We start from the raw sequence: 60948 nt of genomic DNA, 5'->3' as shown, positions 1-60948 counted from the left end.
TGTTCAAATTATGTCATTATTTTCTTTTATTTAATCGGCACTCATTAATCATTATATTGAGTGATCGGTGAAAGGGTAATGATTACAAAATATAAAGCTCTCATTATAGTGGTGTTTGACCCCTTCGCTATCTAAAAGTACTAACCATATTTTTTTGGTAGCTGCATTAATTCAATTAGTTTTGGAAAATGAAATTAAAAATTTCGAATACTTTCTTCGCAAATTATATTCTACAAGAAAACGTTAATTAGCGTTCTAATTGAATCAAAATTAATTAGAAACTTCTTTTGAGCGATTCACTCGAGCCGCGAGGCGCGACAAAACGAAACACAATTACGGCAAGAATGCGCGAGGGCGTAAAGTCAATCGGAAGGAATAAGATGCCAATACGCGGCACAATCGGACCCAATCAGGGCGCACTATCGGTTAGTGCTCAAACGAAATCCGAAAATTCGCACTCGGCGGGCTCCCCGCGGTGGCCCCGCCCCCTGTGGCGGCGCGGCGCTCGCTCGGGGCGCGGGCTCAGTCGACCGCGGCGCCGCTCGCAGCATGGACGCGCCCGACTCGCGCGACGCCAGCCCGCGCGCCAGCCCCGTGCACGTGCTGGACTCGCTGCGCATGGGCATGCTGTACCAGCACATGCAGCTCACGCACATGCAGCTGCCGCCCGCGCCCCGACACACCATCGACGCCATCCTCGGTCTCAGCCGCCGCCGCGACGAGGAGCCCGTCTCGCCCGGGGCCAACGAGAGCGCCGGTGAGTACGGTGACCGACACTGATAGACTAGACTGTGCCTCGGGAATGAGTGACCTATGCGGGGGAAGCCAGCACGCTAAGTTAATAGTAAAGTGACATTGGAAAGTAGATAAATCCTGGACCAAAAGTGAGTAAGAGATGTATTAGTAATAGCTTAGCTGATGCCGTAGGAATTACCTGCACATTAGGTAGGTAGCTCTAGATAGAGCGCCGGTGACTGCAGTGTCAGGTTATCTAGTAGGCTAGCGCTCTCAATTATTCTCCCGTAGAGATAACACGAACCCAACAGCCGTAAAATTTCCTACAAGAAGCTTTATGATTCCTAGTGTAGTAGTAGTGTAGTTATAAACAATTTAATATAATTTTGTCATCGGAAACAAAACGTTTCTAAATATTATCAAGACTGACAATATTTAGAAACGCGGTTCTAAATATGTATCAAAAGGGAAATAAGTATGTGCGCTATGACCATTGTCCATAAATATAGTCCTAAATCAGTCTTAATAAAATAAAGCTAAGTAACTTTCTGTCCATCAATAGCTAAAACTATCCATAATAGAGATACAAATTGATATCCATATTTAATACTATAAATTCGAAAGTGTGTATGTCGGTCTGTTACCTCTTCACCCCCAACTACTTAACTGATTTGGCTGAAATTTGAAATGGATATACTTTGAGTCTTTGACACTTTTTATCCCGAAAAAATGTACAGTTACTGCGCGATAAACTAATTATGGCGCAACGGAGTTGCGGGCGTCATCTAGTTTTCTATAATTATAATATTTTGAGGCAAAAAATGTAAAAATTTAAATAAAGTTGAAAAAACCAATCCATACTAATATTATAAATAAGTATATATATTTTATTATTGACATTTTGTTCAAAACACCAAAAATAAACCGTGGTTATTTTTATACAACTAATATTATAATTTTTGGTTTATAAAGCGTTCACAGAAAAAAAAGATTACCAAAATCGTAGTTTTAAATTGTATAAAGCACACGGATGTTATAAGAAACTTACAATGCTTTTAGGCCTAAAAAGTTTGTCGGCACTCGATAATGTTTATTATTTTATAAAGATCTAATGAAGTTACTATCTAGGAATCAAGTTTAATTTCAATATACAGAATATTACCACAATGTATTGCAAGCAAAATCGTACAGAGTTGTTTTACAAGCCTTATAGCCAGTATTATAACTTGTGTAAGTGATGCTGTATAAATTTAATCGAGATTGAAATAAGTATTAAATTTAATTACCTCCTATCAACATTCCATATAAATAAATTTAATAATTATTCCTAGAAAGCAATTAGATGCATTTACAATTACAATATATAAAAATAAATTTAAAAATATATGCAAACTTGGGAGAGAAAAAACTTCGTACTGAATACTTTCTGTGGTAAACGGTTCGCGCAATATATTCTCATGTACACTGTTTATTTCTAACTGCCGTACTCAGAGACATTTAATTATGATTAACCTCAAATTTAATGAAGAGTTTGACAAGTTATGTATGGGGCTTATGTCAAAATTTTAAATTAATTACATTTAAGTAATTAATGTTCCACTCTGAGGGCGGCAGTAAGAGTTGTTTTTATAACATAAAATAATTATCTTCATGAATGTTTGCCGCCGCCGGCGTCGGCGCCTACCTTCAACCGCCCCAAATATACTGACCTTACATTAATAAACACCAGGACATGGCTACTCTGAATAACTTTATTATTAAGTTACAAAATATACAAACCAAACCCCCATTAATCTATGCGGCTACCCAATCAAAATACAACTACTAAATAATTTCTAAACGTTAGCAAAGACCAAGTATTTTGCTTCAATTCTTTTATTGACACTGTAAGTCCTATTAAAATAGTAGCATATTATCGTTGTAACGGTTGTTAATAAGATTTAGATTAAATTCGGTATCTTTTGAACAGAGCTCCGAGCGCGTAGCTCCGTGCTACGCGGCTACGAAGCTGCTACGCGCGTAGCAGCTTCTCTATGAGATATCATAAAAAAGTAATAACTTTTTTTCTTTTTTGTTTACAATGTTTTTTTTAAATATTTTTCGTTATTTGTGCTCTAAGAATGTCGTTAAGATGCATTTTATTATTCCTGGCGTGCTACGTTCCAAGTGCCACGGGAGGACAGGAACACAAAATATATGACAAAATAATCATCTTATATTTTGTTGAAGCTGCTCAAACTATCTGAATATTCATCAACTATAACAAAAAATATTACTTGTGTTGTAATCTAAGCAGAAAACAGAATATTGCAAACAATATTGCACATAAATGTCTATTATATTTATTAACATAAACTTATACATCATAAAGTTACAAAACTTTGTGTTGCGTGGTGTCGTAACTATTTATTTATTTATTATTATTCGTCGAAATATAATATTATATATAGAGTTTATAAATAACACTTTAATAACATAATCATGGAGTACTATTTTATAACTACGTTACGTTATGAGTTTTTTTTATCTATACATACTACATATTATATATTATAAATAAAATTGGAGTGTCTGTTTGTAATATTGAAATAACCGTTTTTTACTACATGCATATTATGAATCTATATACGCTACATACACCAAAACAACATTTTTACAATTTTCGGCTGTATGTCTGTCTGTCTGTCTGTCTGATTGTTCCGGCTAATCTCTGAAACGGCTGGAGCTATTTTGCCGGGACTTTTTTTGGTAGATAGCTGATGTAGTAAGGTGTAACTTAGGCTACTTTTTAACCGCCTTCCAAAAAGGAGGAGGTTATATTTTACTTTTTTCATATTTGTTAGCGGACTATCCATCTTTGTTATTATACTATGTTGACGCGGACGAAGTCGCGGGCAACAGCTAGTATAATAATAATATCTATGGACGCTTCACACCACGTCAGTCTGGCCCCGTGGTAAGTACCTGAAGGACTTGTGTTACGGGTACCAGACAACGGAAATATATTTAATACTTTTATACTATACATATATTTAAGATTTGTATCATATGATACACATATTTAATACACATCCATGACCCAGGAACATTGAAAAGTTTTTGTTCCGTAGGCGGGATCTAAACCCGCGACCCCCGGCTTGAGCCACCAATGCGCTCACCACTGAGCCACAGAGGTCACCGTATAGTGTTTATTTCAAAGTTAATCATACATTTCAGGGTTAAAACGATAACAATAATTATTTAAAATGTTTAGTATGTCTTGTGAAAGTCTTAGATTTTTTTATGAGCAGCAAAAACTACACAATCTATAGTTAGAATATATATATAGTATAATCTTATGTTTTACGAGTATTAGCAGTCAGGATTTTTTGTATTTTAAACTTTTACAAAATAAAACAAAAATATGTAATGTTTTTTGTTAAAAATATTTTTTACATCTAAATGCACAAGTTAATAAACAATAACAAATACTCAAGAAGTTTTTTGATACGAATATTAATCATGTGTAATTATTGCCAACAATAAAATTAATATTTTATTACCCGCAATTAGACTCGCACTAAAGCTACTTACATTAATAATACACGTCTAATAATGTATGTATATTTGTTGTAGTAATGAATTGACGGACAGTAATCCACTCTAGTTTCACAATCGCTAATGCAATGATCACTTTATATAACTCTGTTCGGTGCCGAGATAACGATCTACCGTCGCGGCTCGTCGATCGGTCCGCGGTCGATACATCTCGTCGTGTTGTTTTGTATTCGACTTAAAAAGGTTTAATGTACTAATGAATTGATGATACAAATAAAACGAGTGAAAATAACATTACAGTGCGTTATGTCGACCAATGTAAAAGCTCTCTGTTAGCGCATCGCTTTACTACTGGATGAGTTCGAATGTTTAACGCTGTAGTTATATAGAAAGGAAGTTAAAAAGGTACTTAAGTCATTTCCAGCTGTAATCCGTATTTCGTACAAATTTTATAAAAGCTAAAGCCTGCCCGTCTGTCTGTTTGTTAACTTTTCACGCTTAAGCCGTTGAAACGATTAAAATGTTCACTGTTAAAGATGGCTTCGCGTCGTGTGACAGGACACATATTATAAGTTATACCAAAAGATGCATAGTCGATGCCCGATAAACGAATGATTGCGCAAAAATGTTACAGAAAATATTATGTAGTTGTGCGAATAGACGTTATTAAAAGCGTTAATTTTAAAATCAATCTATAATCTAATTTACTTCCACTTTGCGTCTAATTTGCTGTAATTTTATCGGCGATCGGGAGTGTGGTGAACGAGAAAATTAAATTAAAAGTCAGAAAACCGGAAGAGGAATTACGAGCATAATTAGTGAAATATAAATGTGGGACAGAATTATATCGGCGCTGGAGCTGGGGCAGGCACATTCGGCAAACGCGATGTAGATGGTCGCGATAGCGGCGTGGAGCTTGTGTTTCAGTTATTTCATTAGCGCTGAACAAATAACAGGTCTAATATAATCTACGGTTCTCTTGCACTATTTTCATTATTTTATAAATATAAATTAGTACAAATTAATGTCGATAAATATTAGCAACAGGTGTAAATTTTGTCGAACCCGTCATGTATTTTAATAAAAATGTAACCATGTCTAAATAATTATAATGTAAGCAGGGCAAAGTACTTTACATTTAATATTAAGTACTGTTTAACAACAATTGACATTCAATCTACAGAGTAATAATTAATGGCATTTGTGGAATTTGCTAATCATGAAGAAATTCATTCTTACTAGAGATCGCCCTATCGTCGAAATTCGACCTTAGTTTCAATGACATTAAGATCTACTTATATTTTGTAAAAAAATATTGATTTTATTATATTTTTTTCAACTCTTGTCTCTGGGACTCAACTGATCTGAGACTGGCCGTGTAAGCATTGTCTAATAGTATCTCAGATTAAAAAAAAAAAAAAACTATAATCCATTTTCAATTTGTTACCTTGTTGTCAACAGACTTCAAACATAAATAAAAGAGTTTAATTCGTATGTATAGGCTTGTCACTCAAAAATCTGTAATTTTTTCTAGTGTGTGTGTTGTAGTGTGTGTAATGTTTCATTTATTAAAAAAATGTATAATAAAAGCATAATTTCAAAATAATATTAGCTCGATGCACTCCTTCAACATATAAACTATACCTGTGCAAAATTTCATTCACCTACGTTTCCCCATTTTTCGTCAAAAGGGATACAAAGTTTTTGGCTCACGTATTAATATATAGATTCTAACTTACTCGTAAGGAGTCTGAAAAAAATTATTTTTATTTTTATATTATTTTATAGTTAATATGCTGCATGACCCGGCAATATTTATTACAAAAATAATAAAGTTAACATGATTAACTTTAAGTATTAATAACCCAGAAGACTAATCTACGTCTGCGAGGCGTACACGAAACCGAATATCATTTGTATTTTCTAATGGTTTAAGCTAGCGCGTCGTGCTCTTACGCCAACTCAGTGGAAGCCAGGAGCTAGCATACGATGCCATGCATGAAATAAGTTCCGCAATTTTTTATTTATCTAAGGATTGCACGCCTCTGAGACGTATGTTTAGGCTTTATGTAAGTTTTAGCTAGGCTTATGAGAGTTTACTTTTGCTTCTTTTTCGTACTTTTTATGTTTTTTTCGGCGTTGTTTCAGACATAAATTTTCACAGTCTCAAAAATTAAACGAAGACTATATTTTAGCAATCCTAAACGGGGAAGATAATCCTTCATTGTAAGATTCGGATACTGAAGTTGAGAATGACATTGTAAGATTCGGATACTGAATGAGAAAAAAAAAATAGTTATGTGACTGAATATGTTTCGACTTTACGACAATATTGCACCTTTTATTCATATAAAAAAGAAAAATATCCAATTTGGTCTGTTATAAATGTTGAAAATTCTGTGTGTAGCGAGCGCAAGGTCTATAATTATGTGTGGAGACTGCTCTTAAGGTTCACCTAGTCTTTTGAAATCTAATCAGTTTATATGTTTACTCTTTGAATAACTAATTAGAAAAAAAAACGAAAATTTCTTCAGAAAAATAATATATTGTTTTTGTTAATTTTTGAGGAAGCTGATTTTTTGTTCCAATTTTTGCACATATTTTTATTGTTGTGATAAATAACTGTCACCATAGTAATAATTCATTAAATGTCGTTTTACTGTTAGCTTATATTCCAAATTTAAATTTTTTGTCCAAAAAAGAACAAAAAAAAATGCAAATTTTACATAAAAATTGTGAATTATATGTGTACTGTGTACGACTCTGAGACGTATATTAATGCTTAGTACACAAAGCATTAATATACGTCTCAGAGTCGTACACAGTACATTGACACCTGAGATAGATTAGGCTTCTAGGTCTAAATAACAACTTGTTGATAGTGAGTACAGAGAAATCTGTGAACTGACCATAAATATAGGAGCGCGAACCTTGCTAGATCTGTGCTTCTTATCTTACGAGCTAAATAGCCCTAACAATATAAATCTTGTGAAAAGTCGCTCTTTGGAACATTTAACTAACTCTACATTTTGCAGATTTTATTGTAAATAATTAATTATATAGTTTAATTATGTATAACTGATGTATGGCATTATAATAAGCTTATAGTGTGTATTAGTATGTTTAATAGGTAATTACGGTTTATGTAGGTCTATTACGATAAAATATGTATAAAATAATTTTATAACTATTTATTTAATGTCTTAACCAATTCATTGTTTGAATGCGCCTATTCTACACTTTCATCATCACCCTAAGGTTGGCTGTGTTGGGTAGAGAATGCCACACGGCATTAAGCCCGCCTATGTAAATATTTGCATAAAGTGTTTTAAATAAATAAATAATAATAATTGTTGCATTTAATTTATTGATATTTGCTTACATTAAGTTTTAGTAACAAAAATACGAATCGGTAAGAGGTAGAGTATAGGGCATACTCCGGTAATGTTTCGATTATAATCTTTATTATGATCACCACGAAACGTTAATTAATTACACCCACAAACGGTAGCCATTCAGTATTTATTTGGGCAATTTTTATGGCAATTAAAATAAATAGTCGGGCAATTATTTAGGTTAAGCTCCGCGCCGAGTGCGTGAGCGCTCTGACTTGTGCTAATCGAATACACAACTTCCAAATAACATTTGACATGCCGCCGCCCGCCGGAGCACGCGATGTGACCTAACTTCAGCTTAAAGATCAGAACTGAGACTTCGATGCCTGTCCGTCTGTCTGTCTGTCTGTCTCCAGGCCGTAACACAATAACCGCTATATCTAGAGTCTAAACTTCTGTCAGAAATTGTGTATATCTGTTGCCGCTGTAACAACAAATACTAAAAATAAAATAAAATAAATATGTAAGGGGGCTTCCATACAGAAAATGTTATTTTTTGGCCTTTTTTGCTCGTAATCAACAATGGCAACAGCTAGGCACTTGAAATTTTCATAAAGGCCTTAGTTGTATGTCATCCTTAATAATAATAATAATATTTAAATAAAATTAAAAATTTAAGGGTGGCCATCCCATACAAAAACACAATTTTTGGCCTATTTTTCGTCTATAACGGTACGGAACCCTGTACCTTCCCTACCCTTCGTGCGCGAGTCTACTCGCACTTGGCCGATTTTTTATTCCTCATTTAAGGCGAATCCAAAAGAAAATATTTAAGCAGTCTATGTATGTTACAAGTAATATTATCGACTAAACTACTGGTCCGATTTTAATAAAATGTAAGGTGTCAACAGCTTTCCATGACGCCGCGAGTGAAATTTAGTATGACGCGGCTTATTTTTCACAATTTCTTACGTCCATAGCCGAGTACTTTTTAAAGTTAATAAAATTAAATTTGTTCTTGTAATTTACTAAAGCGTAAGCTGTTAATTTACTTTTTTAAATATATTCAGCACATTATATTAATATGTTTGCTGAATACATACATACGTTAATTATGTTTGACTTAATTCAGTTATGTTGCAGTGGAATTGTACTGTCAACAAGGTCTGGGAACAGTTAATTTAGACAACAAGTAAATAAACAGACGGTCAGGCATATAATGTAATGATCAGTTATCATAGCATAGGACTGGTCGTAGTACCGATCCGATTGACTTCTAAACCGGTTGTCCAACCAGTTGTACATACAATTATTAACTATTTACTCCCAGTACAACGCCTCCGTGGTCTAGTGGTTAGAGCGTCGCTCTCGACTCCGGAGGTCGTGGGTTCGAATCCCGCGTTGGAAACGTGTTATTTCCAAGTTTGGTTAGGACAATGCAGGCTGATCACCTGATTGTCTGACAAGTAAGATGATCCATGCGTCGGATGGGCATGTAAAAAGTCGGTCCTGCGCCTGATCTCTCGCTAGTCGTGTCGGTCTTCCGTCCCACTGGGCTATGAGAGTAAAGGAATAGAGAGTGCTCTTGTGTACTGCGCACACACTTGGGCACTATAAAATTACTCCTGCGTACCTGGTCTGGTTTCAATGAAACCGGCCACCGTCACCGAAACCGGTGTGGGGAGTATTATTATTATTATTATTTACTCCCAGTAGGCCTTTATATATTATTTTGATGGCAATTAGGGATTGCAATCCGGAAAACCGGATCCAGTAATTGGATCCGGCAGCATTTTAAGGTTACCGGATCCGGTCCCAAAATACCGGATCCGGTGCTAGCAATTTGTGGCAAACGGTAATAATATATGTTTGTTGCATGAATATTAGGTACTTGCGTTACGCGTGGTGTTTAAGATTTTTCTTGCTTTTTTATGATATTTTGTCAGCAAAATATTATGATATATCATAATATTTTGCTAAAAAAAAAAACAATTAGTACACTACAGTCTTTCACAAGAAGTTGAATTTTCGGATTGCAATCCCTAATGGCAATAAATCTATTGTGTATTGTTCGAAAGCTGTAAACAGTGAACGGTACTATTTGATTACAATCAACGACTGTTTCCGCGCGCGGTTTTGACGGACCGCGGACGGCTAAAGTGTGAAAACTCTATAACTTTTCAGGGTCAGTACAGACAGAACGGAGCGCAGAGGAGAGGATTTTAGTAACGCACTTTAAAATAAACTTTAAAACTATTTAACTTAAGTGCGATAAGGTATTCCCCTATATTATCTTCGACGCGCGAGCATTTTTTTAAGGCTGAAGCTTTAACCCACTTTAGTTTTATAATTTTAACGTACGTTAATAAAATTCTCTCCGCTGCGCTCCGTTCTGTCTGCGCTGACCCTCGAGGTTTCAAAGTAATAATATTGCAAAATATTCTTAAAATCAACAAGTGCGGGTTGAACTCACGCACGGAGGGTTCCGTACCGTTATAGAGCAAAAATAGGCGAAAAAAAATGTGTGTTTGTCGTACCTATTTGTGAAATTTTGAACTGGTTAGTTAGCGCGGTTCTTCAGATAGACAGACAGACAGATAGCGAAGTCTTACTAATAGCGTCCCCGTTTTTACCTTTTGGGGACGGAACCTTAAAACCTTTGCGAGCACCTTTATAATTTTTAAGATTTATCTAAGTAGTGAGATCTATTAAAAACCTATAACACGATATTATTATGACGTCATCGTTAAGATTCGAGATACAGATAGAGGCTGAAGGGCCGCGTATCAAAATAAATCAATAAGGCCGTTTTGTAAAATCATTATTGAGCTTTAACGCGGCAAATCTGACGTGTGATTAGGGTTGGGGCAAAAACGACCCGCGGCCGACAACCGACCGACACCGGCCCGACGCCGGCCCGACACCGACCGACGTAATTACAACTAAAAGGCGCGAGATGCTATCACGTCTTAACTCCTAATGCACAGCGTTTTGTTTGTTTTCTCCCGTGTAGCTGTCTCATATTTTTATCTGCGCTAATTTGATCAGGTGCGAGCGGGACGGTAGTCTGTTTTGACGTCTCTATCTGTCGCAGCGACGGGCGTCACGGCGGATTACCGAGTTATCTACATTTCATGTTGATCACTAATCGCGCCGTAATTGAGTTATTCTCGTACAAAAATATTGACGTCCGATTGAGGATTATGTTCCAACATTGTGTGGATTATTCAATAAACATTATTAAAAGAGCAACCACTCGATCGAGTGCTCTACAATTACAATCTACATAGTTGCTTTGTAGCGATAAATACTTAATGTTGTTTTATGATTTTAAGATTAGTTGAATCAACTATGAAGTATGACTCTATAATCAGTAATGTTACTACAATTTACACTATAAGATCTATTTATAAGAGTTCTTCTCATAAGACCAGTAGTTGGTTAACGAGCTAGAACAAAATCCTAATGAATGGGTAAATTTGTAATGTCAAAAAAATCACGAAACTGGACATAAATCAAGGAAAATAAGCTTTTTTATTACGATGTGGCTCCTTCTACACCGTGTAGTACCGTGCCGGGTCGTAGGTCGCCGTCGACGGGTTAACAATCGCCAACAATAACGTTATCGCTGTAGTTGTGCAAACAGCGCGCCGCCGACAATTGATTTATCTCACACCACGAGCGGACTTCGTTGTAAATGACAACGCAAACCCACAAATTAAATCACAAAATACATAGTAACTACAAGGATGATAGTTATATTTTACAAGATATGAATAATTTTACAGTGTTTGTTACTACGATCTAACGATAAATGAATGGAAACATATATTTTATACAGCATACTCATTGTTGCTGTCCTTATTTAGGTTAGAAAGTACACTTAGTGAAATATAATACAATCTCTGACTATTCCATTAATCAAATCTGTAACTGTTCCAGGGCTAAAAAATAAAAATAAAATAAAAATTGTTTTATTTCTGAGTAAATTTGAATCAAATGTTCTCAGAAAGTCTACATGGTGCCTACCACCGGTTCGGGAAGTAACCCCGGCGAGATGAACCGGCGGCGTAAGAAACTCGCATTGGGCCACCTTTTACCATAAAAGTGGAATATAACAATTTCAATTTAATAATAATATAATGTAACAAACATTAAGAGAATATTAAAGGTTGTGGGTTCTTGATAATATTATTATATTGCGTATCTCAAGTTTAAAGATCAATACAATTTCGAGAAAGGGCATTTTTTCATACCGAAGCCTAAAATACGAGTACCTACGTGCGCCTACACCCTACGCACAAACATTTATCAAAGTACGTTAATTTGCGTACTATGTTTCTTTAGTCAACTGACCTAACGGTAGCTTAATTTGACTCACATAATAATAAGAATGAAATACCGGCCTCATTTTGTTCCTGCGCTATCTATACTTTTTATTTGACTGACACTGTGCGTAAAATAGGCCTATATTAGAATCGGAGGCTCTCGCAGGGGTGAATAGTAAATACTCAAATTATCATGTAACATGATAGATGGTGCTCAGATGGAGGAGCAGATATAGGTGTGTGGCGGTCGCCGGTCTCGGGTTTAATGTCTATGTAATAGTGTGGTAATTGCGTTGGCCGCGATTTGCATACGCGTGCAGCGCCGAGTGCCGGCTGATGACGTCACTGTAATTGATAGTTTGCCATGATTGATTATTTGGGCCTATCGGATGTGATATCGTGGAAGGGTTTAGTCGGAAACTGAACTGAAATGCAGTTGCAATGATACCTTTTGAGTAGCTGTAGCGGTCGAAATTTTCAGAAATCATTATTTACTCATATATTCTTAGATAAACCTCTTGGCTAGACACTAAATATATGAGTTCAAATAGTTACTAATATTATAAAGCGGAAGAGTTTGTCAGTTTGTTTGTTTGTTTGTTTAAACGCGCTAATCTCAGGAACACAAGAACTACTGGTCCGATTTGAAAAAATCTTTCAGTATTAGATAGCCCATTTATCGAGGAAGGCTATAGGCTATATTTTATCACGCTAAGCCTAATAGGAGCGAAGAAATAGAGGAAAGTGTGGAAAAAACGTGGGGAAATTATTTGAAAGGGCGTATCTCGCAAACTACTGGAGCAATTTTTATGTTATTTGGCACAGATGAGAAGTAGACCACGTGAAGGATCATATAGGCTATCGATTTTAATCATTTTTTCAGTGGCATTATAATTATATTTTATAGCCGTGCGACGCCGGGGCGGGTCGCTAGTTTCATATAAAAGAATAAAAAAGCCATGTTAAAATTTTGAAATGGTGTCAATATTATTGTTTCAATGTCCCGTAGATAGATCAAGATTTCAAGTCTGTGATAAATTATTTAGATATATGTAGTTTGTTCGCGGCATACGGTCATAGCGATTTACGTTAACCATACAAATAAAGTTACGTTACTCTACTTGTAGAATTACAAGTAGAGCAACGTAAACTTTATTTATACTATGACTCCATAAAAATTACTCCAGTAGTTCGCGAGATAAGTCCTTTCAAATAATTTCACCCGTTTTTTTCCACACTTTCCTTCATTTCTTCGCTCCTATTAGGCTTAGCGTGATAAAATATAACCTATAGCCTTTCTCAACAAATGGGCTATATAACACTGAAAAAATTTTTCAAATCGGACTAGTACTTTCTAAGATAAGCGCGTTCAAACAAACAAGCAAACAAACTCTTCCGCTTTATAATATTAGTATAGTTTAGATTTAAAATAGGTAATAGTGTAACGTTATTTTTTAGCAATGTCATTGTTGACAGTGACTTTTTGATGCCTTATGATGTCTTTTTAAAACTATTTTACACCAGGCAAAGAAAATGTCTGTAAGTATGACGTCACAGCGTATTTTTCAGTTTTTCTTTATTTCTTTAATCTCAGTAAATAAGCAACTTATATCTCAGTAAATAAGCAACATAAAAAAATTGAATGTTTTTTCGATATCAGGAGAAGAAACTAAAGAATATTTTTAATTTTAAGGCTTATAAATTTTAAAAATGTTGTCAATTTTGTTGAATACGAGATGACGCCCGCAACTCCATTGCACAATAATTTGTTTATCGCGCGAGAAACGTACATTTGTCCAAAAATTCTGCGTTATTTTCCAGGCGAGGGCTCATGCAACAGCAACGACGGGTACATGCCGGGGGGCGGCAGCGGTGAGGCGGCGGCGGAGGCGGATGCCAGCGCCAGCGAGGACGAGGCGCGAGGGGGCGCTGCATCTGACAAGAAGAAGCATCGCCGCAACCGCACAACCTTCACCACCTACCAGCTACACGAGCTCGAGCGCGCCTTCGAGAAGAGCCACTACCCCGACGTCTACTCGCGCGAGGAGCTCGCTATGAAGGTCAACCTACCCGAGGTCAGGGTGCAGGTCAGTTTGATGATTCTATATATGTACATATGACGTAATAATAAACGCATAAATACAATCTACATCATAATATCATGCATGTAAAAACGATAGTGGATTATTAATTTGCACATATCTTGACGTCATGAATTTGAAAGTGTACAACTAACAAAAGTACTTAATTTCACTTCACGAGTGACGTCGAGGGTTAAGCGTCTCGTCCTGAGCACCCTCAAAAAATTTATAATAAAATGTGACCGGAGGCACCCGCGCGACTGCGACGGAGCGGGCGCCGCTGTTTGCGCACCTTCGCGAATATTGCTCTCTAATAAAGTGAAGTCTAAAGTCGGCAAACAGCCTGTGAGGGCGCCGCCCGCCCTAATAGAGAGAAGAGGCTTACGGCCGACCCCGTCGAGCATATGTCAGACCCGACCGGCGCCGCTAGACCCCCCGGACCCTCGCCGCGCGTACTGCCTGCAGCCGCCCGCCTGATTTAGCAGCTCGAGCTGCACTGGTCGTCCTCTAATTGCTTTTATGGTGCTAAAAGAATGTAGCGGCCGGCCACGCGAGTGTGAGCTCTATTCCCAGGGCGGAGAGGCGTCGCCGCGCGCACGACGGCCGCGCTGTTGACAAATAATGCGGTTGGAGCTAATCTGGTTGTTAATAAAGGGTTAGCGATGTTGTGTCGATGGGAAAATGTGTCACTCCGCGCGCGGGGGGACAGGGGGGGCGGGCACAATACGATACTAAGCATTGTGCCCGCCGTGTTTCATTACAATGTAATGATGTGGGGACCGTATTATGTTAAACATCATAATAGAGATTTATGAATCGTAAAAATTCCTGATTGGTCGGTGATATACAAAAAAATACATTAAAAATACAATCAAGTAAAGCTTGCGAAGTACCTGCCTGATGACTGAGCAGTGCTAATTGTTATGTAAGTCCATTAATAATAATAATAATACATAATAAATATCTTTATTTATGCAAAAAAGTTGTACATTGAGAAGCCTCTGACCCCTGCACTAGGCAGAGGCCAGTTGGTTTTAAGTGGCTTAGTAATGATTTACAATATTCTCTTCTCGCTTTCAAACTATGGAAAATTGTCTTGCGGCTTTGGGTAATTGAATACACAATTTGAACTGCTTTCTTCAATATCTAATATACAATTCATATTTAATCTCTTCTTATTCTCTCTTTTCACACACATACACGCACACACTCACACACATAAAGTTAATTCATATTGTTATAAGTTGCTTTTTGGAAATCTATTTCTTTCTTTCCTGTACTGTAACACTGTAATACTGTAATAGTTATGGAAGGGCGAGTCCACCTAACACAAGTCTCTCAAGATACTTACTAGGTGGATCTCATCTCTTTTGTGTATGTAACAAAATTGTGAAATAAGGAAATAAATTATTTATTATATTTTAAATTTTTGCTAAAGAAAAGTTATCTTGGAGTCTCGCAAAATCCTATATATTAAAAAAATAATATTAAATCACTGTATGCCGGCGATATTAGGATTGCTCGCACAGTAAATCCGAGGTAAAATAGCCCCGAAGAAATTGTAGATGCTCAATTTTCGCAATTTATACGTGGGAGAGCCATGCTTCAGCACGAATGGGCCGGCTCGACTGGAGAAATACCACGTTCTCACAAAAAAACCGGCGTGAAACAGCGCTTGCGCTGTGTTTCGCCGAGTGAGTGAGTTTACCGGAGGCCCAATATCCTACCCTATTCCCCTCCCTTCCCATCCCTACCCTATTACCCTATTCCCTTTTAAAAGGCCGGCAACGCACCTGCAGCTCTTCTGATGCTGCGAGTGTCCATGGGCGACGGAAGTTGCTTTCCATCAGGTGACCCGTTTGCTCGTTTGTCTCCTTATTTCATAAAAAAAAAATGTCGCACATATCCAACCATACAACTTTAATAAAATTCCACAAGACAGTTTTGCTCACTGTTTCTAATGGCGTAAAAACAAACACTGTAACGTGCAAAGACAAAAGCTACAACAATACCGGCCACATTAACCGTCTGCTAATGACAACTTAACCCTTCCTCTGGGGCTAACGAGTTTTTTTCGCCACCGGGACCCTTTCGGCAGATAATTGTTTCCATTTATTGTAAGTTTTGTTCCCTTTTCCTTCTAACTTCTTAATGCATTAAGCTTTTTTGGATGACAAGATGAAAATAGTTTTTTTCATCAAATTAGATGGCGAACAAGTTTGATATCGTACGGTAATAAGAATAAGTAATAACTAATAAGTAAATACATACTTTGATAACAAAATACTAAGGAGGAGTTAAGAAATGTAACGGAATGTTTATCTGTCAATATTTAAAATCTATTTCAATAAAAAATATAACTTATAACACTACTAGATTCGAAAAGTCTCTCTTCAGTCGTACTAACCTCCATCTTTCATGACTATCCTACCTTTGATATTCCACCACTATTTTCTCGGCCACTCGGAGACGATCAGTGTGGTGCAGACTTGTTCAGACCAACGTTTGGGGCTGCAGCCCCACGGTATTTTGCTCCCAAACTTCGCAGTTATCATGAGTTATTCAAGGTTGTCCTGCGTCCGCTCTTTTCTTTGTATATTTTAGCGTCTTGGCTAATTCGTTTATTTGTCGTTCAAGTCGACAACAGAATATTGAACACTATTTGCATAACATATTTTACATAATAATATATAATATGCTCGGGTCACGACCTACGGGCTATCACGTGGGATGCGGGGTGCGGGGTGCGGGGTAAGTGAGTTATCGGCTCCTCAGGCGAGGGTTAATGAGCGTCGCCCGCGGTCCGCCGTCCGCCGCTCATCGTGTTAACTACATCACTCGCGACTCACGACAGATAACTACCAAATAATTCAATAAACGCTACACTACTTACTAATGGAGATAACATCATTGACACGGTGACAAACTTAAACATATTGGGTAGTCACAGATTTGTACAGTATGAACAGCTACATTGTAAGCTTTCAATTGATTTCACAATTGCAAGCTTGCAGTGTTTTTATTAAGTTGTTTCTAGGAGTGCAAGTGTTTTTTTGCTCTGCTGTTTAGTACTGCTTATTTTGCAGCAGCAACCGCCAGATGCTGAATGCAGAGTTTGATTGACACATGTTTACAATGATCAATCGCTGAATAATCCAACAGTTCTGGAGTTCTCGTTCCCGTTACTATATCAAAGCTAATCAGCCTTTAAATCTGAAGCCTATTGACTAAGCAACTAGTTTACCAGCTGACTGGTACAGATGTCAAAAGTAAATTAAAGTAAACTAGTCGTTAATATAATGTGGTCACTGGTCAGCCGGCGGGCGACGTAACACCGAACTTTTAACGCGTTTACCTCCGAGAGTGTTCTAATGACAACTTGTTAGCCTTGGCTTGATTTACTTAGACCTTAGATTTTAGAATATAATAAATTGGGTAGTTTGAATACTTTGTAACACATTCAGCTATAAGCTAGTATATGCTATTATAATGTTTGATTTGTAAGATTTCTTGACAGAAGTTTAGCGATTTACGAGCTAATTTTACTGGTAAAAAACCTGAAAAACTAGGCATAAGCAGTACAAATCTGCTCTCAAAGTCTAACATAGTTTTCCGTTGCGTCCCCACTCCCCTGTCCCGCATCAACCCCGCAGCACCGATGTTTATCTGCCGCGCTATCTCCGCGATCTGCGCTTTGTGCCCGCGCACCCGACCAGAATGACAGCACAATGCTCCCACCATTGTCCCGCGATGGCGTTTAATGGCACGTAACTCTCGACGCTTAAGTAATTTGTTCGTCACAATGACGATCCCGATTCGATAATACTAAGCGGGTAACAGAGTAACTCAATAGATATAGAGATCCAACGAGGTATAGACGGCCGGTGATTAAAAGTGAATTGAAGCGTCGAGACGTTGGAACTAAAAGGTTTTCGTTCGGGTTTAAGTGTTATGTCAAATGAAGCTGATTTTACTGTAGTATGAATAGTAGGTGACATATTGCTCCTCTTGCATAATATTTGTGCAAAAGACTGTAGCTACAAAGAGGGCTAAATTTTTTTTACAGCAAATAAAATTTTAAACCGGAAAATTTGTAATAAAACGTCGCTAATAATGCAATAGGGAGTAAACGGTCCGTATCACGAGTGGTTTGTTCGCGCCCCCGCCGGCGCCGGAGCTGCAGTAATGCCCCGAACTTCATAAACACTTCGCCCCCGCAGCCTCTCGTTCGCCCATCTCCCCTTCCTCGCAATTGCTTGTCACTTATCGTTCGCACGCTCGACTTGCGACACAAATGCGCTAATAAACGTTTTTCTAACAGACTGCCCGGGCTCCGCGACGGTAGAATGCACTCTGCTCCTCGCTGTCAGAGTCGATAGTCCCGCGAATTCTCCTCGTCCCGCGAAGGGTCGCTCCGTATGTTTGTTTGGCGTGAATTCTGTGGAGTGTTTCTGCTATAGTATCGGTTACAATGGGCCCCGCTGTAATTACAGGGCACGGGCAGCGCGATCGCTTATCGCCTGCTAATGAGGCCCCATTATGCCCCGGGCCGGGCCCCCTGCGCCGCTGCAGGGTTAATGATATCAATGAGTATTTGTTGCAATTGTAACGTCTCCGTAGGAAATCATTTAAATATCAAACACACGGAAATACTGCGCGACTGTTATTTGGTTTAGACATACATTAATAAGCTAACTGATCCGACAATGTTGTTTTGCCATTTATATTATTTTAATTAGAATACCGAGATACCGGGATCCCGAAATACCGGGATCCCGCATGCATTTTGCGCGACTAATCCCGGTCGAAAATTTAGCAGGATCACGCGGGACAGGCGAGATTACAAAGAAGCGTGATTCATACATGTAACTCTGCGCGCGGGGTTGCGTGAACTGGCGCTCATGCAGCCCGCTAAATAATTTACCTTCAATTCACCTCTAATTCACTATTAAATGACAATTGTACCAACCAGCGTGGAAGCTGAGCAAACTTTTTCAGCTGCTAGCTACCTCGTGTCGAATCTCAGGAGCTTGAAAGAGTTTTTTAACCTTTATTATGACGTAGCCATTTCCAAAAAAAATAAATAGTTTTTCCTTCATTTTTCAATGCTTAAGCCCACCCTGTGGGATCCCGCAAATACCGGGATTGAAATAATCTTGCGGGATTGCATTCTCTAATTAGAATAATATGCTTGATAGATTTTAGGTGAGATAAGTTGTCATATCTCACGTTGCCATGACAACTCTTTTCAGGACCTCCAAGTTTCAGACAATTTTCGATAGCGTGTTTCAGGATTACACTCAGTATGATCAGCACTAACTTGAAGGATATCTTTAGATACGTTTAAGACCTAAGTTTTGAGAGTTACACCGAGTACAAAACAATGGCCGTATTTTTTCAACCAAATCAAATCGGCTATTATTCACTTAGTTTTTCCCGACAAACGAAATCGATTTGTATAATAAAATGTATAGAGAATTTCGCGTGTTCAATAACATTAGATAGTATTAGTAGCAGGTATCAGGTAGAGCTATGTCTGGGCGGGCGGCGGTGGGGGCAGGGGCAGGGCGGGCGGCGTGTAACTCGGTTAGTTGTGGAGTTACCGAACTAACACGTACTTACACGGCTACGAGATTTCATTACACAAAATAAGTGGGGGAGTTTGCGTTCCAATTTTCTGACACTTTGGGAAATATTTTGAAGGTGTTAGTGCAAGTTTCTTACATTGCATTAAGTCGCTAGTTAAATGCACCGAAACCACAATTCAAACTAGTTAATCTGCGTTCCTGCAAAATCCCTTGCAAAAAGTACACGCGAAGGCGTGCTGAATGTATGGCAGTCTAGTTCGACCTTCAATCGCTAATACTCTATATTATGTTTTCTAAACAAGGTCTGATGGTCTCATGATAGCTTTTAGATCTATGCAAAAATCTACAAAAACTGACATACAGTCAATTAATATGTTCCCAAAAACGAATAATCCCAGATATCAACATCATTTGAATTTGATTAAGTTCATTAAACGGCTCTAAATCAATATCAGCATTATGATTGCCGCTAAACTAGCAACAAAACAAACAGCGACCGCCGGCCGGGGCACGCGGATCAAAGACGAACTCTTATTATCCGCGTGGCACCCCCGTGGTAGTCGCTAAAAGGGAATCTCAACTCTACCACCTCGTGATAAAGTTTATAACAGCTTGGAGCACGTAGCAGGCTACTAGCTATGGGCATAGAATTTTGAATTCTACCCCCTTGTTATAGAAGCTAGAGTGAACTTCAATTTGGCATCGGTAAAACAATTTCCCGATCTCACCGTATCAAATGATCGCCAGCCCCGCGCTCTCACGAGACTTACGCGACACCAAGACGAACATAGCGATGTAATAAAATAAAAATTTGTCATATTATATTTTTATCTTGTCACACTATAAATGAGCGGAAGTATATCTAATAGCAAGTTATTACCGTGTGCTTCTGATACTCGTAAACACCAAGGAGTGACCCTCACAACTTAACAAGCTTTATCGCCGCGCTGCTGCCTTTAAATATGACCCCTGACTTTATAATGTGAGAGATATACAAGTGTGTAATATATTAATCCATATTGTATTCATATTGTATAGATTAAGTTATATACATTGTAATTTTTTTTAAAGACAAATTTTCCACTTTTTTACTAAAAAGTGGCCCCGTGCGATTTTCTTACGCCAGTTCTTCTCGCCGGGTTAGTTCCCGAACCGGTGGTAGGCAACATGTAGTTCAACGTTCTGAAAATATTTGATTCAAATTTATTCAGAAATAAAACAATTTTTATTTTTATTTTTTTATACTTATAAATAATAATATAAATGTATAAACTTGTATTTCATACTCTTACCTCTTCAAGTTTAACTTAAACCATTTCTTCCGCGGAAAAATATAACGAGTAACTACACAATGTACGAGTTTCTAACCAAACAAAGCTGCAAAAATGTTTTATAAATGGATACGTAAATTATATAAATAATACTAATTTCTTCAATTACTTTTTCTTCGTCAGATAATATCGAATTTGCATATTCCACAAGACCTAACTTTACCGTACCTTGGTATAAGATGTTAATTCAACAAATACCCACATCAATTCTTTAACCGACATAATTAAACTTCATACTTCATTATCAATTACATCGCTCTCATATTCCTCATTCATACCGCGCATTACGACTCACAATCGGCCATTAGCCGGAGCCGAACAAAGGCGGCTCATAATACTAATCAAATAAAAAAAATTAATAGGCCAGGATCAATGCGACGTATTGTGCTCATAATTTGATTAAAATTTGACGGCTCCTTCCTGTGGCGGAAGCTCCACAATGCCAGTAATCGAAGACCTTATGGGTTGCGGGTTCCGCACATGCTCCACACTCGCGGGGTTCCGTATGCTCAGCCTCAATGAGCTCAACAGCCTGAATGGAGTGCAAGCACCAATGAGTGAAAGTGCTCGAGTGTTTTTGGGATTATTTCAATCAATTTCCTTTTTAAGTCGTTCTACAATCGAGAAACGTTCGTATCGTAATTCACAAGCGTGTTTCTAGATGGCCTTCTACTATCTAAAAAATCATAATATTAAAAGCCTTGAATCATTGTTAAAAATAATTGCAGAACCCTTCAGACCTTAAATTAGCCCTAATATTGAGGGCTTTTATTTTGCGCGTACGCCTGCGTATCATGGTGAGGAGATGGGGGGTAATGCACACCGCATTACCCCCTACCTCCTCCCTCTATCCCCCCGCACCGCGCCGGAACCCGCCAGACATATTTCCGTTACGCGGTCCTTTGCATGAGAAAATATAGAGGACGAATAAAATATATTTTATTTAGCTCACTTACCCACGGTTACAATGGCGGCGGATATACCATTTAGTCTGATTTGTTGATGTTTATTTTGGCAGATTAAAAGAGAGAACAGAGTAAATTTTATTTTTCTGTCCGTAAATTTACAGAACTATTTTCCCTTTCTTAAGATTTAGAAAATCAGAAAGTGAAATGATGTTTTGGTGAAACGATTACCGCGTAATAAGGCGGCGAGGCACAGACAGTTTAGCCGCAAAGTCTTGAAAACAGATCCGTAACACCCCACAACAACGGCAGGACAACGAGGTTGTGCAACAACAGCATCAACAATACGAAACTCGACTCTATTACAATACAATAGCACCCATATTGCAATTACTTATGTTTGTACAACTAACAATTAAACTTCAATCAATAGAATAAGTAGCTTAATAATACGAGATCTGTTTCAAGATATGGCCACCGACTCGTTTGATTTTAAGACCTTATACTCGAGATTTTTAAGTTTAAAATCGTGGAGCCGGAACACGAGTGTCACCCGACACTCTGAGAGCCTCGGATTCGGCATTGTGAAGGCCGCTTTTATGACGCCGGCTCCTGTACTATAATACGCAGTTCCGAGTACAGGAGGCGGCTGCTCAGTAGCCGGTGTGCTTGTCCTATCGCTTACCGACTGCGAAGTATTGAAATTCGATTCCCAGAAAAAGTCGGTCAGATTAGCGAGCTCAGCTGAAATTGTGCAAGATACTATTGTAGTACCTCGTTTTGTGTTGGGTACTTCGTTTGTGATCCTCGGTGTAAAAGTACTTTCGGCCGTAATGAAAGTAGTCGAGTGTGATCGTTAATAATGCCTTTCAAAAAAGTTTTTGCTCGTCCAATTCTGAGTACCAATAAGCCAATTAAAGTCCAATGAACTTAAGACCATTAATTTAACTATCTCGTAAAAGCTAATTACATTCTCAGAGGAGGCAAAAACTTAACCTCTCACCTCACATGTATTTTTACTCACAACTCACTAGCTATATTTTCTGCTTAGTCAGCTATACCTATGTAATTTTATTTGAACGTAAACGAAAACAAAACAAGAAATTATTCGACTAATTTGTTCAAATTTTGCTAAGAATAGATGAACGGAGCACTCTCTCCACTCTCTTACCGCTGATTCTGTCCCCCCCCCCTCCCCCCGGCTCCCCTCTCCCTCCCCTTCTGTCTCGCGCGCCAATTAGCGCGGGCGAATCATTACTTAATTACGTAATTAATTATGCGAGCGCTCAATTAGAGCTCGGCGCGCGATAATGAACTCTAGTCTGTAGGTCATAGGGGCTACTAGGGGGAAGTGCGGGTGGAGGGAGGGGGGCGGAGACGCTTCATTACCTCACGACTTGAGCTTGCAGTTTAACGGCATTGTCGAGCTAAGAGTGAAGCGATTACTTATAGTCGATTAAAACTTAAGCTGAGGAATTTTAACATAATAGGTTGGGGAAAAAGTCTTTTCGCATTATAGTATGTATGAACTTGTCATAAAATCTCTTGGGCTATACCTAGGCTATACCAATTGTATCTGGCTGATTTTGGTATAATTAAAAAGTATTAATTTTCCAGAAGACAATTCCAAATTCAAATTAGGTGAATGTGAGATTTTCATTTGTTTTTCTTATTGTTAAAATGAGTGATTCTAATGAAGAAATTCGATACAAAAGTAAAAATGCAACACAAGCCGCGAAAATAATTTGTGATGTTTATGGACTTAATGCAGTATCTGTGAGAGTAGCGCAAATTTGGTTTATACGTTTTCAATCCGGAAATTTTGATATCAAATATGCACGTCACTCTGGTCGCCCTGCTACGGATAAAACTGATGCCATTTTTGAAAAAGTGGAGCAAGATCGGCATATTAGTAGTTACGATATCTGGAGATTGACCACAAAATGGTTTTAGCGCATTTGAAAAAAGCTGGGTATACAAAAAAGCTCGATATTTGGGTGCCTCATGAGCTCACTGAAAGAAACCTAATGAACTATGTACTCATTTGTGATTCTTTATTACGACGTAATGAAACCGAACCATTTTTGACGAAGCTGATAACTGATGATAAATTACCGGAGCAAATGCAAATGCATGCAAAAATTACCGGAGTATTTTTGCTGAGTAGCTAAAGTTACATTACAGTTTGGATGGGAGGTTTTAATGCATCCGCCGTATAGTCCTGACCTTGCACCTTCAGATTTCCACCTGTTTCGGTCGCTGCAGAATTCCTTAGGCGGTGTCAGGTTAACATCACAAGAAGACTGCCAAAACCACTTATTGTTTTCATCAGAAGCCCCAAAATTTTTATAGCAATGGGATCATGTCCCTACCAACAAGATGAAAAAAAGTTGTCGAATAAAATGGCACCTACATACTTAAGTCAATTCTAAATAAACTTTATAAAAACAAAAACCTTTTGAATTTTTATATAAAATGCGAAGAAACTTTTTGCCCAACCTAATACTCGGGTTATCTATTTTTTTATCGCTAAGAAATTATAGATTAAATAAAAATTAAAAACAAATTTGTAAAAGCCACCAACAGATTCTTTTTATGAAGTGCCTATTACATTTTTACTTGGTCTATGTAAATGAGGGATGGTAGGGCAAAATAGGGTACCTTTTTGAGGATTTTTTGTGTATCTATGGCAGCTTTAGGCAGGAGCTAGCAGGTTATGTGAGAACCCTAAGAGTTGTTTGAGCACCAGGAACACTGCACGTAAACCTCGCGGTAATCCTCGGGACCTGTTGGCGGAGCCACAAAAACGATACTACCGACAGTGACTCTAGTCTCTACCAGCCGCGGACGTCTGGCTGGTGCGGTGCAGACCCGCCCAAGATGGGGTCCTATAGTAACATAATATTGATAATGTTAGTAATCACGTGGCGGCTTTTTGATGTAGTAAATAATCATGTTACATGATGTATTACTACTTATTACCCGCGACTGCGTTTGTCGGTAATGAGCGGGCACTCCGACCCAGACCCGACTATTATTGGGGCCGGCGCGGGGGCGGCGGGGGCGACCCGGTCCAGTGGCGGATCGCGCTGCGGCCGATGTGGCCAATTACTGCTGGGCGCGTGGCCCACCGTCGCCCGACGTCGGGCCGCGTGTCCCCCGCGTGGCCGCCACGCGCGCACAATGACGATCCGCGACTTCTCTCCGACGTTGCGACATTTCATTACAACGAGTGTAGGTTTACGCGCACATTCGATATTAATTACCCATGAGAGTGAAATTTGGCACCAGACAACGGAAAACGTTTAGGGTAATTTTAACAATGTTGTATTTGTATACTTTGTGGGGATGCCATCCTATAAACAAAAGTATATTCTGTGTGGCTTTCTCTAATCAGTTTCGTTAATTCCTAAAAAAATAACTAGCCCCGTAATCTTAATGCTCTTTAAAATAATGTCACTAATTATCTCGTAGCACCGTAGCGCCAGTGCTACGGCGTAGCAAGCGCGTAGTTCCGTAGCACTCATGTAAAAGTAATGCTGAGTTTCTGAGATTTTTTGCATAGGACGTTGTCTTTGTTTTTATCTTAACGAATTACCACCAAAAAATCTAGAACCCTTTCGTTACAAACTCTAACCGGATTTCATAACTTCGAATATTCTGTGTTGAGCTTAAGTCCACAGAAGAAGCCTATTCAGTAAATTTTAATTGACCTTCTATATTGCTTACAAACTATTTAAAGCTTCAACAATAATGATAGTAATGAAAATAAAGCCACACTGCATAAATGAAAATATATAATATTTTTGCTGATAAAGAAACATATCAAAAAAAGCGTAATTTTATCGACGTATGTGTATGTTTTATGCCGAAGGTTCAGAACGAAAACAATAATCTTCTATCAGCTGTCTCACTCTCGAGCGGTGTGCGGGGTACGCAGGGTGTGCGGGGTGCGCGGGGTGTTTGCGGCGCGTTAATTAATTCGCCGAACAGTTTATTTGATTGCGTTCGCCGCCGCCGCACCGCGCCGCACCGCACCGCACCGCACCGCACCGTACCGTCTATGACGACGGCGCGGCGGCCTCAAGCCCTCCGTTATTGTATGCTAGTTTTCACAAAAATCTGTAGAAAAAAAAAACTACTCTACAACACAATGTTTATTATATTAGCAAATTCAAATTATCTATTTTCTAAATAAACTTCAATCCACCAAGATATTTCCGGTTTCCTTACCTTTACGACATTTTAATATTGTTGAAAAGATGTGACAGTATATAATGAACCAAAGCGGGCATTGCACATTGTTTTCTTTGACATCACAACTCACAATCAATAAGGCATGAGACACAGGTAGCATTAAATAAACTACGGAACCCTAAAAAGTAATACATAGTAAATTACGTAACGTTTAATAATAATTATAAACAGTATACAGTATTATATTTAACCACAATAGTATATACATAATGCAATTCTAGTTCCAATTGTATAAGATGAAAGCGAAACGATATTTGTCATCTCAGATGTATTACACGCTATTACCCAGCTATTACCCGCGGACCCTCCGTAGCCCGCGGCGACACGGCGGTGCGGCACGGCGGCGGTGCAACTACGTCTAGCTCGCGGTGACCTGCAGGTCTAAAATTGGAGCTAACATTGAGTAAATCGATAAAGTTTTAGTTTTGAAAGAGTTTGCTCCATGACTGCTTCTAACAATTCATACGATTTTTTTAGTACTGCTTAAAGCAGTTCGTATAGAATACGAAAAAGCTGACAGCTAAAAATTCATGTTTTATAATTATTATTTATATCAATCAATACGAAACATTCAAAGAGGCCATTTTTGATCTCACTCCATAATCCTTCGTGTCGTCTCTGAGTCCTCAGCACTGAGTAAAAAATATGTTAGGTATAATGACGTACAGACAAACTGCTACATAGCAAGTTCAATTAGATTACACTAGGCTTGCTATCGACATTATTTGCCACACACATTTTAATTAAAACATACAGCTTTCGGTTCACGTTATAACTGTCGAAATAACATTTTTATCTTCTTACGTTTTTGTAGGTGTTGTAAAAATTTTCATAGTCAAGTTGCGATCACGAAGTTGGCAACCGATCCCGCTAAGCCGACAGCTCTAATATCGATTCGATTCAATTACAGTGCTAATGAAAGTCACGAGCAAACAAAAGATCCTCAAGTCTGTTGGGCAACGATTACCATACTCCCCCAGCGGCCCCGCGCGCCCCCGCACCGCCCCGCGCGCCGCGTGCCCAATAGTTGTGTTATTACGCCCGCGCAAACAACGATATTGTGCCCCCGACTAGGGCTGCCTACTGACGACATTGTTACAATCATTGTGTCACTCTTGGTGTCATGTTAATATTTGGGGCTCATAAAAAACAAATCTTCTGATTTATCATTTTTAATTCTATTTGCACTACATAAAGAAATTTAACGGTTCTGAAAAATTTACGACTTCTAGCAAATTAGGTTACTCATACTCTCGTAGATCAACGGCTAATTCTAATCTGTTCAGAATATTTTTCAGAAACGTTTGCCTAAGATACTCTAACTTAATACTTAAATTTGGTGTAATGTGTTATAGGCCTGTAGAGTACAAGACACTAGGTTATATTTTGACTGTATTTTTGTTACTGTTGGCAGCCCTACCCCCGGGCCCCTGTGCCCCGCCCGGGGCCCCGTTGTGCAATACCCGCGTGTTTGCCCGCGCACTTATTGAATTTGTTCAGATATTGCCGTTTAACGGGGGCCTTTCATGTCTTCATACACTTTTAATTATTTCACTGTTTTCATACAATACAACTGATTTCTTTTTTGTTTTGTATTGAATGTTTTTGCGGAGCATGTTTTCGATTGTTATAAAATTATTCTATTTTTACGAATTATTCGATTCCACGCTGTCACTTGTCAATCAGTACGAGCGTGTGGAGACTCTTATATTCGTCTATGTTTGTCCATGTTCGACGTCGATTGAACAATGAACATGCTATAGACAGCTTTGCAATAATGATGTCAATTATTGTCCAATATGAATAAGACTTTCTAATAATAATTCAAAAACATAATTTAAATTTTCATAGGTTTCTCGAAAATACTTGAAAGAGTATATATACTTGAAAGAGTATGTATACTGGTAGGTTTAATCGCGATTTTCTCCTTCTTTCTTCTTGGAGGCTCCTTCTTTAAAACTGAGAACTTTCAAATTATATGACTTCGCCTACTAAATAGTTTATAGTATGCTTTGAGAGTTTGAGAGCTTAAAAGGCCGGCGACGCACCTGCAGCTCTTCTGATTCTGCGAGTGTCCATGGGCGACGGAAGTTGCTTTCCATCAGGTGACCCGTTTGCTAGTTTGCCCCCTTATTTCATAAAAAAGCTAATATTATTATTAACAAGTGAAGTAACATAGACACACACATGGTAATTTTAATTGTACAATGCAGGGGAGTTGTAAATTCATCTTTAATGATCTGTTTGTTTTGTATTCATAAACGTTACAGTTTATATCAGATCACCTACTCGTAATTGATGGAGCGTAAATACATTTGGCGAGCGACCGCACGCCGCATCGTGCGTAGTTGTGCGGGGTCGTGCGGGGTTGCGCGCGGTCGTGCGGGGTTGAGCGGGGTTGCGCGGGGTTTTAGCCCTTATTTGCAGGCAATTGATTGTGTTTCGCCGCACAACGGGCAGAAGTTGGGACCTTTTACGCTGTAATCTCGTTAAATGATGTGAGGAGAGAGGGCCGGGAGACGCGGTCGAGGGAAATTAGACCTCCCCGCCCGGTAACACGGTAGCGAATAGCGCAGCACAGGCGAGGATGGTACGTTCGAATTGTAACTCTACGCAGTGGTAACAGAGTGTATTATTGTGTGTTCAGGTGGGGAGATCGGCTGGGGGCGGCCGTTTGTCGAGAGTTAATTTAGTTGTGGATTAACTCAGTTTGAGTGATTGATGTCTTTGGGCGCACTTTTGATGCGAGTGTTTTGTGCCGACTGCCGACTGGCGCGCGGCGCAGGCGCACTAGACGCACCGCAGACTGCTCGGTCCTCACTTTATTTTCACTTATTAATTTTTCTTTATTTCACTTTACATTTTCAGTGCTATTTATTTAAAATACCAAAAAAGCAGAATTACTCACATCAAATTACTAAATACATATTCTTCTACAGTCTTTCGACGACGACGTTGGCTCTCCATAATGTTGTGATTTTGTGAACACTGTTTCATAATCTTAATTTTTTTTCATATTCCTCCATGGACGAGCAGCTTCTTGTCTCATTTTCTTCCTTTCTACCTGAATAGTATGAACTTGCGACATACATTTTTGTTATAATGATTTATCAAACGAATTGTCACATAATAATTTATAATTATTGTTGATTAATATTATTACAATAAAAATATTATGTTACATCATACATAGGTAACAAACAAGTAAACTAAATATTGCAGAAAAAATATAAAAGTGTAATAATTAATATGTATTAGGAAAATTTTCGTGTCGCTGTTTTTAGGGTTCAGTACACAAATGGTAAAAACGGGACCCTATTATAAGACTTCGATGGCTGTCTGTCCGTCTGTCAGTCTCCAGGATTTAATTCGATAACGGTAATAGCTAGAGAGCCGAAATTTTCACAGATTATTATGTATTTCTGTTGCCGCTATAACAGCAAATTTGACGACCTCTGTGGCTCAGTGGTGAGTTGGTAGCTCAAGCCGGGGGTCGCGGGTTCGAATCCTGCTGACGGAACAAAAAGTTTTTCAATGTTCCCGGGTCTGGATGTATATATTAAATATGTGTATGATATAATAAAAATCTTAAATATATGTATAGTATAAAAGTATTAAATATATTTCCGTTGTCTGGTACCTGTAACACAAGTCCTTTAGGTACTTAGCACGGGGCCAGACTGACGTGGTGTGAAGTGTCCATAGATATTATTATTATATTATTATTATTATTATTTAAGGATCTCCTATGGGAGATGAAAATGGCAAAAAAATCACGTTTGTTGTATGCAACAAACGTGATTTGTTTGCCATTTTTTGCTTAATGTCAATGATGGCAACTGGTAGGAACCTGGAATGTTCACAAAATACTTATTTGTATTTATACTTTATAATAATAAAAATTAAATAATTAAGGGGGGCTCCCATACAAAAACACACATTTTTGCCTATGTTTTCCTTACCTTGGTGTGCAAGCGGTAAGTCCAACTCGCACTTAGCCGATTTTTTGTTGCTAAACTTTTCTAAAACAAACGGCTGCACAGATTGTGTTGAAATTTTGTGTTCTTAATACTGTAGATCTGAGAATAGGCCAATGTCAATTTTTGAACGACTTGACCTAATCACCTAACACAAAAAAGCGTTGCGCCCTAATTATAGCGCCCATCAACTTGTATGAGATTGACAAGTCATAAACAACGTTTTCGACTTTAAGTTGTGTAAAAGTGTCCAAAGCAGATTTAAATACAGTCAAACTTTTTCTGAATCAGCTAGCCTAATAAAAAAAATCCGCAATTTTTTAAGAAATTGCTATTTCGTTACTTATCGGTTATCCTGCGGGTCTGAGAATAGGTAAGTAATTCTATTTTTTAGCCGAAATAACGTTGTGGCGGACCAAAGAGCACATAAACTTGAATGGCGCTATGGAAGTTTGTCTGATAGTTGGAGGTTATACAAGAAATTGTGATCACCATTCACCATGTCTGAAATAATAATAATATGGTAGAACAGCGTTTAGGTACTGGTCACTGGATCAGCTAGTATTACAATATAACTCTGATAACAGTAGGGTAATTCTTAAATATTCTTAAATAAGACATAAAGCTTCTTCTACATTATTACTTTTTTTTTTTTTTTTTAACTTAATTGTTGATAAGGTAATCTTTTCTCTGTTAATCAGGTTTGTACACCTACACGATGTTTTCAATCTCTTATACACAATCCGATAAACAAAAGGTTGACTGAAAGATTGCTTGTTAGCAATATTAATTTCGCCTTTTGTGCATCATCTAGAATATGTTGTTTTATGTAAAATTGTTTCAATTTGTGTTTTTTGGTGTGCAATAAAGTGTTTTTCTATTGTATTGTAATTCTAGCTGTTAAAAGTTGAAACCGACACATAGCGTTTTTTGACAAAATAATAATTATGCACTGACATAGTATGTACTACGTACTAGACACATTCAACGTAATCTATATAGCAGCAGTGCACTTAGTCGTCCGCGAGCTCTTCTGCGTGCCAGACGTACCACAATCAAAAACGAAACCAAAAAAAGTCGCAAAAATGCCTAGTTGTGGGTTAAGATACTGCAAAAATGATTCCAGTAACACTTCCAAATGCAACGGAATAACATTTCATCGGTATTAGCATTCTTATTTAATTATTTTCAATTAAAATACGAACATTCAATTACTAGGCGAAGACCATTTTGCAATGGCATAGAGTAGTAGATGCAGGGTGTAATGTAGGCAGAATACAGATCTATGATAAGACGACGATGAATGAAGTACTTACTCACGTAGACGAGTTTGTATTTTGGTAATATGTATTTAAAATATTACGTACATTATACATGCGTACATTATAATAATTTTATTATGGTATATATTTGAAAATATATAAGTAATTTAAATAAGGTAATTAGCTATAGAGGACTTTAGATCCATATTAATTATAAATTTTATAAAAAAGTGAATTTTTATTTTTATTTTATCCACTTACTGAAATGGAGTCTGCATTCATTCGAGTGTAGGCACTAAACTGTGTCACTTCTGCGGTACTGATCTATAGCAATCACCGCCCCGCCTCCCTCCCCGCTCATGCCTCAAGTGAGACATGTTTTTTGTTCGCAATAGCTGCTCTAGTACGTAGTACTTACTACCTCAGTGTAATTATGTATTGTTCTTTGATCTTACCGACTTCCTATTATAGAAACGTCAAAATTACCCAAATGAAAGGTCGGCGCCGAAAATGTCATCGGCATATCAAATTATAAGGCCCCGCACAGCGGTGACAGCAGCAGGCCAGCTCTAATGACTGCCTTCAGACGCACGCCGAAGGGAGGGCCCTTAAGACGGCCCTAACGAACGCGATTAACTCGGCGCACGGGACCCTCGCCCCTGCGCCCCATACGATAGGGCCCACACTCGCGCGCCCCCGGCCCGCTCGGCGTCGCGCCGAACGAGTTATTGGCTAACTTTTCGGTCCGGAGGCTGCATCTAAGATGGCGCGGTGCTCGGTCCCGCTCGCACCCGAGGCGCCCGCCGAGTCCGCCTCGCTCGGTTTCTTGGAAAGAAGTCATCGTTTGTGTTGGGCGCTAGAGGGAGAGGTTGGCAAAAGTGAATTCGTTTGTAAAGTAAATACAGTATCGCCGATCGATCGGCACTACACAAACACCGCGCTCCGACACTCACCTCCATACTACACCTACTCGCGAGTCACGACACCAACCGATTGTCTTCGATTTGGTAGTCCTTAACTTTTGAATTAATCACCAAAATAACAAAGTGCAATGTAAAAGCCGCGCAAATAAAAGCAAATGCGGAGTGCGAGAAAAAGCAAATAGACGCGGAACACGGAACACTCTGTGGTCCGGGTCTTCGCATTAATCGTCAGCAACAACATTGTTGTAATGAAAAAAGTTAATTCAAATGTGAGCAGCGCGGCCGAACTCCATTAAGCCGTGTTGGACTTTTTGTCGCCGAAACTTTCCCGCTGCATGCGGACCACGAGCTGCAAACAATTTCATTAACTGGATTTTTAGTTCCGCAATTTAGATTGTTAAATTATTAATTCCGATCGAGTCTTTGGCGCTCACCTGCCGAACGGTTCGATCAATTTTTCCTTGATAAAGTTCGGGTCGTTTTTTTCCTAGTCCCGTTTCTGTTGTGACGGGCGGTGACGTCACAGGCCGGGAGATGACGGCCGACGCCGCAAATTGAGTTCGCTCGTTTTGTCCTTTCATTCCAATTAAATATTCGCTGTCAAAGTTTGTGAGGAGCGCCGCCGCGCGCCGTGAGATCGGTTTTGCTGCAAAAAGGCTCGTCGATATTCCTATACGAAACGGGCGTTTGTTGTTTTGTGGTTGTGTCTCATTGGTCAGTCATAGTAGTCCCTATTCGCTTACTACCTACTACTATACTATAACCTGTGTTGAAACTTTAAAGTTTCCAGAAAACATTAACGACAACGCTCGCGCTCTAGTCACGGCGGAACACTGATGAACCCGCAATCTAGAAGACCCTACTACCTACCTTTACCCTCAGAAGTTCCTAAGAAACGATGCAAGCAACAACTCGTCCCATTGCCGCCGCTCCGGATACCTCTCACGATTCACGACAGAGTGTGATGTCTTTCGTCATCGAATCGGAACCGGCAGTGTCACGCGAGGCGCGGGAGCACGGGGGCACGGGAGAAGGGGCGAGGGGGTGCAGACAGCGACACTTCCGCAGCCGAAGCGGCGCCAGGTGTGCCGCGGAAATGAGCGCCGCGCGGGCATCCGACACCGCCGCGATAGCTGTGATAGGCCTAAGCCAGGCGACGATACAGAGGTTATGAACGAGAGATATTATGGAGACATTACAATCGAGCCAGGCCTATATTATACGGACTGAGCAGTCGGCAAGCGCACGCATGATTAATGTTATTGGACCAACCAGCATCAAATGAATAGAAATTAGAATGGCGTAACCAAAACGAGTTCCTCTAAAAAGTCTAAAATATCAGAGATGATATAAAACTCTATGAGTTCTGTTCGAACTAGTTCTGTAAACAATGGTAAACAAGCTCAAGGTAAAATAATACGACAAAATTTGACTTAGGACACTTTTATGTCTACTACTACTAAAACTCGTAACATTCAATTAAAAATTCACGGATTGTCGTGCGGGCCGTAATTGCTGGCGACACTGTCATAATGTGGCGTGCCCGCGGGACCGACTAGTGGTTGCCTCCACGACCGCCGGCTAATTTCACTGTTTACTTGCCCTTCATTATTTAAACGATATCAAATTAGCCCCAAACACCTCTTGCCTTTTGGCGTTCTGCTAAATAATAATTAGGTTTTGATCGTTCTTTAATCAACTTATAATTTATACAAATGGAAGTGAACGTTTTGGCGTAGCATGTTGATTTTAAACAGTCATGTACCTAAATGTTTTAATAGTTAGGCCGGTGATTGCATTTCCAGTAGCGATACACAATCGTTTCAATCGACTATCGATTAACAAAACAAAAAACAATTTGGACACAAAATGTCACAACTCAATTTTGTATGATTCAATAAAACGCAACAAAAACAAGAGGCCGCCCGGCGCGCCGCCCGCGCCAACTGTCACTCGCGAAAAAACAAAAAAACGTCACCGCGCCGCGCCGAAATGTGACAGATGTCAGATTTGAATGTGGAACTCGCGGGGCAGCGGGTTATCGAGTTACGGCTGGAGCTGTTTTGGCGGTAATCGACTGACAAATTGACTCCGAACATGTTGCCATGTTTCATTACGCCCTCATTATGCTCGCTAATCACATTACCGACTCGTTTCGTTTCGTTTTTCTTTCGAGCGAGCCGTAAACAAATTGAGGGTGGCGATCATAAACTGTTATGAGCTTGTTGTTTTTTTTTTTTTTTTTTTTTATGAAATAAGGGGGCAAACGAGCAAACGGGTCACCTGATGGAAAGCAACTTCCGTCGCCCATGGACACTCGCAGCATCAGAAGAGCTGCAGGTGCGTTGCCGGCCTTTGAAGAGGGAATAGGGTAATAGGGGAGGGTAGGGATGGGAAGGGAAGGGAATAGGGGAGGGTAGGAAAGGGAATAGGGTAGGGGATTGGGCCTCCGGTAAACTCACTCACTCGGCGAAACACAGCGCAAGCGCTGTTTCACGCCGGTTTTCTGTGAGAACGTGGTATTTCTCCGGTCGAGCCGGCCCATTCGTGCCGAAGCATGGCTCTCCCACGTATATGTCCACGTCCCATGTATGGTACAATTTTGTAATGAGTTGCAGAATTTTTACACAAAGGAATTTACGATATTGAAAGTCGTAAGTTACTGATGATAAAGACTAAGTACTTAATAATAATTGTTATAACTTATAGCTTACAGGTGCGACATTTTCTTGAAAACTTAAACGCACTTGTGTCAAAGACGACTCGTAGACGAGTTTCCAGTTTTATCGGATATTGGTGTCAAATAATGTGAAAGCGCTGTAATAAAATCCTAGAAGTGTTTCGATGTTTGATATAGCTATGACTGTTCAGTGCGGGGGTCTCGTGCCGTGCATGGTGTATACTGTATAAGCTGAAAAGTGGAAGTGTCACGAAACAGTTCGCCCCGCGCCGTGTATCATGTTTGTAGCTATAAATTACGGTTATTGCATACTAAATACTTTGAAACTTATAGCGACTAACATTCTTTACAAGTGTTTTTATAATACGACAATCGACAATAAAGCACTGAAAGTCGTCGAAAAAATTTGTTTGCAAAATATTATGTAGAATCGAAATAAGCTACAAAAAATATTAAAAATATGTTTAAAATATAGTTTGTCGAAGTATCTGCTGCGTGTTGTCGGCGATGCTGCCGCTCGTCTTAAAATAAGATTAAGTTGATTAGATTGTGTCTGGACTCTTGAGTTAGGGGCCTAGGTACATGAAATTGGCAGTTTGGGAGATCAACATTGTACGTATCGCATAAATTAATATAGCGTACACTAATAAAATGCGTATTGCCTACAGTACTCAGTTTAGGTCTACTCAAGATAAAGCTAAAATAATATTTATGTGTGTACAAGTTACAACTCATAAGTCAAAATATTTTTAGACTCGATGGTAACCGTCGCGTGCTACCGCCGACCACCGCTACCGCTGCTACAATAATTAATTACCAAAACAGCTCGCCGGGGCCCTGTTATGTTATAATTAGATTTCCGAATTGCTTTTATATCGTTTCTGCTGTTCTAACGAGCGCTCGTCACAGCTCTAATTGATTCTGATTGTACCTTTAATGCGCTTATACTGTTACGACTATAATTTGTTTGTTATCGTTTTTGACCGGACCACTTTCGTGGCTGAATATATTTTGGTCTCCAAAAAGTAGTAGTAGGCTAGTATAATTTATTTTTCGATAATCGACAGCGACACTCGCTTTGAGTATGAAACCGAGTTTTGAACTTTGAATATCCTAGAATGAGCCAGGTTTCTGGTGTAAGATGTGGCCCTTCCTCCCTTCGCGGGCAGGTAGCTGATGCATTTGCTCTAACACAACAACTCTGATATTAACTTAACTTGCTAGTACACCGTCGGTATACCGTTATTATGACGTGGGAGAGCCATGCTTCGGCATGAATGGGCCGGCTCGACCGGAGAAATACCACGTCCTCACAGAAAACCGGCGTGAAACAGCGCTTGCGCTGTGTTTCGCCGAGTGAGTGAGTTTACCGGAGGCCCAATCCCCTACCCTATTCCCTTCCCTTCCCTCCCTTATTCCGTTCCCTTTCCATCCCTACCTTCCCCTATTATCCTATTCCCTCTTAATAGGCCGGCAACGCACCTGCAGCTCTTCTGATGTTGCGAGTGTCCATGGGCCACGGAAGTTGCTTTCCATCAGGTGACCCGTTTGCTCGTTAGCCCCCTTATTGCATAAAAAAAAAAAAAAAAACCGAATAGGGACGAATGACGATAGAATTCGACGACATCGGAGTCATCGGCCGGTGGTCGTCGACGCCACGATGCAATGAGGACGATCACGCGACCGTATCGTTTCACACGGCGACTCGACACTCGTGTCCTGTCGCGACACAAAATAAACTTTATTTATGGGGTGGGAGAGTCGAGAGTCCCTCGCCCGGTGTCGGTACAACGCTGGTACGTCTCGGGCTACCCTCGAACGACGTTTTCGTGCGAGCGACGGTTCAACATAATGGCATCAAAATTAACTTTATCGCTGTCTTTCACCTTATTAATCCGAGTAGAAGTTTACGACGTGCGGGGAAAGTGTGGGGTTCGAGGCCGAACTACATAGTAGCTCTAACGAGCTCGTCCCACTGATTGATTGTCTTTGTAAAGTCGTTAAATGTTTAAAATTTATGATGGTCGCTCGTGTCAAAAGTTTACCGAGCGCTGACTGGCGCTGAAATTCTATGGGTAAAAATTAAAGATTTCTCGTGTAGGGTGCTCACCCTTATACCTGCCGAGTGATTCCTTTAGTTATTAATATACCAATAGTATGAGCTATGATTCAGTAGACGGCCAAAAACTATTATTATTTAGCAAAAATAATTGCTTACCGCGTAGTGTGAAATAAAAAGCTTTAGTCCGAATTTTTATTACAAATAAAACAGTACTATAATTTACGCACCCAATTTATGATATCTAACGATTATATTCTGTTATTTCCAGGTGTGGTTCCAGAACCGTCGCGCCAAGTGGCGGCGCCAGGAGAAGATGGAGGCGGCGCGGCTGGGGCTGTCGGAGTACGGGTGTGCGCCCCCGCGCCTCGCCGGCCTGGGCCTGCCCGTCGACCCCTGGCTAGCGCCGCCGCTGCTCACCGCGCTGCCCGGTACGTGCTTTATGGGTATTTCAACTTCTTTGTCTATTAAATACTTCTTTGACTCCAAAATCTTAGCAAAATACCGTTTTAGCCTATTTTTACTAATATCGTCACTTACACTTTTTCATTCTCAAAAGATCCATCAAACTTATTGTTCTTGGATGTCTTAACTTATGTTATCGTACTAGTTACTACATAGAGCACACCTGTAAAGTAAGCCATTGATAAAAAACGATGTTCATTGCCGAATACATGTTATTAATTTTAGCCATTTTGGCACTTGCAGGTTTCCTCAGCCACCCGCCGTCAGGCTACCCGAGCTACCTGACGCCCCCCGCGCCGGCGCCCCCTGCGCCTCCCGCGCCCCCCGACCCGCGCTCCTCCTCCATCGCCGCCCTACGTATGAAGGCGAAGGAGCACGTCGAGAGCATCAGTAAGGGCCTGCAGATGGTCTAGTGCCCCCTGCCCTCGCGCCCCTTGCCGCCTTGTAACTGAATACGCCCCTGAATTCCTGCTACTGAGTGCGACGACTGCTTTTAAGTGATTCTGTGCAAATTTAATTTAATTATTGCAATAATGTCGACAGTGTCCAGTGATAAAGTATACGACAACACATTCCATTGCAAGTTTAATCTAACTTAGTAATTATTAATTTTTACATTCTTTATTCATTCCAAAAATAATTAGGTACCTACTTATATTATAAATATTATAGTTTGCGTTAAGTATCTAAATAGTTAAATATTAAACATGGTGCCGTTTCATAACATGCTTATTTTGATAACAAGCAGCTTTTTATGGAAAAAAAGTAAACAAATTAATTATTATGGCCCAGAATCTGTGACATCGCTGATCACATAATATTGTATTAACTTAATTTTTGTCCTGATGGTAATATTATGCACCTATAGCGTGACCAGCTTAAGCGCGACTATCGTAGCATACTAAAAGTATGCTACGACGGTCGTTCTTAAACTGGTCATAATATGTCTTATACGTTTCGTTTATGTCAATGAAACGCTCTCGAACGTAGCTCCACTTCTGTAAATAAAATTATGTAAATACAATCAAATTATTTATTTTAAATCTCACATAGTTGTATAAACGTAGGTTAACCGTAGGTAGCTCATAAGGTAGAATAAGTTTATTTCATAACGAACAAGACAGCGGGGTTGTTCACAAATACTGTTTTATTTTCATTGGAAACATACCCCGCGCTTATTGGCCAATGCAATGTCGCGCTGACGGTGACCCTTGCATGGTATTTTACCGAATTTGGATCAAACGGAAATTGTGAAAAACCCCTTAATTTTCAAGCGTTTTGATGAGCAGCAGTGTCTTAGGGCCGAATTCTGAAACGCTGATTAAAGTGATCTAACTTTTCATTTTAAAGGCTGTCACTATCGATGTTAAGCAGAGTGACAGGGACAGCATGTAAACATAAAATAATTACCGTTTTAGTTAAGTAACTAAGTTTGTACCCATGGTAAAATGATAGAAACTTTATATATCTGTTCAAACCCTTACGAATATAAGGGAGAGTCGCAATTTCGACAATGCCTGTAAGTGTTAATGACATGTGAAAATTCCAAGAAAAAGTTACAGATGTTTAGGTAGCCCTATCTTTCGCGAATATGAAAATGGAGAAAAAAAGATAATACATATTTCAAATCGACAATGAACTCTTTTTTTTATTCTTATATATTTAGGGGACTGTATTCACAGTGTGAATATTATGTCAGTCCCATCGTAACCGTATAACGTATACAATATAGTATATACATTGTACACTATATACTATCTACGTTGGCTATAGCTTGACCGGTGTATGCTACGAGTATGGTCGACTTTACAGCGGTCAAGCTTTAATAGCTATACACTGCAAATTATTAATTACTACTTGCCGCAACTGATTTTGGCTCCGACAATAAACCGTAAAAAGCACCCATATCTTGTAAATTCAAGCCAAATTTTGATACAAGAATGTTTCTTTCAGTGGCGTATCGGACACATTCCATTAACTATGTGATATATATAAGTCTTCAACTCTGTTACACATTTCGCAATTAGGAGAATCTGTCTTACGCATTAAATACCCAAAGGAATTCAATGGATGGTGTCCTGAACGCATTCTGAAACTAGTAATCAATCTTAATTTATTTATACAGAAATCTAAAAACTACGGTATACGAGGAGGCTCAGATTGTAAACTTCCTTAAATTTTGGATCTTTCATCAAAATAAGTTTTCCATTTTTAGAAACATTTCTTTTTAAATTTGTCAAAGTATTCTGAATAATTATGTAATGAATCCGAAATAATTCCTTCTACCACCGCTTTTTTCTACAATCCGTCAACCTCTTCGTTACCTGTTAAACCTACGCCGGAACCACCTAAAGAAATTAGTTTATTTATTTTATCTAATATTTCGTACGCCACAAACAAAGCACAGCTTCCCGATCAGCATCTATTGACAATGAACTCTTACAGGTGTTGATAAAATTGGCATTATAGATAGTTTCATGTAATTTCTGGTACGTCGTCGACGTGTCCAGGTTTATTACGTAGATTATCTAAATCATAATAATACTTCGATCACAGATTCCAGGAAATGCTATTGTATTCTATTGTTATCGCGATCACCGGTGCTCTTATGGGGCTTGAAGAAATAATATGTATTTTTGATTTTTAATATTAAAGATACGTTTTCATAACTAATGCATTCAACTCGCAAATGAAACTACTACTTATTATTTTGCCGATTTTAATCTCACTTTAGTTTTGCGTCCTGAGAGTACCTCTGTACTATAATCCTGAGAGTGAAAATACCTGGTCAAATTAATGTACTTAGTTTTATTTGTATTGGTGTAATTTTTATTTTTTTAATAACAAAGACTACGAGTAGTAATGATATCTAGGTAACTGTAGTTATTCTTTAAGTTAGTGATTTTAACCTAGTGACTCTTGCTCAATTTTTGTTTTTCTTTTAAAACAAATTTTATGTACCTTTTTTTTAGAAAATGGGTATAAAAAATCTCATTATGTATATAGATAAATAATTGTAATTTGAACTAGCAATTGACTTTTGTAACTGATTTGCTCGGCTGTCGCTGGAATGTAGAAGCGCCAAGATGTTAACAAAACTTGAAGATGGCTTTGAGAAAAATCTTATACTTTTAATCATTAAAATATTTTACCGGTGCAAACTTTTTCACTTTTATTACGTGTACGTTCTAGCGACTGCGTTACCACCGAGTTGTACTGCTGTCAGTTGGTCTTGTACTATGTATCGTAGGTATATAATAGATGTACATAGCGTGTGGTAGGCGGAGTGACGTCACTGTGCATACTGCTCATAACATACGTACTGAGGAAATAATAAATGTGTTCTTTCATACCTTCGTCTTTTCATACCTGTCCAGTGTCCCTTTTTAAAGCAATCCTTATTAATATTAGCGCACTATACTCTTGAGTAAAAGAGACCGTAAAACATGGATCAACAGATTATTATTATTAATCTAGTCTAAGATTATAATTAGTTCCTATGAACTAATTATATTATATTTATAAAAGATTATTTTAAGCGAAAGAGTAAAATCCTATTTCCGGGTATTTAAATGTCGCTTTTATATTATAGTAACCTGCAAGTCCTGCAACGCCAGAAAAGTAGCAAGTTCTTGTCCCTTGGTCCTTCGAAAATTTAAACTTTGTACCTAATTACCACGCGATGTTTGTTTCACGTCGATGCTTACCAACTATTAAACCAAATCGATCACAATGTCCGAACGAGCTGGCTCAGTCGTGCCAGGGCACGACCTAATCATTTCATTTTAAAATTCCCGTTGGCACGGAACTAATAGTTTTATTAATTGTTACGGCTGATGGCGTGCTAAAAAAATTGTTATCAGTGCGATAAAATCAAAATAAAGTTGCCCACTTACGTTACAAACGCTTCGAATGGTTTAATGAAAAATTAAAAGTCGCTTAAGTAATGAATAACAACAATTTGATCGTGTGCAAAGTGATTACACGTCAGGGCGAGCGTTTGCCGCTTATCTGATACTAACTTTGTAATATATTTTCATGAGGCGCTGTCGTTGTAAGAGGGGGTAAAATCTTGAGTCTGAGAATCTGTATTACATGATTACTAGCTGTCCCGGCAAACGTTGTTTTGGAATATAAAGTATTTATTTTATTGAAGTGGCTAAATAAGTATGGCACCATGGCAACGTCCATCGCTATCCCGTCGCATATACAATGGTCGCCGTCAGTCTAGAGTTGTAATAATTTACTATTATTTACTCAACAAAATATGCACTTATCAATATAACAAGTAACCAGCAGCCGATTCTCAGACCTACTGAATCCATACTAATATTGTAAATGCGAAAGTGTGTCTGTCTGTCTGTCTGCCTGTTGCCTCTTCACGATCCAAACCGCTGAACCGATTTTGCTGAAATTTGGCATGGAGATACTTTGAGACCTGGGAAAAGACATAGGATACTTTTTGTTTTGGCACAACGGAGTTACGGGTGTCATCTAGTATGCATATAAAATGTGGTAAAAATCAGTAAAGCCGTTTCGGAGGAGTACGGTAACTAACATTGTGACACTATAATTTTATATTATACGAGCTTTTGCTCGCGGCTTCGCTCGCGTTAAGAAGTATTAATATATACAAACTTTCATCCCCTATTTGAACCCCTTGGGGTTGGAATTTATCAAAATCCTTTCTTAGCGGATGCCTACGTAACATCTATATGCATGCCAAATTTCAGCCCGATCCGTCCAATGGTTTGGGCTGTGCGTTGATAGATCACTATGTCAATCAGTCAGTCACCTTTAAGTTTTATATGTATAGATATTATATAAGAGATAATGGCACTAAACTTAATAATATTATTTGAAACTGAACATTTCGATGTTATATTATTATGATCCGTCAAAATCTATATAATTGTATTCGCTTGGCGTGTACGGTGTAGCCTATAATAGCCATGAAATACTACTTTGAGAACTGAGCAACTCGCGCCATCTATTGACGAATAGCGGCCATAGGTTGAAACTCATTTTTATCCACAGCTACATTTCCAAGTACCCATGTATGATATTAAAAATAATTAAAGAACGTTTGTGTGCCAACTGCCAAAGCCTACTAATAGGATGTCTCTGATGCTTGCAAGGCTACTTCTACATTATTAAATGATTTACAATTAGGTAATGAATATATATTTATGTTGGCTTTTTAAATTGTATAGATTAAAGTCACATTACAATTAAAACAATAATTACACTTCTTTTGCATAAAGTGTCCCCGTGCGAGTTTCTTACGCCGGTTTTCCTCGCCGGGTTAGCTCCCGAACCGGTAGTTGGTAACACGTTACACGTAGAAGTACTATGACGTTCTGAAAACATTTGTTTCAAAATTAAGAAATAAATCCATTTTTACTTACTTTACTTTATTTCATTTACCCGTTACTACAACGTTTGAATACATGTTAAGGTAGCTTAAAATTGAAACTTTTTATCTAAATAGGGTAAAGTAAAAGTTTGTAATCAGCGAGCAAAGTTGGTACGAGTATGCTGGAAGTTAGCAACTTGTGACTTATGAATGACGCGCGTTAGTTGGCATGTTAGTAAATATTATGTCGCACTCGACTGGTTAAAAGGGCCATTCAATCTAAGAGCTAGCCCTTTGTCTGAATAACGCCATTAAATCACACGTCGTTTAAGTTAAAGTTATAGTTAAAGTAAGTTGGTAAAACCCACCCTAAGGTGACCATTATTTTAGTGCTATAATTATAACACAAGCGTAATGATAACAAGCAGATTAATGATCGTATTCTAACTCATCTTGAACACAATTGCATTAAGATACGCGGGCTACGGCCTTTAGGAGTTGCGAGGCGGAGGCCGGCTGATTTTAGTGCGTTGACTGATTTTAATTTTTTTATTTGTGACTCGGGTGACGTCAGTGAGAGTAGAAGGAATAGAGAGTTCTCTTATGTACTGTGCACACACTTGGGCACTATAAAATTACTCCTGCGTAACTGGCCTGGTTTCAGTGAAGCCGGCCACCGTCACCGAAACTGGTGTAGGAGTTATTATTATTACAACTATAGCAGAATCAACTACGTAATAATAATTCAGGCTTTATATTATTATGTTCTAGCACAATCTTAGAAAAAACCGGCCAAGTGCGTGTCGGGCCACGCGCAATATATTAGGGTTCTGTAGTACCGCTAGTTTTTGAAATTTTTTGTATGCTCAATGAATGTACATTTATAACGTGTTTTACACAACTAACAACATCATTTCAGTTACTTACTTTCAAAGTTTGAACGAAAAGTTCTTTTATACTTCGCCGAATACTTTATAGTGTATTTTTATATTTTATAGTGAAATAAATATAAAATAAAAAGTAGCAGTTCGTGGAGCGATTAGTCGTCAGAATCGCAACATGTAGTCAGGGAGCCCGCCGCCCGCGCGCGTCGCGATAATGGAATTGAACAAACGCCCGGTGATTACGCGGCGATTTACATAAAACGTCGCTTAGTTTAACCGAATCAACAAATTAGTGCGCGCCCACACCGCCGACATACACCGAGAGCCCGCCGCCGTCTCACGCGGCACGCCTAGCTGGCTAATAGACCTCAGTAGAGTACAGCGTAGCTTAGAAAAGGACAATCTATTTAGGTACTTTCAAAAGTGGTCACTAGCTGAAATAATTAAGGTTGGGTTGCACCAACTAGCTTTAACTATAACTGTAACATTAACTTTAACTATAACTACAGTGTAAAATGTCAAATCTTTGGTTAAAGTTAAACATGGCGTACAAGGACGCCATCCGCTCTGCTTATGTACGTATATCTGAAAATTGACTATGTTTTACAGTGTTATATTTTTCCTGTCGATTTTTACGGATAATTCAATTTTTTATACCCTCAATCCCGTTACCTGTAGCTTCAATAAAAAAAAATAAACGCAACAGACATCTGTGAATTGTTCCGGTTAAAGTTAAAGCTAAAGGACGCCATATTTAACTATAACCATAACTTTAACTTTAACTGTAACCACGCCTCTGGTGCAACCCAACCTTACATCACTATTCATCATTTAAAGTTTTCGGTTTCATCTTGAAACTGTTGAGGATCTACGAAGATGAATATATACGCTTAATAGTCATTATAATTTTGAAATAAAAACTAAGAACCATCTTTTTTGCGAAATAATTGTTAAAAATCACAACTTTGTGAAACGTTTTCTTTCGCAATGTGCTATGGACACGTCCTTCGGCTCCTGCACTACAATACTCGGCAGTTAGCGCGCGGTAATTAGATGTAAACATTGCTTGTATCACGAAACACGCGCATTAGACCCCGGCCCCCGTCCTCCGTCCTCTACGTCCCCCCGCTCCTCACTCCCGCCACACCCCCGCGGTCGTCGGCGGTTATTAATTACTGAACATTATGACAAATGTCGACTAGCTGCTACCGCTTATAGGCTTTGATTAGCATTATTAATTAATTTTATTACATCTAATTAATCTATATGATTATTTAAAAATCTTTCTCTTCAATGACATGCCAGTTGAATCATCGTACAGCCTAAATCATCGGTATACAATTCTGAAGGTTAGGTAGACCTTCTATTCTATAAAGCATAAAGTTAGTATAATAATTATTAGACTTTGAGGTAATCTGGTAGTGGGAAGCAATTATTACTGTCATAAGTGTCCGGCAGTGGAAGACGAGATACATATACTTAATTATTATCCCGAAGAAAAAAAATAAGCTTTATATTTTTATCAAAGAGAGACACATCGTTTACAAATCTAAAATTATCAGTTTTAGGTACTGTCATGAATCATAATGCAAGCCGGTAGGCTGGGATCGAGTTTTTTTTTTACTGGAAAGCTTTCAGCTTAAATTATTAAATGACGGAACTGTGTCTGTATGTCGCTGGTTGCTGGGTGACCGTAACCACGAGCAATTTCAAATAGCGTGCCATTTTGTGTTTCCTATAATTTTTAATAGAAAGAGAATGGTAGTAGCGACCGCCGATCAGATAAATTTGATTGCTCGTTTACATTCTCCAAATAGCATTTTAATTTTGTATTTAGTTCCGCTACTCGCTGCCGCGTAGCGCTGCGGTGCTGTCGGGCGTGTAGTCGGCGACGGACAATTTACAATTCAAAGCCGCTGAAAAAAAATCCTACAACACCCGACATAGCCCTTCGGCACTGCGAAGTGCACAGAACCCACTGAAGAGTGGACACGTTACAATAATGATTAAATGTCAAAGTTTTAGTTCTTTTATTAGGTACTTGAATAGCAGTTTAGCAGTGCCACAGAATATATATTAGTAGTACCAAGCAGTGCCTACTTTTTCGCAGCACGTGCAATTGTGAATTATTTTCTCTATTTTTGCAACATTTTTTACTGATGCTTCGCTCCTATTTTATTTTATTTACTTTTATATCAATGGCGTAAAATGTAGTCCTTGTATTAAAGTGACTCATCAGTGCTCACAGGTTACTTTAATATATAGGTTCGCTTTATAACTTCCTGCCGGCCGTGCAGTACCTATTATGTTGAGCGACTCCACAGTTCCCCCGTTCCGCGGGCTCAGGCGCGTATCCAGGTGGGGGGAGGGGGGGGCCTCTTTCGACGGAGGATTTCGTTAGGTTTCATTTGTTTAGTCGTAATTGTTGGAGATACGCGCCCCGCGCTCCGCCTCCGCCTCTTATTGCCTGCCGTTATTGGCTCGGCGCCACTCGTCCTCACGACTTCCTCCTTTTTAATTATACAAATCAACCGTCGACTGTAGTCTGAGTGAGCTTCATTAAAGGAGGAAATTAAAAGTTACAGGTGAAGTATTTCGGCAGTTTCGAGTTCTTCTTCAGTTGAAATAAGTATTGTACCTGCACTGCCGACTATAAACCTTATGTTTCACTTCACACAAATTCACTTCCAACATCCACGGAACTTCCGTGGCGGTGAATTTAAAATATTTAAAAATGTATTGTAGTTACAGTACATCGTAAAATTATTGACACGGTTGTTGAATGTCGGGGAAGATTTTTTTATATTCTAGGTAAGTATTTAAATTACGTCCTTATAATAATTACTTACCGCAAAAAATTAAATTAGATAAGAGGTGGGGAGTAAGAATGTCAAATTGTGCTGAATATATTATGTGTAATATTTTTGTAAAAAATCTACGAAGAAGTAGGTAAATCATTCATATTTTATTGCTAGGCTAACACTATAGAGATATACTTTTTTAACCCTCTGCGACTGACGTGGTAGTCCAACATACACCACGAAACATAAAATTCTGTTTATTTTCATTAAGTTTTAAATTTGCGCGCTGCTGGGCTCAGTGCCTTACCGTGATGACCTCGCGGGCCGGTTAAAGTGTGGGACTTGGGAGGCGGCTGCAGCTACGGAACTACCACGTCAGCGTCAACGTAAGTGTCTATTATGCTACCACCTCAGTAAAATTGTTATATTTCCATAGTGTCTCCTAAACAACCACGTCAGTAAGTTTGTGTTTACGATACAGTAGGTATTTTTTGATTATTTATAATTGAGGAAGAAGAATTTGATTTTTTAAACTAGATTGTGAACAAAATGTTCTATTTACTCATTTTTTAGATGGCAGACTCAAGCAACAACCCTACTCGTAACATAACATCGACTATAACTTTTTAAAGTTAATGTTCTCTTACGAGTATATTAGACGTGGGAGAGCCATGCTTCGGCACGAATGGGCCTGCTCGACCGGAGAAATACCACGTTTTCACAGAAAACCGACGTGAAACAGCGCTTGCGCTGTGCTTCGCCGAGTGAGTGAATTTACCGGAGGCCCAATCCCCTCCCCTATTCCCTTCCCTTCCCATCCCTACCCTCCCCCGGCATATATTGTACCGAATACGCCTTGAAACAAGAGTATGTAACAAAAGATTGCCAAGGGAGCTACGCATGCGGCATGACTATCGCTAGGGTTTTAGGTAAGGATACCCCCCCTCCACCACCAGCAGTACTATAATTTTCTGCAGATGGCAAAAAGCTACGTTATATATTTTGTCATTTTTGATTTGTGTGATCTCAATAAACACTTTAAAATTTGTTAAATAAAAATGTTTTCTCTTATTTATAATGTATTTAACATAACAAATTTGTTTATTTTTTAAATAATATAAATAAAATTGCTGTATAATTTAATTCTATAAAAATATTCAATGTTTGAATGGTGTCTCGTGTACTATCACGTCAGTACAATAATTGTAAAATTTGAGCCACGTCAGTTGCAGAGGGTTAAACTGTTTTTATTGCGGTGCTAGAAAATAATAACTTAAATAACGACAAGAACGTAAAGTGCTTATCATTCGATCGACATTATTAGTTTCAAACAAATATTATAATTTAAAAACTTAATTATAATTTGAAAAGCTTTTAAATACTGAAAAGTGCTGCCATCTATTTTAATTACACTACGTTGCCAGATGGTAGCACGCCCTCGCCTCGGCTACCCCAACAAACTACAACGAGCGGTGAACATTACGATACGAAGTAGTTCACATAACAGAACGTAGATGGCGTTTTTACAGCTGAGTTACAACAGAACTTTTCAACACTACTTTCTCTACCAACTCTACCAACACTAACGGAAGTCACTGGTCTTCTCACAACGCTGCGTGGATGAAAACCACCTGTACAACTCAAACTCAAACTCATTTTTTTATATTCGGAATAATATTTTGCAAATGTTCTCTGAAAGTCTACATGATACCTACCACCGGTTCGGGAACTAACCCGGCGAGAAGACACCGGCGTAAGAAACTCGCACGGGGACACTTTTTTACCAAAAAAAGTGAGAAAAAAAAACTAATATTTTAAAACTGTACGAGTACGCGACGCGAAAGCAAGGAAGTTCTTTTTGTTCCTTCGGAACGAATAGGAGCGAAGGAACAGAAGGGCAATAATTTTTTTTTATTGCGTAATTGTAAGTTTTAATTAAATGTCTGGACTCCAGTTGCAGAGGCTTTAGTCTATGCTCAGGTGTATTATAGGGTGTAGGGCGAGGTGTATAATAAATCCCGTAAATTGTAATATCTGTACTTCCATACTAATATTATAAATGCGAAAATGTGTCTGTTTGTGTTTCTGTCCGTCTGTCTGTCTGTGTGTTACCTCTTCATGCCCAAACCACGGAAAGAACGGACGGAAAATGTACGGTTCCCGCGCGATAAACGAGTTATGGCGCAACGGAGTTCTAGTCAACTATAATTATCAGTTTTCACAAGTGAGGACCTGAAGACAGTCTTTTCTTTGCAACGACAACGAGCATAACGTCGATGGATCGAGCCACACCCCACAGTAGCGTTGTCAAAGTTTAGACGAGAGTCGAGATCATTATTTATTTGTATAAGTAATATAGTTTTTTCGCAACAGCTGCGAACGTGTTTTCTTAAATGTGCAGGTGTAGATTGTAGCTAGTTGTTATCCACGAAAACCCTATTTTCTTGTATTTCTTGTATTTTTTTTTGGCTTAAAATCTCGCTAGGTCTCTCGAGTGTAATTTAAATAAAATCCTATTTATATCTCTACAGTGAACAGTCTATAATTATTATAATCATAATAAAAATGATTTCACCTAAATATACTGGGTTTCGCATCATATTCTTATTTAAAACAGTTTCAGGAGATCTTACTAAACAATATAATGTAGTGTACTGTGAATAGTGATGTGTGCGCGCGGTGTACATTAAACCGGCATTAGACCAAGTTAAATAGTGAATGTAAGACGCGAGCTGACACCGCCCGCGCCGCCTCCGACTGTACGTTATATCAATACGACGCGACACGGGACCGATACGATACGACATCGATGACGACTTCCTATTAGGCATCTGATAGGAATCAACACCCTTTTTCATCCATTTTAAGCATTTTATAGTTTCTGCTTTTGATTGCAGTAATCCTCAGATATAAGCTTTTCGTCCAATAATTCTAAATATTCTTATCCTTAGCCTAGAATTCAAAGCAAAAATAGATCAAAAGGGACATTGTTCTTTGAAAGGTATAGCCATTCTTTATGTCATCATAATATTGTGATAATATGTCGTGTATCGTACGGAGGCTGTATGTCGTGAGGTGTGAACGGGCCCCCGCGGCTGCGAGTGGCTAATGCGGCGACCCCCTAAACGACAATTTAATAAAGAAACCTCACCGCCCCCCCTCCGCCCCGAGCGCCCCCGCCTCCCCCCGTCGGCGCCCGCAGCACCGCAGTCCGCGCGCCTCTAATAACGTTTGTAAAAATATCCGCAGACACACAGTTAAGGCCAGGACGCGTTCTAATTTATGCCAGTAGCTTTAAACTTCGATGTATTTTAAATTCTAAGCGTTCAAGATAGATAGGGTATCGCTATATTACTTTAAATGTTTAACCTAACTTGGTTTAGCTGACCATACATTAGGTTTTATAGTAGGAGAGTCAATAACAGGCTTTGCACTTTTGCGATAACTAATTATTGATGACTATAGATTCTAGAGTAACAACAACCTGTTCCATTGCACTCTCGGTGAATTCACACTTAACTGCCTGTTTGTCATTTGTTATAGGAAGACAAATGATTACATGATACATAAGTAATAATAACTTGTGTTTTGTATTATTTTATTAATTGATTTATTTTTAATCATAGATTTATTTACAATTTTAAACTATATTAAATATTGAATGATTGGGTATATCTACTATTTATGGTTTTATAATTTATTGTTATTAATTTAATTGTTATAATTGTGGATAGTTATGAAATTATTATTTTAGCACTTTGTTATACAACTTTATGTACACTACTATCGCATTACGTAAACCCTGTAATGATAGTTTAAGTGTGTGATGATAAATATATAAATAAATAAACAAGATTGAAGTATTTTCAATTCGACTTGTTTTGACTATCTAGTGATGAATGCTGTGTTTGTATCAAGAGTGTCGTCAAAACGTAGCCATTTGTCTTATTACAGCAGATGCTGTTATAATATTGCTGAGAATGCAACGCACGTCACGTACATGGTACACTACATCAAAAGTTGTAACGATGTCTACATTCCCCGCGTTACACTTGACGTTAAAAACGATCAAAATGCTCAAAATGGGAGACATTTCAAGCGTTTTGATTGATGTAGAATTAGTTTTAAAATGTTCAGTCTGAAAACTGTACAGCATGCTTCCCCTTAAGTCAGGGGTGCGGTCTCGTGGAGTTTTATTTGCACGTCGCCTTAACCCGCGCTCGCTGCCAATATTAAATTCTGCGCCCCCGCCCCGTCCCCCCGTTCACCCCCGCGACCGCCCCCGCGCCGATTACATTATGTAGAGATAATGTGGACACAGCTACTTAAGCACCGCTTTCCTTACTAATCTCGAGGTTTTATTTATTTTTTTGCAATTTCGCTAAGAATTAGGGATGAGCCGCAGGTTGCACGACTCGTAGACGACGGGAGGTATCAAGACTCACGAGGCACGACTTAATTATATGGGGCTGAGAGTGCACAGGAGAAGTCATCTAAATAAGTATCTCGATATTAGTTTGACATAAAATGTGAATTACGCCGTTTACCTTCCTGCTATTTACGACCATTGCCATATTACAGGCAGTACTCGGCTACAAATTACGATGAACAATAATCTCGTACCTACCTCACTTAAACTGTTAAAAGGGTGAATTACAGCGTTCCTCTCGGGAAATCCATTACCGATCCATCACGGCGTTATCGAGCTATTGAGCTATTGAGTTCAATACAAAACTCCGGCATTATGCTCCGCCATTTGTTAAACATAAACGAACTTATTACCCTCTCGAAGACGAACAGAGTGACGATATTAAGTACTTAACGAGCCGAGGGGGCGTCCATAAATTGCGGGAGACGTTTTGATCTTTTTTTTCGTTCCCCGTTGAGCGTTGGTGAAATATCGTTCGATTCGCCTCGAATCCCTTCGTTTTCCCCTTTAAATGTGCTATTTTTTTAATATTTTAGTTGTTGATTTACTTTAAAAAATATATAAATTCATTATTTTAGCAGCATATGAGATAGCATTGTATGTAACGTTTCCAAACTTTAAACATTTTGAGACAATTTTTGGTAAAAAAATTACACGATATTTTCAAAGTTCTAAGTTTATCATTATCATTTATCACAAATAAAACACAACGTAATTTATGGAAGCCCCCTATAGTACTGTGGACTGCGGAGCGGATAATGTAAAGGACTTAAAAAGTAGACGAAGTTTTTATTCATATTATCGTCTTTACTGAGATATTATGTAGTCGAAGTAAATTAAGGTACTAAAGGAAGTCAGGCTTATCTTATATCTTTAAACGAGCAATTCTTGTATATATTTTTATACATAACTAGCTGTCCCGGTGAACTTCGTGCCACTTTAAAACCTTCCCTGGACTTCTACGAATATTTTAAGACTAAAATTAGCCCAATCCGTCCAGCCGTTTTCGAGTTTTAGCGTTACTAACACATTTGGAAATCCATTTTTATTATAAAGATTGGAATAGCAGAATCGGCTCCAACGATTTTCATTAAATTTAGTATATAGGGGGTTTCGGGGGCGATAAATGGATCTAGCTAGGAATCATTTTTAGAAAATGTCATTTTATTCGTGTTTTATCGAATACCGAGCAAAGCCCGGTCAAATAGCTAGTAAGGTAATTAAAAGCGCTAAATAATAGTTAAGAGCGCGATTAAATTAATATATTAATTTAATCGCGCTGTTAACTATGATAGCTTATAAGCTTAGTTATATTTAAAACTAGTTGACGCCCGCAACTCCATTGCAAAAAAAATCGTTAATTGCGTTTATGACGTATTAAAAAAACTACTTACTAGATCTCGTTTAAACCAATTTCTTTGGTAGTTTTCTATGATAATTAAAAAGTTGAATCATAATATATTCTTTTCAGGTTTATCAATTGCTTACATAGAAATAAGAGGGGATGGGGTTCACAAATTTTGCCACTTCGGTATAATCTCTGGAGCAAACTATACAGTTTTTTGAGTTTCAGTTTTAAGTTTAGAGACCCTGATTTTTTTCCTATAATTTATTATACTTATATGAAAACCTTAATGCGGTTCACCGAATACACCTACTTATCAAGTTTCAACAGTACAGTAACAGCATAGTATAGGTCTTGCTGTTTCGAAAAAAAGTAGCTATGACATACATGACGGGAGTCGGGACAGACGAACGTGACGGATTCGGTTCTGCTTTGAAGGAAAAAATCCTTCTGGGCTACGTAACCATAAAAAGCAATTCATATAAAGCACTATAACATTAAAACAACATCAGAACAAACTGTTCGAATCGTGCCATGTTAATCGGCTGGAGTATCTCCCTATGGAGAGGAATTCTTGAGCTATTTATACCAGTACTTAGCGGCCTCTTGTACTGCTGCGCTAGCCGGCGTGGCGAGTTGACGAAATCTCTATTTTAGGACGGACTTACTCGTATCATTGAATACAATGTTGAATATCTAATTATAATATTGAAGTATTTTCCTTATCACATATTAAGATAATGTAATAGAATCTCACGTGGACGAGAACTTCATAGCCAAAAAAATATTTGACCAAAGAAGAAAATTTAACAATGTGGATTGCAATTTGCAGAACATCACGTAAACGTACGAATTATTAATGACATTGACAACATGAAACTATTCTTTAGCGAACACTTTTTAGTATTATTAGTAGTACTAATGACTTGTGCTGTGCACATCTCACACGAACATACGAAAATAAAACATGTTACGTATTAAACACTTTAGCTCGTGGCATTCTGATTCTGTGTACACTCACAACCATAGAACTCCAATAATATACTACAATAATAAATGCCAAAGTGTCTTTCTGTCTGTCTGTCTGTTACCTCTGTACGACAATCTGTATATTATGTCTCAATTGCTCAGTTGGTACTCGGTAGGCTGTTGGTAGCTCAAGCCGGGGGTCGCGGGTTCGAATCCCGCCAACGGAACAAAAAGTTTTAATAAATATGACGTGTATCATATAAGAAAAATCTTAAATATATGTATAGTATAAAAATATTAAATACTAGCTGTTGCCCGCGACTTCGTCCGCGTAAATTTTAGTTATGTTTCTATAATATGATTTCAAGGAGTCCCGTCGATTTGTCATGGATCGCTGATCGCATCATCAGATCACCACGATCATGTTACCGAAATCGGGTTTCACCTTATACAACAACAAAAGAATTTTGAAAATCGGTCCACAAATGGCGTAGTTGTCCGAGACCAAAATACAAAAAATAGTAAAATATATCATCCTCCTTTTCGGAAGTTGGTTAAAAAGTAGCCTAAGTTATTCCTTACTACATCAGCTATCTGCCAAAAAAGTCCCGTCAAAATAGCTCCAGCCATTTCGGAGATTAGCCGGAACAAACAGACAGACAGACAGACATACAGACAAAAATTGTAAAAAATGTTGTTTTGGTGTATGTACCGTTTATACGTGGGAGAGCCATGCTTCGGCAAAAATGGGCCGGCTCGACCGGATAAATACCACGTTCTCACAGAAAACCGAAGTGAAACAGCGCTTGCGCTGTGTTTCGCCGAGTGAGTGAGTTTACCGGAGGCCCAATTCCCTAACCCCCACCCTATTCCCTTCCCTATCCTCAACTATTCCCTTCCCTTCCCTACCCTCCCCTATTACCCTATTCCCTCTTAAAAGGGCGGCAACGCACTTGCAGCTCTTCTGATGCTGCGAGTGTCCATGGGCGACGGAAGTTGCTTTCCATCAGGTGACCCGTTTGCTCGTTTGCCCCCTTATTTCATAAAAAAAATATACAGTCGTATGCATGTAGTAAAAAACGGTTCTTTCAATATTACAAACAGACACTCCAATTTTATTTATATGTATAGATGAATAGAACTTCCGTCGCCCATGGACACTCGCAGCATCAGAAGAGCTGCAGGTGCGTTGGCGGCCTTTTAAGAGGGAATAGGGTAATAGGGGAGGGGAGGGATGGGAAGGGAAGGGAATAGGGGAGGGTAGGGAAGGGAATAGGGTAGGGGATTGGGCCTCCAGTAAACTCACTCACTCGGCGAAACACAGCGTAAGCGCTGTTTCACGCCGGTTTTCTGTGAGAACGTGGTATTTCTCCGGTCGAGCTGGCCCATTCCTGCCGAAGCATGGCTCTCCCACGTATATATATAGTTGTTGAAACAACGCCAAAATTGCCGAACATTTATCTATAAGGATTCAAGAGTTCTGTACAGCACCTTCGGAACCAGGGTGTACTTCGGCGCAAATTCTTATTTTTTGGTAGGTTAAGCTTAAAATCTTTCAGAAAAACGTAAAATCACTATATGTTTTCATATAAATTTTAAGAAATCCTGTCGATTTCTCATGGACTGCATCATCAGATCACCACTTTTGTGACCATGTTACCAAATTTGGGCTACATCTTATACAACAACAAATGAATTTTGGAAATCGGTCTACAAACGACGGACTTGTCCGCGAACCAAAATAAAAAAAGTGAAATATATCCTCCTCCTTTTCGGAAGTCGGTTAATAAGTAGCCTAAGTTATGCCTTACTACATCAGCTATGTGCCAAAAAAAGTCCCGTCAAAATAGCTCCAGCCATTTCAGAGATTAGCCGGAACAAACAGACAGACAGACAGACAGACATACAGATAAAAATTGTAAAAAATGTTGTTTTGGTGTATGTAGCGTATATAGATTCATAATATACATGTAGTAAAAAACGGTTCTTTCAATATTACAAACAGACACTCCAATTTTATTTATATGTATAGCTGTATAGATATTTCCGTTGTCTGGTACCCGTAACACAAGTCCTTCAGGTACTTAGCACGGGGCCAGACTGACGTGGGGTGGAGCGTCCATAGATATTTTTATATTATTATTATTATTTTCCGCCCAAGCCACTGAACCGATTTTGCTGAAATTTGATATAGAGATACTTTGAGTCTCGGTAAAGGACATGCCTACTTAGGATACTTTATATCCTGAAATAATGTACGGTTTCCGTGAGATAAACGAAATTGACGCAACGGAGTTGCGGGCGTCATCTAGTATGTAAAATACGTTTTGAAGTTTTTCATAAATTGATTTCAATAGGTATTGTTCGGCAGTCGGGGACAGGAGAGATAGAGAGAGAGACAGGCGAGAGAGAGAGAGAGTCACAGTGTCGTGATGACGGCTGTATAGAGTACAGAGACCTTTATGATTCGAACAATTACTGACGTCGATGTTCAATTTCAGATTTAACAATAAATATTTGAAAGTTGTATAAAAATATAACGTTTTTGATACCTTTTCATAAAGTGATTATATTTCTGGAAATATCTTTTGAAGTACATTAATTTAACGCCCACACTAAATATTTTATAAAAAAAACGAGCTTTTGCCCGCGGCTTCGCTCGCGTTAAGAAGTACATATATACAAACTTTCATACCCTATTTTAACCCCTTGGAGGTGGAATTGATTAAAATCCTTTCTTAGCGGATGCCTACGTCATAATATCTACCTGCATGCCTAATATATATATATATATATATATATATATATATATATATATATATATATTAGGCTCACAAACTACTGGCGACTGTTCAGCTGTGCCGTATATCAGACTACAGCTTATTTCGTATTATTATATCGTATAGTATTTATGTATGTATATTTCTGTGCACAGCATAATAAAGCAGTGGAAGCTACGTCGCGACTCTTGACTCCCGAGTAACATCTATTTACTATTTCAGTTCGTGCGTCTTTCTATTACGGTATTTAATTGTACTCCTTCTGCAGGTATTGCCGTTTGATCGGCCCAGCGCGGGAGGAGGCGGTGGAGGTGAGCCATTCAATCGGCAGTTATTAAGTGAGAAATTAATAAAAACCTTTAAGCCGACCCCTAAACAACATTCCGGGCGCCGACACCGTATCGATACACTCACGGGGGTGCTCGGGGGTCCCCCACGACCCCCCGGCCACCCGGGACCCCCGCAGGTTAATAATCATTATTAATATAGTTTAGCAGTCGTTATAGTTCTAAATGAACCGCCGGCAACTTGCTTAATATCGCCGCTCGCAAATACTCGCGGTCGGCGCGAGGCCGGGCGCCAAACGGGAATTCGCATTGTACGAGTATACACTCGACTTTATCAGAAGTGGTTTTATCTTCATTACATTTGCATTAGAAATCCAAAAATAATATATAATCGTTTGGTTACATAAAGTTGCAAAACCATTTTACCAACAGGAATATGAAGGTGTCAAGCCGTACTGGCTCACGTGTGCGCTTTTACAACTCTTCATAAATTTTGTTACTTAATTACTTCAGAAAATTATAAGATTTTTCAAGAGTAAGAAGTAGGTTACTTGTAATGAATTGTTGATGTAATTTTAGTTGAGAGCACTGTCGACCACTTTATTAGTTTCGAAATGGAAAAATCTAGTAAGAATTTACATCTGAATCAGTTTATTGGTGCTAGAGCTACAAAGGTGTCACAGACTAAAACTTTAAACATATAATATTTCGTTGGGGGTTAAACTTCGTCAGCTTATGACGAGTAATAAAAATGTCTCTCACCTCCCGGGCTATGCGGATGTCGTCTATCAGTTACAGATAACGCGAGCTCTGCGTATATTTCATTACGCCGGGGGGAGTCTGCGGGGGTGGGGGCGCTGGAGGGAGGGGGGAGGGGGCGCCGAGCAACTTACCTCGTTATGACTTGTTACTGGGTAATGTCGTTAGAGGAGTAGGTGTAGCCTTTGTACAATAGGATTTTTATTGTTTAATACTTGCGCGTAAATTTTCATACACAATCTATCATATTATATCACACTATGAAGAGACCTTAAGATTACAGAAGGTACTTAAATTAAGATAAACTATAATAATTTATAATCAATGTATGAAAAACCGTCTTCCTTAAAGTTTGGTGTTCCCGCCTCGAGAGTTGAAAATTGTGATACATTCGATTAAGAACTCGGTGATGGAACTAACACTTGCCGAAGCTAACTTCAGCAAGTGTAACTAATAGTTTCCGAGGACCGAGAGGGGTTAAGTGTCAAGACATTTTGTGTGTCGCATACCGCTTTGTTTATCAGTATCTATAATAGCTATGGACGCTTCACACCACGTCAGTCTGGCCCCGTGGTAATTATCTGAAGGACTTGTGTTACAGGTACCAGACTACGGAAATATATTTAATACTTTTATACTATACATATATTTAAGATTTTTATTGATGATACACATATTTATTACACATCCATAACCCAGGAACTTTGAAAACTTTTTGTTCCGTCGGCGGGATCGAACCCGCCACCCCCGGCTTGAGCTACCAACGCGCTCACCACTGAGCCACAGAGGTCGTCAAAGATAATGGTTTGTAGTTTGGTTTGTTGTTTTCGAGGTAGACTAGATTTCAACTTAAATCTTTATCATTAAATATCATCTCATTTGCCGAATACGCTCTCTAAAACATAGAGAACTTTTTCGGTCAGTCTCTAAATTTGCAAATAGTCGTTGGAAAACTGCAGCTCCTTTTCTTTTCCTGTCTCAAAGGAATCGTTTTAAATGATAATAAGTTGTAAATGTAAGCAGATAATGATATCTCATCTCGAATAAAGTCTCCGAAGTCTGCTCGCCATCGATCGCGGTCCGATTGTTTGCGAGTATAATTACCCCGCAAATGAGCGACACACAACGACAACAATCAGCCCGGCCGAGGGAGTGGCGGGAGGGACTGCGGCTGAGGCGGTCATTATATGGAGACGCAGTGCCCGTTTGGCGTTTTCTTCAATACGACGACCCCGACTGTCTGCAGCGTCAAATCGTAGCGTATCTGATATCTCCTGAAACTTTTCGCCATCGTCCCACGCGAAAAATATACCATCCTCATCACCTTGATGAGTGGCAGTATTCCACCGTGCGTTTTTCGCGTAACTTTCTGCCGCGCACTGCAAAACTCTGGAACGAACTGTCACCAGCGATATTTCCGGGCCTATACAGGCCTATACAGGCCGGCAACGCACCTGCAGCTCTTCTGATGTTGCGAGTGTCCGCGGGCGACGGTTGCTTGTTGGTTGCTCTCTATCAGTTCCATTTGCTCTTTGCCCCCTTATTTTATAAAAAAATGTCTTAAAACAAGATAATAATATTATGTACAAAAATAGAAACTAGAATATGATAGTTATTTAATATTAATTCTAAATAAGTAACTAAATATCTAGAGTAGATATCCTATTCTTAGCTTAAGAAGCAAGCTTAGAGAAGATATTTAAAGATTATATTATTATTATCGACATACTTGTAACTATTAACAATATTATGAAGTGATGAACTATTCCGGACAGACGGGAGTTCGCGAAGCATGAGACATGTCACATAATATGTGTTGTTCACGAGTGGCTGCCATATGTGGCGGGATGTGACAAACATAATATTTTCACATGAACATGATACAAACATAGCATTTCGTTATATTAAGAGTCCGGGTGCCATTGCAGTTCTCATATAAACGTAATACCAAGGTAAGATAAGATAAGATAAGATAAGATAAGATAAGATAAGATAAGATAAGATAAGATAAGATAAGATAAGATAAGATAAGATAAGATAAGATAAGATAAGATAAGATAAGATAAGATAAGATAAGATAAGATAAGATAAGATAAGATAAGATAAGATAAGATAAGATAAGATAAGATAAGATAAGATAAGATAAGATAAGATAAGATAAGATAAGATAAGATAAGATAAGATAAGATAAGATAAGATAAGATAAATACTCTTTATTGTGCACATATAATATTATAACAATTTAAAGACATTTTTTAAAACACAAGTATAACACAATGGCGGCCTTATTACTAATTAGTAATTTTTTCCAGGCAACCACGGGTAGAGGAAACATATATATTAAATAAGGTGAATGTGCCATAAACAAATACTATATAATATTAAATATACAAAATGTAATAAAGTACATAATATAAATAAATACACACATATACATAATAAATATTAATCTAAAATACATACATACGAACATAAATAATTTATAACAAAGTATGGTACATTTTTATGTAATTGTGATATTTTATCAATAGATAAATAATAATTATAAATAATTGTATCGATAGCCAGGAAATTTAAGTGGAGCAATTATCATTATTAGCAATAGTAAGAAAGTGTTGCTTGGCCAAGGTCTTAAACCGACTTAAAGTTTTAGTCATTTTTATATCTCTAGGTAAGGCATTCCAAATTTTTATTCCAGTAATAGTGAAGGAGGAACCATAGAATTTGGTGTTATGTACAGGCATTTCTAAGAGCAAATTAGACACCGACCTTAAATCCTTAAGATCCGCCCGTCGAAATAAGAATATTTTTTTTTAAATATGAAGGTATACTTAATGGAAAATACAAGACATAGTACGCGAGCATCCCGTCGAAGACGAATAGGCAACCACCTAAGCTTGGCGCGGTATTCGGAGATGTGGTCGAATTTGCGAAGGCCGAATATGAACCTTATAGCAAGATTCTGCAAACGCTCGAGTTTGTTAAGTTGGTCCTCTGTTAGATTCACAAAACAAGTGTCTGCATAATCAAGCGTAGGCAGAAACAGCGATTCAGCAATCTTAATTTTTGTGGGAATGGGAAGTAGGTAACGTAGGCGAGATAGAGAGTGCCAGGTTGCGTATATTTTCCTACTGATCTCTTTAATGTGTTGTGTCCATGATAAAGTTTGGTCGAGGTATACTCCTAAATTTTTAACTACTTTAGTAAAGGGAACTACAACGCCATTCACGACCACCTGCGGTAAGCAATTGAAGTCAACCCTAGATATTAGCCCAGGACTACCAATGAGAATTAACTGAGTCTTAGCTGGGTTAATAAAGAGACCATGGCGTTTACTCCAATTACAAAATATTATGTTAAGGTCACTGTTTAATTTGTGGATAGTGGTAGTATGTCATGTGGGTATGACTGACAATAAATTTGGAAGTCATCAGCGTAAAGGTGAAAATATGAGGATAGCGATTGGGTGATGCTGTTTATAAAAAGTGCAAAAAGCAGGGGAGACAGCACACCACCCTGAGGGACGCCAGCAAGAATCATGGACCAATCGGAAGCAGTATTAGCTACATTAACTCTTTGTCGACGCCCCACAAGGTAGCTGCGAAATAGCTCAATAACTTGAGGTGCGAAATTATAAACTCTAAGCATACCAATCAATACATCGTGATCGACAGCATTAAAAGCATTGCTAAAATTTAGCAGTGCCAGTAGAGTAAGTTGCTTATCATCCATGGCACGTCTAATGTCGTCGGTGACCTTAATAAGAGCAGTAGTCATACTATGTCCACGTCGAAAGCCAGACTGAAAAGAGCTGAGCAGGTTATTCTACATAACATAATTCGTGAGCTGCTGACCTATAAGTTTTTCAAAAACTT

At 38.7% G+C, this 60948-nt stretch overlaps 1 protein-coding gene across 1 annotated transcript; it reads left to right on the top strand.

The window, feature by feature from the left end:
• The first annotated feature begins 549 nt into the window (after window positions 1-549).
• Window positions 550-37876, top strand: LOC121728042 (retinal homeobox protein Rx1-like). Its single transcript, XM_042116139.1, has 4 exons — window positions 550-757; window positions 13757-14022; window positions 37270-37429; window positions 37707-37876. Exons 1-4 carry the CDS (start codon window positions 550-552, stop codon window positions 37874-37876), a joined length of 804 nt encoding a protein of 267 aa, XP_041972073.1.
• Window positions 37877-60948: the final 23072 nt, after the last annotated feature.

The sequence above is a fragment of the Aricia agestis genome, chromosome 6 (genome assembly GCF_905147365.1).
Source record: "Aricia agestis chromosome 6, ilAriAges1.1, whole genome shotgun sequence".
Taxonomy (NCBI): domain Eukaryota; kingdom Metazoa; phylum Arthropoda; class Insecta; order Lepidoptera; family Lycaenidae; genus Aricia; species Aricia agestis.
The sequence above is the reverse complement of the archived record's forward strand: the minus strand, read 5'-3'. Positions and strand labels throughout refer to the sequence as shown.

What these genes read in the sequence shown, in the direction of transcription:
- LOC121728042 (XM_042116139.1), top strand. Translation starts at nt 550, where the DNA reads ATGGACGCGCCCGACTCGCGCGACGCCAGCCCGCGCGCCAGCCCCGTG. An exon ending in CGGGGCCAACGAGAGCGCCG is followed by an intron (nt 758 to 13,756) that starts GTGAGTACGGTG and finishes GTTATTTTCCAG; the next exon opens with GCGAGGGCTCATGCAACAGC. An exon ending in GCTGCTCACCGCGCTGCCCG is followed by an intron (nt 37,430 to 37,706) that starts GTACGTGCTTTA and finishes TGGCACTTGCAG; the next exon opens with GTTTCCTCAGCCACCCGCCG.